At 40.1% G+C, this 72,089-nt stretch overlaps 1 protein-coding gene across 1 annotated transcript; it reads right to left on the bottom strand.

Annotated features, from left to right (window-relative positions):
- Positions 1-38,533: 38,533 nt before the first annotated feature.
- On the bottom strand, positions 38,534-70,693 carry LOC138898219 (uncharacterized). The gene is made up of 5 exons (XM_070184265.1): positions 70,504-70,693; positions 70,009-70,323; positions 69,339-69,486; positions 39,084-39,237; positions 38,534-38,929 (listed from the first exon to the last, which is right to left on the bottom strand). Exons 1-5 carry the CDS (start codon positions 70,691-70,693, stop codon positions 38,534-38,536), a joined length of 1,203 nt encoding a protein of 400 aa, XP_070040366.1.
- Positions 70,694-72,089: the final 1,396 nt, after the last annotated feature.

The raw sequence follows: 72,089 nt of genomic DNA, 5'->3' as shown, positions 1-72,089 counted from the left end.
CACTATTTGAGCCAACATCTGTATGGCTCCCCTAAGATCAACATCAAAAACACCAGTATCGGAAGCTGGAACTGGAGGTGAAACTGGTATATTAGTTGGAGGGACCGTTGCACCCTCAGTAGGTGTAGGGACATGTGCGGTCTGATCAGTTGTAGTAGAGTCAGGCAGTGTAGTAGCTGGAGGAATATTCTCACTCCTCGGGTGCTCACCCGCATCATCAATTATAGGATCAACTGTCACTCCTGGGGTGACATTGGCTCTTTGGTCAGTTCTTACCTTCTTCTTAGGTGCCATGTACTAAATATTAGAGCAACTCAGGAGTTAAAGAAGGAACAATCTTACAACAAGCTTTATCGCACGATCAAGAACATGAAAGAAGGGTATTATTCCTAAATGACCATGTAGCATCCTAATTATAGATGTGGTCGACAACACATCTATAATAAGGACTCTACTAGACACTGCTCCGAGACATCCTACGACACTTTAAAACCTTAGGCTCTGATACCAAGTTTGTCACGCCTAAAAAACCAAGGAGCGCGACCGGTGCTCAACCGAGTGAACCCTACCGAGCAAGCCTGTTAAATTTCATTCTACCCAAACTCAACCACAAATAGAGATAATACATATTATCATTAATTAGACTAAAATGTGTTCATGTCTATAATACCAGTTCATTTCCTACAGTTTCATCATTTTTTAAGTCTCAAATGGACAAGTAATACAACGACAACATAACATAGTTTGTCTTTCCCCAGCACCAATACACAACCCACATTATGTCTACGGAGCCTCTATAGATAAAGAAGAGTACAATGATAATGCCGGCAACAAGGCCCCGGCTATACCTCAAACCGAATACAAAAAAAGTACAAAAGATACATGACCCCGGAATAAATTGGGGCTCACCAAGTGAGCTGGGAAGAAAGTGTGTACTGCTATCACTGATCAATGTCACCTGTTGTGGAACCACCTGCATCCATTGAAAGATGCAGCGCACCCAACAAAATGGACATTAGTACTGTCGAATAGCACTAGTATGTATAACTAAATAGTCTTTCAATAGAATGACAAATAATACAACAAGATTATCATAATATCAATGAAAGCCTTAATTAACATCAAACCTCAATTTAGGATCAAGACAGTGTTCAAATAAATTCCCATATCTCACATTGGGAGATTTTTAGTATCGACATACCATTGTCCACCATACCATTATTCACAAAACCAGTACCACTGTACTCTTAGCACGGAGTCCGATCACGACCCGATCAGCTAAGCCATCTCATTAGAGACATCAACAACAATTTATCTCAATATCAATACCACTGTCTTTAACACGGAGTCCGATCATGACCCGATCGGCTAGGCCATCTATTAGGGACATCGACCACAGTCACAATTTCAATTATAATTTCCAGCATAATCACCACCATGTTTGCGGCATGGTGTCCGATCACGACCCGATCGGCTAGGCCATCTCATTAGAGACATCAACCTTTTTATATCAACCATTGCATTTCATATTACTTTCACATCTTTTCATTTCGTTGGCACTAGTGGCCAAAATTATACGATCGTTCTTGGCATGTTGGCCATATTCAGTATTTCATGCTCACATTATCAATTTCAAATATCATCCTCATCATCAACAATAAACACAATTCAAATCAAAGTGTGTAGTACACATGTGAGTAATTTAGAGTCTAAGGCACATAGAGATATTTCACAAAATTTGGCATAATAGCCTTCATTTGAACTTGACTTAAAGTCGAAACATTATTAATACACAACCCATATTTTAACACATCCTCAATTGGTAACATAACATGAATAAAGCATTTGGGATGCTTGTTGAACATATATCTTTCAACCCAATCTTACTTGGAATAGCCAGTTTCATAATGAATCACTCGGGACTTACATAATTTACATGAATATCATGGGATTCAATTCTAAGAGAAGCGTTTAGCCAACATACCTTATTTTAAGCTTTTCCTTAAATTATTACGACCTTCCAAAAATTCTAGCAACTTCAATATATTTAGAAACATAACAAAAGTAAACCATAATTAGGAAGATGAACATGGTTTTAGCTCATTTGAGCATATTGTCAAACACTAGGTGTGCATCAAGGTTTCAAGGTCCTTTTGGAGGATTCCATCATCCTCCAACCCAATCTTTACCATTCTTAGCTCATCAATCTTCCTACACCCTTTGATAACACATGCATGTAAAATAAACAACTCTCATGCCCAAAGTTTATCTTGCTAATTACCCAATTCTAGACAAAATTCGAAATTAAGGGTTAGGATGTAGAATCTTACCTCTTAGGAAGAAGACCTAGGTTCCCCTCTTGATAATCTTTAAGGTTTTAAGTGAGAGTTGAAGAGAAATTTTGATGAATATTCACTTCTCCCTCTAGGACTCTCTCTCTATCACTCTCAAAATATCAGAAAATGTGTTTCAAATGGTCCAAGGTAGGTGTTTTAACAGAATATGGTCGGGTTTAAAAGATATGAAAATGGATACTCCAAAATTCTGGACCGGGCTACAGACCTGGACTCGCCAGCTAAAGCCTGGTATTATCTCGGTTTAGCCTGGCCTCACTAGGCTAAAGCCTGGTTTTAACCTGGCCTCGCCAGGCTAAAGACTGGTCTTAGCTCGCTTTAGCCTGGCCTCCCCAGCTATATGCCAACCTTTGGGTATTTCATCATAACATCTTGTATGAATGTCCGAATGACAAACGGTTTGAAGCGTTAGAAACTAGACTCAAAGATCTTTAATTTGATAGGTAGATCACCTCATAAGTCGTTACAGTTTGGGAGCAGAATACGTTTGAAATAGTATCTTATGCGAATTGAGACATCCTTTCCACTTAATGTATTCTACTTGTTCCACACGAATTCTTTCTATTCACAAAACTCTTTAATATGTTTCAACACATCTTAAACATATACGTTTCATTTTGAAATAATGTGGTTCTATCCCATGGGTCTCCTTTAATACTCTAACACGTTATTCCCAAATACCGTTGGCGTACTTTAAAATATTAAATCATTAGAAAATTTTCCGGGGCCTTACACTGTTTTACTGAAATGCCCGAGGGCCTGATTTGTGAGGATGCGTGTGGATCGGGGCTACCGGCCTGCAACATACTTTATGACTGAGTGAGGCCGAGGGCCTGATTTGTGAGGATGAGTGTGGATCGGGGCTACCCGCCTGCAACATACTTTAATACTGAGTGAGGCCGAGGGCCTGATTTGTGAGGATGAGTGTGGATCGGGGCTACCCGCCTGCAGCATAGTTTATTATTATCGCACGTGAGTTGTCCGTGCAGATTATAGCGCTTGGGCTGAAGGAGCCCCTCCGGAGTCTGTACACACCTCTAGTGAGCGCAGGTACCTACTGAGTGCGAGTGCCGAGTGCCGAGTGACTGGGAGGCATGAGTGATTGTGAAGTATGCCCGAGTACAAAAGTGATTGTGAGGTATGCCCGAGTGTCACGAGTGACTGTGAGGTTTTCCCGAGGGGCTGTATATGAGTGATATTTTTCCCGAGGGGCTGTTTATGATTTCATCATTTTTGCTCACCTTTGCATTGAGCCTTTGTTGGAAAAACTATTGGAAAAATATCTTTAAATGATTTTTTTTTACTGTAACTGGGTTTAAACGATTTGTTTGATTCAAATCCTGATTTTAAAAGCATGTGGTATTTTACTAAGATTTCCTGATATGAACGTTATATGCTATATTGCTCGTCACTACTGCTCAGTCTTTATTTATTGTTGTTACTTACTGAGTTGGTGTACTCACATTACTCCCTGCATTTTGTGTGTAGATTCAGGTGTAGCTGGATACAGTAGCGGTTATTGAGTGTTCTGGTTGCAGATTTTTCTTGGAGATAGCAAGGTAGCTGTTTGGCGATCGCTGCCCCTGCCCTTCTCCGTCTTATCTTCCTCTAGTTCTATTTAGCTATTTTCCAGGCTGATTTAGCCTTGATATTGTTAGACAGATTGTAGAAGATGCTCATGACTAGTGACACCTCGATATCGGGATTTTCTTTTCTGCACTTCTGTTTTTCTTTGATTTGAACTCTTAAAAATGGAGGTTTTATGTTAAATAACCTTGAAATTATCTTTGAAATGAAAATATCGGTTGTTTTGGAAATATGTCGGCTTGCCTAGTTCCACGATAGGCTCCATCACGACAGAGGTTAGTTTGGGTTGAGACAGATTGATATAAGAGCCTAGGTTACATAGGTCTCACGAGTCATGAGTGGGTTTAGTAGAGTCTTGCGTATCGGTACGGAGACGTCTGTACTTATCTTCAGGAGGCTGCAGAACCTTTAGGGAAATCCGCATTCTTGAATTCTTGTCGTGCGAATCTGTTGATTCTAGTAACTTAACATCTATTGTTTCATTCTCTCACAGATGGTGAGGACTCGTGCTATCGGTCAGGAGGGCCAACTACCAGTACCACCAGCCAGGGCCGCGAGAGGTCGAGGCCGCGGTAGAGGCCATGGTAGGGGCAGAGGTGCAGCCCGTACAACAGTTGGGATAGTACCTACAGATCCACCGGTTGTCCCAGATCAGGACCAAGTTCCAGTTGTTGATGCACCAGTTCAAGCACCACCTGTGCCTATTGTGATTTCAGGCCTTCAGGAGGCCTTAGCTCAGATTCTGACAGCGTGTACTGGCCTTGCTCGTGCGGTCTCTATTTCGACGGCCGTAACCACTTCTCAGGCCAGGGGAGGCACCCAGACTCCCGTCGCTCGCACACCCGAGCAGGTTATTCAGGGACTTCAGACACCAAAGGCACCACCAGTCTATCTAGTTTCTGTTGCTCAGGATTATGTGGTTCCTGCTATGCCTGAGGATGATCATCGTAGGTTGGAGAGGTTTGGGAGACTTCAGCCACCACCTTTCAGTGGCACAAAGAGAGAGGATGCTCAGGACGTTTTGGACAAGTGTCAGAGGATACTCTGTACTGCTGGTATTTTGGAGACTTGTGGGGTCTCATTCACTACCTTTCAGTTTTCTGGGGTTGCACTCAGATGGTGGGAGACTTACGAGAGGCGTAGGCCTGTTGGCGCAGCACCCCTTACTTGGCAGCAATTCTCCGTGGTCTTTTTGGAGAAGTTCGTGTCTCGATTTCACAGAGAGGAGCTGCATAGATAGTTTGAGCGGCTCCGTCAGGGTGATATGTCTGTGACACAATATGAGATGCGGTTCTCTGAGTTGGCCCGTCATGCTATCTGGTTGGTTCCCACGGACAGAGAGAGAATCATGAGGTTTATTGATGGCCTCACTTATCAGCTACAATTGCTCATGACCAGGGAGCGCGTTTCAGGTGCTACCTTTGATGAGGTTGTCGACATTGCTCGGCAGATTGAGATGGTTCACGATCAGGAGAGGGTTGAGCAGGAGGCCAAGAGGCCTCGTGGTTAGGGTGGATTCAGCGGTGCTCTTTTTCGGGGTCACTTCCAGCACGGTAGAGGTCATCATTTCAGACAGGCTCAGTCAGCTCGGCCATTTCATCGGGGTGTATCATCTAGCCATGGTTCTCACAGTTCTCATCAGGGCCACTCGTCACTTAGTGCCCTTCCAGTTCAGAGTTCGTCCCGTGCTCCACCTGTTCAGGGCTCTTCTATGCCAGGTTCTTCTACCAGTCATCCCGGTGCTAGGGGTTCCCTTCAATTTCTGCCGCCAGTACCAGGGAGTTATTTTGAGTGTGGGGAGCTTGGGCATATGTGGAGGCAGTGTCCTCGTCGTCATGGAGGTCTATCTCAGTAGAGGAGTCAGCCTCCGACTACAGTACCAGCTACCTCACCATCCTCCCAGTTAGCTCGGGGTGGAGGTTAGTCAACTAGGGGTCGCCCTAGAGGGGGAGGCAGATCAGGGGCTGGTCAGGCCCATTTCTATGCTCTCCTTGCCAGACCAGATGCTATTGCTTCAGATGCTATGATTACAGGTATTTTCTCAGTTTGCCACAGAGATGGCTCAATATTATTTGACCCTGGTTCCACGTATTCATATGTTTCCTCGTATTTCGCCCATTTTCTAGATATGCCCCGTGAGTCCTTAGTTTTATCTGTACATGTAACTACTCTTGTGGGCGATCCTATTATTGTGGACTGTGTATATCGGTCATGTGTGGTAACTATCGGGGGTCTGGAGACCCAAGTAAATCTATTGTTGCTCAATATGGTTAACTTTGATGTGATATTGGGTATGGATTGGTTATCTCCATATCATGTTGTTCTAGATTGTCATGCTAAGACGGTGACGTTGGCTATGCCGGGAATTCCGAGGGTTGAGTGGAGCGATTCTGTAGATTATGTATCAAGTAGGGTGATTTCATATTTGAAGGCTCAGCGCCTGGTTGAGAAGGGTTGCCTATCTTATTTGGGTTTTGTGAGGGATGTTAGTACAGAGACTCCTGTCATTGATTCTGTTCCGGTGGTACGTGTTTTTCTGGATGTGTTTCCTGCAGACCTGTCGGGCATGCCGCCTGACAGGGATATTGACTTTGGTATTAATTTGGTGCCGGGCACTCAGCCCATTTCTATTCCACCGTATCGTATGGCACCGGTGGATTTGAAGGAATTGAAAGAACAGCTTCAGGAACTCCTTAATAAGGGGTTTATTCGACCTAGCGTGTCACCTTGGGGTGCACCGGTCCTATTTGTGAAAAAGAAGGATGGTTCCATGAGAATGTGTATTGATTACAGGCAGTTGAACAAGGTCACAGTCAAGAACAAGTATCCTTTGCCTCGTATTGATGATTTATTCGACCAGCTTCAGGGAGAGAGGGTGTTCTCCAAGATTGATTTAAGGTCCAGTTATCATCTCCGTGGCTGAAGACGGTCTGGGCCAACTCTGCACCGCCTCTATCTTCTTCGGATCCACCTGAATGCCCTCACTGGACACCACGTTCCCCAAGAATGCTACTGAACTGAGCCAAAACTCATATTTAGAGAACTTTGCATAAAGCTTCTCCTCCCTCAATCTCTACAATACAACCCTCAAATGCTGAGCGTGCTCTTCCTGGCTACGAGAGTACACCAGGATGTCGTCAATGAATACAATGATGAATGAGTCCAAATAGGGCTGGAATACACTATTCATCATATGCATGAATGTTGTTGGGGCATTGGTCAGCCCAAAAGACATCATCAAGAACTCATAATGGCCATATCGGGTTTTGAAAGCTGTCTTGAGAATATCTGAATCCCGAATCTTATTGGAGATCCGTCCCATATTTTGGATTTCAGCACGGTTCAGTTAGAGGGTGATATGACTTATGATGTGGAGCCGGTGGCTATTTTGGATTGGCAGGTTCGAAGGTTGAGGTCAAAGGATATAACTTCAGTGAAGGTGCAATGGGGAGGTCAGCCTGTGGAGGAGGCCACCTGGGAGACCGAGCGACAGATGCGGAGCAGATATCCACGCCTATTCGAGACTCCAGGTATGTTTCTAGACCCGTTTGAGGACGAACGGATGTTTAAGAGGGGGAGGATATAACGACCCGGCCGGCCGTTTCGAGAGTTATAACCCCGTTTTCCCCATTCCTATTTCTTTTTGTGTTATTCAGCTATATTATATTATATCGGGTTATTTGGTTCGAGTCTGAAAGGAACTCGGAGGAAGCATTTCTGTGGTGTCTTTGTTGTTTTTTCATCAAGGGATTTTGTAGTAGCAGTTGAGAAACGACTCAGTTTTGTCTAGCAAACTGTTCTCCGGAGAATGGCTCAACATACTATTATATCACAACATAAAAGGTACACAAAGAGAATATCTCATAGCTATAAAAGTGTTAACGTAACTTTGATTACCTTATTTAACTACATTCGTGTAGTTGTAACAAACTAGAAAGATTAGTACACTTATACAGTACTTTATTTCATATAATGTCGCTACAGATTGGGCATGTAGCAGATCTGGACACCCATCTACAAATGCAATGCGGGTGAAACTTGTGGCCGCATGCTATCTCAACTTCTCCTACAATCATCTCATTCAAGCATATCGTACAAATCATCCCAGGACACTCCTGCATTTCTATGTCCATTTCCAGTGGATCATCGCGGCTACATAGACACCACCTCCTAATGCAACAAATAAATACACATGTCAGTGCTATCAGAGCCCCAATAAAGTAAAACTTCCATGCAGGCTCTGACCAGCTACCACGGTGGTGCATGGTTGCACGACAACATGGCATATGGAGACTGTCATACATAGATTTGCCAATGTATAAGATTTTCGAAAAGTTTTTACTAATATACAGAAGATGCACGTGTGACGCACGAAAGGCACATGAGGCGCGCACGAAGCTATTTTATTTGATTGACTCGAGACCTCATAAGTTTTTAAGTATTGATTTCTCAAACCGACTCAAATAAAATTAGATCCCTTTTATAATTAAATATATCTATATTTAATTTCCACATTTAAAGTCTCATTTTAAGAAGATGTGGTCCTTTTCATTGGGAGGAGATTCCTTCCACCATGTGTCTACCAAACTATTTGAAAGTTGACATTCTTTTCATTTGTAAATAATCGAAAATTTCCACTCAATTTTAGACGAAATAATAATAACAAAATCCATTGCTAACGGTGACCGTTTATATTAATCTTTAATTGTACTATTCGTTTTACAAATACATTCATGCAGTTGTAACAAACTAAAAAAATTAGTAAAGTTATACAGTACTTTATTTCATATAATGCCGCAACGGATTGGGCATGTAGCAGATCTGGATCCATCTATGGTTGCAATTCGGGTGGAACTTGTGGGCCCATGGAAGCTCAACTTCTCCTCCAATCATCTCGTTCAAGCAGATCGTACAAATCTCCGCAGGACGGTCCTGCATCTCTATGTCCCTCTCTATTGGATCATCTCCGCCACATAGACACCACTTCCTAATGCAAATAATCAATGCACACGTGAGTGCTATCAGAGCCCCAAGAAAAAAGTAGAATTTCCATGCATGCTCTGACCAGCTACCACGGTGGTGCACGTGTTGCGCAACAACATGGCTTGCGGACAATTGAGTTAGCCAGAAAACCAATTTGGACATTTCAGCACCTCAGAGTAAATTTGAGGAAGAGACAGAGATTCTCTAGAAAGAGTGTGAGAAGGAGAAGAAGGGAAATATGCGTAACAAAAAGCCTAGGAATATGACGAGTGGTGGAAAGAAGAGCAACTTGATGAACTTATATATAAACAAGAATAGTAAGAAAGCCAAGAGGCTATATATATATATATATATATATATATCACGGAGGAGGGATTTGATATAGTTTTTACACTATCACTTGCTTCTGGTAAGATGGAGGAGAGATTTCTGTGGTGTCATTGTTGTGTTTTCATCAAGGGATTTTGTAATAGCAGATGAAGTTTTCTGTAGCACACTGTTCTCCGGAGAATGGCCCAACATACTATTATATCACAACATAAAAGATACACAAAGAGAATATCCCCTAGCTATAAAAGTGTTAACGTAACCTTGGTTAAGCTACCTTATTTAGCTACATTCGTGCAGTTGTAACAAATTAGAAAAATTAGTACATGTATACATTACTTCATTTCATATAATGCTGCGAAAAATTGGGCATGTAGCAGATCTAGACATCCATCTATAGATGCAATGCGGGTGAAACTTGTGGCTGCATGGAAGCTCAATTTCTCCTCCAATCATCTCGTTCAAGCAGATCGTGCAAATCTCCACAAAACGCTCTTATATCCCTATGTCCCTGTCCACTGGATCATCTCGGCTACATAGACACCACCTCCTAATGCAACAAATAAATGCACATGTGAGTGCTATCAGATCCCCAATAAAAAAGTAAAAATTCCACGTAGACTCTGACCAGCTACCACGGTGGTTCACGTGTTACACAACAACATGGCATCCGGATATTGTCATACATAGATTTGACAATGTAAAATTTTCGAAAAGTTTTTACTAATATACAGAAGATGCACGTGTGACGCACGAGACGCACGTGAGGCACGCACGAAGCTAGTTTTATTTGATTTACTTGAGACCTCATATGTTTTTAAGTATTGATTTCTCAAACCAACTCCAATAAAATCAGATCCCTTTTATTATGAAATAACTATATATTTAATTTCCACATTTAAATTATAATTTTAAGAAGTTGTGGTCCTTTCCATTGGGAGGAGATCCCTTCCACCATGTGTCTACCAAACTCTTTGAAAGTTGACATTCTTTTCATTTGTAAATAATTAAAAAATTCAATGCAATTTTAGACGAAACAATAATAAGAAAATCCAATGCTAACGGCGACCATTTATATTAAGCTTTTATTGTACTATTCATTTTACAAATACATTCGGGCAGTTGTAACAAACTAAAAACATTAGTAAACTTATACAATAATTTATTTCATATAATGCCGCGACGGATTGGGAATGTAGTAGATCTGGATCCATCTATGGATGCAATGCGGGTGAAACTTGTGGGCCCATGGAAGCTCAACTTCTCCTCCAATCATCTCGTTCATGAAGATCGTACAAATATCTGCACGACGTTCTTGCAACTCTCTGTCCCTGTCCACTGGATCATCTCGGCCACATAGACACCACTTTCTAATGCAAATAATCAATGCACACTTGAGTGCAATCACAGCCCCAAGAAAAAAAAAGTAGGATTTCCACGCAGGCTCTGACCAGCTACCGCGGTGGTGCATGAGTTGCACAACAACATGGCATCCAGACAGTTGAGTTAGCAAGAAAACCAATTTGGATATTTCATCACCTATGAGTAAATTTAAGGAAGAGATATATATTCTCAAGAAAGAGTATGAGAAGGATATGAAGGGAAAAATGCGTAATAAGAAGCCTAGGAAGATGAAAGAGCGGTGGAAATAAGAGCACCTTGATGAACTTATATATTAGCAATAAGAGTAAGAAAGTTAAGAGGCTATATATATTACGGAGGAGGGACTGATATAGGTTTTACACGGTCACTTGATTCTGGTAAGATGGAGGAAGGATTTCTGTGGTGTCTTTGTTGTTTTTTCTTCAAGGGATTTTGTAGTAGCAGTTGAGAAACGACTCGGTTTTCTCTAGCAAACTGTTCTCCGGAGAATGGCTCAACATACTATTATATCATAACATAAAAGGTACACAAAGAGAATATCTCATAGCTATAAAAGTGTTAACGTAACTTTGATTAATCTACTTTATTTAGCTACATTCGTGTAGTTGTAACAAACTAGAAAGATTAGTACACTTATACAGTACTTTATTTCATATAATGTCGCTACAGATTGGGCATGTAACAGATCTGGACACCCATCTACAGATGCAATGCGGGTGAAACTTGTGGCCGCATGCAATCTCAACTTCTCCTACAATCATCTCGTTCAAGAAGATCGTACAAATCTCCGCAGGTCACTCATGCATTTCTATGTCCCTGTCCAGTGGATCATCGCGACTACATAGACACCACCTCCTAATGCAACAAATAAATGCACATGTGAGTTCTATCAAAGCCCCAATAAAAAAGTAAAAATTCCATGCAGGCTCTGACTAACTACCACGGTGGTGCACGTGTTGTACGACAACATGGCATCTAGAGATTGTCATACATAGATTTGACAATGTATAAGATTTTTGAAAAGTTTTTACTAATATACAGAAGAAGCACGTGTGACGCACGAAAGGCACATGAGGCGCGCACGAAGCTATTTTATTTGATTGACTTGAGACCTCATAGGTTTTTAAGTATTGATTTCTCAAACCAACTCAAATAAAATTAGATCCCTTTTATAATTAAATAAATCTATATTTAATTTCCACATTTAAAGTCTCATTTTAAGAAGATGTGGTCCTTTCCATTGGGAAGAGATTCCTTCCACCATGTGTCTACCAAACTATTTGAAAGTTGACATTCTTTTCATTTGTAAATAATTAAAAATTTCAACTCAATTTTAGACGAAACAATAATAACAAAATCCATTGCTAACGACGACCGTTTATATTAAGCTTTAATTGTACTATTCATTTTACAAATACATTCATGCAGTTGTAACAAACTAAAAATATTAGTAAAGTTATACAATACTTTATTTCATATAATGCCGCGACGGATTGGGCATGTAAATAATTAAAAAATTCAATGCAATTTTAGACAAAACAATAATAAGAAAATCCAATGCTAACGGCGACCATTTATATTAAGCTTTTATTGTACTATTCATTTTACAAATACATTCGTGCAGTTGTAACAAACTAAAAATATTAGTAAGCTTATAAAATAATTTATTTCATATAATGCCGCGACGGATTGGGAATGTAGTAGATATGGATCCATCTATGGATGCAATGCGGGTGAAACTTGTGGGCCCATGGAAGCTCAACTTCTCCTCCAATCATCTCGTTCAAGAAGATCGTACAAATATCCGCACGACGTTCTTACAACTCTCTGTCCCTGTCCACTGGATCATCTTGGCCACATAGACACCACTTTCTAATGCAAATAATCAATGCACACTTGAGTGCTATCACAGCCCAAGAAAAATAAAGTAGGATTTCCACGCAGGCTCAGACCAGCTACCGCGGTGGTGCATGAGTTGCACAACAACATGGCTTCCGGACAGTTGATTAGCTAGAAATCCAATTTGGACATTTCATCACCTATAAGTAAATTTGAGGAAGAGATAGAGATTCTCAAGAAAGAGTGTGAGAAGGATATGAAGGGAAAAATGCGTAATAAGAAGCCTAGGAAGATGAAAGAGCGGTGGAAAGAAGAGCACCTTGATGAACTTATATATTAGCAAGAAGAGTAAGAAAGTTAAGAGGCTATATATATATTACCTAGGAGGGACTGATATAGGTTTTACACTGTCACTTGATTCTGGTAAGATGGAAGAAGCATTTCTGTGGTGTCTTTGTTGTTTTTTCATCAAGGGATTTTGTAGTAGCAGTTGAGAAACGACTCGGTTTTCTCTAGAGAACTGTTCTCCGGAGAATGGCTCAACATACTATTATATCACAACATAAAAGGTACACAAAGAGAATATCTCATAGCTATAAAAGTGTTAACGTAACTTTGATTAAGCTACTTTATTTAGCTACATTCGTGTAGTTGTAACAAACTAGAAAGATTAGTACACTTATACAGTACTTTATTTCATATAATGTCGCGACAGATTGGGCATGCAACAGATCTGGACACCCATCTACAGATGCAATGCGGGTGAAACTTGTGGCCGCATGGAATCTCAACTTCTCCTACAATAATCTCATTCAAGAAGATCGTACAAATCTCCGCAGGTCGCTCATGCATTTCTATGTCACTGTCCAGTGGATCATCGCGACTACATAGACACCACCTCCTAATGCAACAAATAAATGCACATGTGAGTGCTATCAAAGCCCCAATAAAAAGTAAAAATTCCACGCAGGCTCTGACCAGCTACCATGGTAGTGCACGTGTTGCATGATGACATGGAATCTGGAGATTGTCATACATAGATTTGACAATGTATAAGATTTTCGAAAAGTTTTTACAAACATACAAAGGATGCACGTGTGACGCACGAAAGGCACATGAGGCGCGCACGAAGCTATTTTATTTGATTGACTTGAGACCTCATAAGTTTTTAAGTATTGATTTCTCAAACCAACTCAAATAAAATTAGATCCCTTTCATAATTAAATAAATCTATATTTAATTTCCACATTTAAAGTCTCATTTTAAGAAGATGTGGTCCTTTCCATTGGGAAGAGATTCCTTCCACCATGTGTCTACCAAACTATTTGAAAGTTGACATTCTTTTCATTTTGTAAATAATTAAAAATTTCAACTCAAATTTAGATGAATCAATAATAACAAAATCCATTGCTAACGATGACCGTTTATATTAAGCTTTAATTGTACTATTCGTTTTACAAATACATTCATGCAGTTGTAACAAACTAAAAAAATTAATAAAGTTATACAGTACTTTATTTCATATAATGCCGCAACGGATTGGGCATGTAGCAGATCTGGATCCATCTATGGTTGAAATGCGGGTGAAACTTGTGGCCCCATGGAAGCTCAACTTCTTCTCCAATCATCTTGATCAAGGAGATCGTACAAATCTCCATAGGACGGTCCTGCATCTCTATGTCCCTTTCTATTGGATCGTTTCCGCCACATAGACACCACTTCCTAATGCAAATAATCAATGTAGTGTGAGAAGGAGATGAAGGGGAAAATGCATAACAAGAAGCCTAGGAATATGATGAGTGGTGGAAAGAAGAGCAACTTGATGAACTTATATATAAGCAAGAATAGTAAGAAAGCCAAGAGGCTATATATATATATATATATATATATATATATATATATATATATATATTATGAAGGAGGGATTTGATATAGTTTTTACACTGTCACTTGCTTCTGGTAAGATGGAGGAGAGATTTTTGTGGTTTCATTATTGTGTTTTCATCAAGGGATTTTGTAGTTGTAGTTGAGAGTGAAATTTTCTAATTGGCCGATTGTCAGCTAAGAAATGAATCGGTTTTCTCTAGCAAATTATTCTTTGGGAATGTAGCATATCTGGACACCCATCTTCAGATGCAATGCAGGTGAAACTTGTGGCTGCATGCAAGCTCAATTTCTCCTACAGTCATCTCGTTCAAGCAGATCGTACAAATCTCTGTAGGACGCTCCTGCATCTCTATATCCCTGTCCACCGGATCATTTCAGCTACATAGACACCACCTCCTAATGCAACAAATAAATGCACATGTGAATGCTATGAGAGCCCCAATAAAAAAGTAGAAATTCCACGCAAGCTCTGACCAGCTACCACGGCGGTGCACGTGTTGCACAACAACATGGTATCCGGAGATTGTCATACATATATTTGACAATGTATAATATTTTCGAAAAGTTTTCACTAATATACAGAAGATGCACGTGTGACGCACGAAAGGCACTTGAGGCGCGCCCGAAGCTAGTTTTATTTGATTGAATTGAGACCTCATAAGTTTTTAAGTATTGATTTCTCAAACCAACTCAAATAAAATCATATACTTTTTATAATTAATTAACTCTATATTTAATTTCCACATTTATAGTCTCATTTTAAGAAGTTGTGGTCCTTTCCATTGGGAGGAGATCCCTTCCACCATGTGTTTACCAAACTATTTGAAAGTTAACATTCTTTTCATTTGTAAATAATTAAAAATTTCAACGCAATTTTAGATGAAACAATGATAAGAAAATTCAATGCTAACGGCGACCGTTTATAGTAAGCTTTTATTGTACTATTCGTCTTACAAATACATTCGTGCTGTTGTAATAAACTAAAAATATTAGTAAACTTATATAATACTTTATTTCATATAATGCCGCGACGGATTGGGCATGTAGCAGATCTAGATCCATCTATAGATGCAATGCGGGTGGAACTTGTGGGCCCATGTAAGATCAACTTCTCCTCCAATTATCTCGTTCAAGCAGATCGTACAAATCTCCGTAGGATGCTCCTGCATCTCTATGTCCTTATCCTCTAGATCGTCTCGGCCACATTGACACCAGTTCCTAATGCAAAGAATCAATGCACACGTGAGTGCTATCACAACACCAAGAAAAAAGTAAGATTTCCACGCAGGCTCTGACCAGCTACCACGGTGGTGCATGTGTTGCGCAGCAACATGGCATCCAGACAGTTGAGTTAGCAAGAAAACCAATTTGGATATTTCATCACCTATGAGTAAATTTGAGGAAGAGATATATATTCTCAAGAAAGAGTGTGAGAAGGATATGAAGGGAAAAATGCGTAATAAGAAGCCTAGGAAGATGAAAGAGCGGTGGAAAGAAAAGCACCTTGATGAACTTATATATTAGCAAGAAGAGTAAGAAAGTTAAGAGGCTATATATATTACGGAGGAGGGACTGATATAGGTTTTACACTGTCACTTGATTCTGCTAAGATGGAAGAAGCATTTTTGTGGTGTCTTTGTTGTTTTTTCATCAAGGGATTTTGTAGTAGCAGTTGAGAAACGACTCGGTTTTCTCTAGCAAACTGTTCTCCGGAGAATGGCTCAACATACAATTATATCACAACATAAAAGGTACACAAAGAGAATATCTCATAGCTATAAAAGTGTTAACGTAACTTTGATTAAGCTACTTTATTTAGCTACATTCGTGTAGTTGTAACAAACTAGAAAGATTAGTACACTTATACAGTACTTTATTTCATATAATGTCGCGACAGATTTTGCATGTAACAGATCTGGACAACCATCTACAGATGCAATGCGGGTGAAACTTGTGGCCGCATGCAATCTCAACTTCTCCTACAATAATCTCGTTCAAGAAGATCGTACAAATCTCCGCAGGTCGCTCATGCATTTCTATGTCCCTGTCAAGTGGATCATCGCGACTACATAGACACCACCTCCTAATGCAACAAATAAATGCACATGTGAGTGCTATCAAAGCCCCAATAAAAAAGTAAAAATTCCACGCAGGCTCTGACCAGCTACCATAGTAGTGCACGTGTTGCATGATGACATGGCATCTGGAGATTGTCATACATAGATTTGACAATGTATAAGATTTTCGAAAAGTTTTTACTAATATACAAAAGATGCACGTGTGACGCACGAAAGGCACATGAGGCGCGCACGAAGCTATTTTATTTGATTGACTTGAGACCTCATAAGTTTTTAAGTATTGATTTCTCAAACCAACTCAATTAAAATTAGATCCCTTTTATAATTAAATAAATCTATATTTAATTTCCACATTTAAAGTCTCATTTTAAGAAGATGTGGTCCTTTCCATTGGGAAGAGATTCCTTCCACCATGTGTCTACCAAACTATTTGAAAGTTGACATTCTTTTCATTTTTAAATAATTAAAAATTTCAACTCAAATTTAGTGAATCAATAATAACAAAATCCATTGCTAACGACGACCGTTTATATTAAGCTTTAATTGTACTATTCGTTTTACAAATACATTCATGCAGTTGTAACAAACTAAAAAAATTAATAAAGTTATACAGTACTTTATTTCATATAATGCCGCAACGGATTGGGCATGTAGCAGATCTGGATCCATCTATGATTGCAATGCGGGTGAGACTTGTGGCCCCATGGAAGCTCAACTTCTTCTCCAATCATCTTGATCAAGGAGATCGTACAAATCTCCATTGGACGGTCCTGCATCTCTATGTCCCTTTCTATTGGATCGTCTCCGCCACATAGACACCACTTCCTAATGCAAATAATCAATGTAGTGTGAGAAAGAGATGAAGGAGAAAATGCATAACAAGAAGCCTAGGAATATGATGAGTGGTGGAAAGAAGAGCAACTTGATGAACTTATATATAAGCAAGAATAATAAGAAAGCCAAGAGGCTATATATATATATATATATATATATATATATATATATGTTATGAAGGAGGGATTTGATATAGTTTTTACACTGTCACTTGCTTCTGGTAAGATGGAGGAGAGATTTTTGTGGTTTCATTGTTGTGTTTTCATCAAGGGATTTTGTAGTTGTAGTTGAGAATGAAATTTTCTAATTGGCAGATTGTCAGTTAAGAAATGAATCGGTTTTCTCTAGCAAATTATTCTTTGGAGAATGACTTAACATACTGTTATATCACAACATAAAAGGTACACAAAGAGAATATCGCATAGCTATAAAAGTGTTAACGTAACATTGATTAAGCTACCTTATTTAGCTACATTCGTGCAGTTGTAACAAACTAGAATGATTAGTACACTTATACAGTACATTATTTCATATAATGCCACGACATATTGGGAATGTAGCATATATGGACACCCATCTACAGATGCAATGCAGGTGAAACTTGTGGCTGCATGCAAGCTCAATTTCTCCTACAGTCATCTCGTTCAAGAAGATCGTACAAATCTCTGCAGGACGCTCCTGCATCTCTATATCCCTGTCCACCGGATCATTTCAGCTACATAGACACCACCTCCTAATGCAACAAATAAATGCACATGTGAATGCTATCAGAGCCCCAATAAAAAAGTAGAAATTCCACGCAAGCTCTGACCAGCTACCACGGCGGTGCACGTGTTGCACAACAACATGGTATCCAGAGATTGTCATACATATATTTGACAATGTATAATATTTTCGAAAAGTTTTCACTAATATACAGAAGATGCACGTGTGACGCACGAAAGGCACTTGAGGCGCGCACGAAGTTAGTTTTATTTGATTGACTTGAGACCTCATAAGTATTTAAGTATTGATTTCTCAAACCAACTCAAATAAAATCATATCCCTTTTATAATTAATTAACTCTATATTTAATTTCCACATTTATAGTCTCATTTTACGAAGTTGTGGTCCTTTCCATTGGGAGGAGATCCCTTCCACCATGTGTTCATCAAACTATTTGAAAGTTAACATTCTTTTCATTTGTAAATAATTAAAAATTTCAACGCAATTTTAGATGAAACAATAATAAGAAAATTCAATGCTAACAGCGACCGTTTATAGTAAGCTTTCATTGTACTATTTGTCTTACAAATACATTCTCATTTCCCAAACCTAAATCAAAAATTAGATTTAGGGTTCCTCTGTGCGACTGCTACCTTCTTCCTCAGCTCGACTGTGACGCGTTCTTCCTCAGCTCGTCGCTCATCCTTCTTCCTCAAATTATTGCGACTTCTTCTGAGTTTTGAGTTCCTTTTCTATGTTCCTCAGCTCATTCGATTTTGGTGGAAATTTCTTGTGTTGATTATTCCGCTAAGTGAAAGTCATCATGTAACTTTCTTCTATTGATCCCTTTTTATGCTACGTTATTTTGTTAAATAGGAACATGGACTTGACTTTCTGTAATTTTCTGCTAAGTTATTTTGATGTTTCATTGATCTCTGAGCAATATTTGGTAGCTATTGTGTTCTGTTTGGACGTGAAATCCTGCTAGTGAATTATTTATTATTTTGTTAATTGTTATGTTGTTCATATTTATACTAGAAACAGTAGTAGTGGGCTGCTCTAAACGGAATTGAATCCAATAATTAACAATAGAACTTTGTTCTAGTACAACTAGATTTGTATTTGTTTATTCCAAGATTCTCTAGATTAGAGTAGCTGAAAGCACTCAATCCGCATTAATGCTTGATTTAGAACAACGTTTCTTGCATTTTATGACCACTGGAAGTTTATGACCACCGGAAGTAAATCCAAGATATAAAAATCTTGAACCGTTAATAACCAGATTTTAGGCCGTGACAACTTCAATTTCACAAACAATATCACCTCCAAAAACGTTCTATTCTTCTTTAAGTACTACTTTAATTTACACCCACTAGCAAAAACAAGATATTTATTCATCTATATTTTCCTTCTCTTTTTCCAGATTTTTCTTTTTTTTCAACTATTGTTTTTTTTCCTATTTTCAATTTTCGCTAGTGGTGTCGATTTGAGAGGCAAAGGCGTCGTGGAGTAGGATTTTTGCTTGGTTGGAGGTAAGTAACGTTTTCAAACTTGGTTATGAGGGTTCGAAACCCCAAGTTATTTTTTATGTGATTGGTATTGAGGTGACGCGCATGTCAAGTGACGGGCGTGCGGGCGTGCACCATGAGAATTGGGACCTGGGTGATTCCATGGCACCGTTTAGTGACTCTATCCTGTTGATATCCACGTTTCCATCATGTGTTAAAGTAGTTGAATTGTAAATCATGCTAGATATCATGTTTAGGCTTTGTACCGGTATTGTTTTGACCCTTAGCGGTCGTTTCTTACTGTCATCTCGCTAGTTTTCATTTACTATTTCATACTCAGTCATGATCATGCATTTTTATATCATATCTCGGTCTCAGTTATTATTGATTCATCATATCATTGTTCCGGGTTATTTTCATGACACTGTGAGCCCGTGGTGAGACTGGAGAGGTTGATGACTGAGTGAGGCCGAGTGCCTGGTTATGAGTGACAGTTATGGGATCGATCGGCATGCCGCAGCGGTTATATTGATGATTATGATAGCGCTTGGGCTGTAGGAGCCCCTCCGGAGTCTGTAACACACCCCTAATGAGCGCAGATGATATTATTGAGGGATGGATTTCCCTGGACATGGATTTGTCCGAAGTACTTGATACCTGGAGATGAATTTCTCCAAAGGGTTGGATTGCCCTTTTTCCTCAGTACTGGTGACTTATAGTCAGTGTTGCATATGTTCCGGGATAGATTTCCCTGGGTCGGATGGCCATATACAGTACCGAGTGGTTGAATACTTGAGAGTGGAGCACATGGAGCATTTCATATAGTATGTGCATTGGCATGTAGAGATAACCGAGTTATATACCTTACACTGTTCAGATATGTAATTCCTTTACTGTTGAGTTGTATATTTGACTTAAAAGCATGCCTACGTTTCTGCACACTTATTTCTGTTATATCTGTTGAGGTTGAGTTTGTCACTACTTTTCAGTCCAAAGTTTGGACTTGTTACTTACTGAGTTGGTATACTCATGTTACTCCCTGCACCTCGTGTGCAGATATAGGCGATACCGATAGTAGCGGCGGTTGCTGATTGAGGATCCTAGACTTTTGGAGGCCATCAAGGTAGTTGCACTGGGTTCGCGGACCTTGACTCTCCTTATTTATCTTTATCGTATTTTCAGTTTATATCTCTAGATACTGTAGTAGACTGTATTTCTGATCTAGACGCTCATGTACTCAGTGACACCCTGGTTTTGGGCTAGATTGTATCACTTTGGGATTTTCATATGTTTTAAACAGTTTTTTTCTTTAATGTTAAATGCTTCCGTTAACGTTTTTAAACTTATTGTTGTTAGTGTTGGCTTGTTGAGTTGAGGATGGCCTGGTTCCACGATAGGCACCATCACAATGGTTAATTTTGGGTCGTGACAAGTTGGTATCAGAGCCTAGGTTACAAAGGTCTCAGGAGTCATGAGCGGGTTTAGTAGAGTCTTGCGGATCGGTACGGAGACGTCTGTACTTAACTTCGAGAGGCTGCAGAACGTTTAGGAAAATTCTACATTCTTGAATTCTTGTCATGCTAATCTGTCAATTCTGGTAACTAAACACATGCTATTTTATTCTCTCACAGATGGTGAGGACTCGCGCTATCGGTTAGGAGGACCATTAGGAGCTTTCTTGGTTTGGTGGGTTACTACCGTTGCTTTGTGGAGGGATTTTCATCTATTGCATCGCCCTTGACCAAATTGATCCAAAAGGGTGCTCCATTTAGGTGGTCGGATGAGTGTGAGGAGAGCTTTCAGAAGCTCAAGACTGCTTAGACTACAACTCCAGTGTTAGTTCTACCATCAGCTTCAGGTTCTTACACTGTGTACTGTGATGCCTCGAGGATAGGCATTGGTTGTTTTTTGATGCAGGAGGGTAGGGTAATTGCCTATGCCTCGCGCCAGTTGAAGACCCATGAGAAGAATTATCCTATCCATGATCTTGAGTTAGCAGCTATTGTTCACGCCTTGAAGATTTGGCGTCATTATTTGTATGGGGTTCATTGTGAGATCTATATTGATCACCGAAGTCTGCAGTATCTGTTAAAGCAGAAGGATCTTAATTTGCATCAGCGGAGATGGTTAGAGCTTATTAAGGACTATGATATCACTATTTTGTACCATCCGGGGAAGGCCAATGTGGTGGCCGATGCTTTGAGTCGCCGGGCAGAGAGTTTTGGGAGCTTAGCATATCTTCCAGCAGTAGAGAGACCTTTGGCATTAGATGTTCAGACCTTAGTAGGCCAGCTTGTCAGATTGGATATTTCGGAGCCTAATCGAGTTTTGGCTTGTGTGGTCTCCAGGTCTTCTCTTTATGACCGTATCAGGGAGCGTCAGTATGATGACCCTCACTTGCTCGTTCTTCAGGATAGAGTTTGGAGAGGTGATGCTAGGGATGTGACTATTGGTGATGACGGGGTGCTGAGAATACAGGACCGGATATGTGTGCCTAATGTAGATGGGCTTCGAGAGCTGATTCTTGAGGAGGCCCATAGCTCGTGGTATTCCATCCATCCGGGTGTCGCGAAGATGTACCAGGATTTGAGGCAGCACTATTGGTGGAGGTGGATGAAGAAAGATATAGTTGGGTTTGTGGCTCGGTGTCTAAACTGTCAGCAGGTTAAGTATGAGCATCAGAGACCGGGTGGCTTGCTTCAGAGGTTAGAGATCCCAGAGTTAAAGTGGGAGCGGATCACTATGGACTTTGTAGTTGGGCTCCCACGGACTTCGAGGAAGTTCGATGCTATTTGGGTTATTGTGGATCGGCTGACCAAGTTCGCACAGTTCATTCCAATTGGTACTACTTACTCTTCAGAGAGGTTGGCTGAAATTTACATCCGAGAGATTGTTCGCCTGCATGGTGTCCCAGTTTCCATCATTTCAGATAGGGGTACTCAGTTCACATCGCAGTTTTGGAGGGCCGTGCAGCGAGAGTTGGGCACTGAGGTTGAGTTAAGCATAACTTTTCACCCTCAGACGGACGGGCAGTCCGAGCGCACTATTCAAATATTGGAGGACATGTTACGTGCTTGTGTCATTGACTTTGGGGGTTCATGGGACCAGTTTCTGCCACTCGTGGAGTTAGCATATAACAACAGTTATCAATCGAGTATTCAAGTTGTAATAAACTAAAAATATTAGTAAACTTATATAATACTTTATTTCATATAATGCCGCGACGGATTGGGCATGTAGCAGATCTAGATCCATCTATAGATGCAATGCGGGTGGAACTTGTTGGCCCATGTAAGATCAACTTCTCCTCCAATCATCTCGTTCAAGCAGATCGTACAAATCTCCGTAGGATGCTCCTGCATCTCTATGTCCTTATCCTCTAGATCGTCTCGGCCACATTGACACTAGTTCCTAATGCAAATAATCAATGCACACGTGAGTGCTATCACAACACCAAGAAAAAAGTAAGATTTCCACGCAGGCTCTGACCAGCTACCACGGTGGTGCATGTGTTGCTTAGCAACATGGCATCCAGACAGTTGAGTTAGCAAGAAAACCAATTTGGATATTTCATCACCTATGAGTAAATTTGAGGTAGAGATATATATTCTCAAGAAGAGTGTGAGAAGGATATGAAGGGGAAAATGCGTAACAAGAAGCCTAGGAAGATGAAAGAGTGGTGGAAAGAAGAGCACCTTGATGAACTTATATATAAGCAAGAAGAGTAAGAAAGCAAATAGGTATTGATATAGGTTGTACACTGTCACTTGATTCTGGTAAGATGGAGTATAGATTTCTGTGGTGTCATTGTTGTTTTTTTATCAAGGGATTTTGTAGTAGCAGATGAAGTTTTCTCTAGCACACTGTTCTCCGGAGAATGGCTCAACATACTATTATATCACAACATAAAAGATACACAAAGAGAATATCTCCTAGCTATAAAAATGTTAACGTAACCTTGATTAAGCTACCTCATTTAGCTACATTCGTGCAGTTGTAACAAACTAGAAAAATTAGTACATGTATATAGTACTTCATTTCATATAACGCTGTGAAAAATTGGGCATGTAGCAGTTCTGGACATCCATCGATAGAAGCAATGCGGGTGAAACTTGTGGCCGCATGGAAGCTCAACTTCTTCTCCATTCATCTCGTTCAAGTAGATCGTACAAATCTACGCATGACGCTCCTACATCTAAACTGTCTTTTTAAGAAGTTGAGTTCCTTTCCATTGGGAGGAGATCCCTTCTACCATGTGTTTATCAAACAATTTGAAAGTTGACATTCTTATCATTTGTAGATAATTATAATTTTCAATGCAATTTTAGACGAAACAATAATAATAAAATCCAATGCTAACGGCTACCGTTTATATTAGACTTTGTTTTGTTCAATTCGTTTTAAATATACATTCGTGCAGTTGTAAAAAACTAAAAGAATTAGTAAACTTATACAGTACTTTATTTCATATATTATCGTGACGGATTGGGCATATACTATATCTCGATCCATCGACGGATGCAATGCGGGTGAAACTTTTGGCCCCATGGACACTCAACTTCTCTTCCAATCATCTCGTTCAATCAGATCGTACAAATCTTCGTAGGAATCTCCTGCATCTCTATGTCCCTCTCCACCGGATCGTCTCCGCCACATAGACACCACTTCCTAATGTAAATAATCAATGCACACATGAGTGCTATCAGAGCCCCAAGAAAAAAGTAGGATTTCCACGCAGGCTCTGACCAGCTACCACGGTGGTGCACCTGCTGTTCAACAACATGGCTTCCGGACAGTAGAGTTAGCCAGAAAACCAATTTGGACATTTCAGCACCTATGAGTAAATTTGAGGAAGAGACAAAGATTCTCAAAAAAGAGTGAGAAGGAGAAAAAGGGAAAAATGCGTAACAAGAAGTCTAGGAAGATGAAAGAGTAAATAAAGAGCATATCTCCTAGCGATATAAGTGTTAGCGTAACCAAGATTAAGCTACCTTATTTAGCTACATTCGTGCAGTTGTAAAAAACTAGAAATATTAGTACACTTATACAGTACTTCATTTCATATAATGCTGCGACAGATTGGGCATGTAGCAGATCTAGACATCCACCTATAGATGCAATTTGGGTGAAACCTGTGGCTGCATAGAAGCTCAACTTCTCCTCCAGTCATCTCGTTCAAGCAGATCGCACAAATCTCTGCTGGACGCTCCTACATCTCTATGTCCCTCTATTGGATCATCTCGGCTACATAGACACCACCTCCTAATGCAACAAATAAATGAACACGTGAGTGCTATCAGAGCCCTAATAAAAAAGTAAAATTTCCACGCAGGCTCTGACCAGCTACCACGGTGGTGCACGTGTTGCACAACAACATGGCATCCAGAGATTGTCATACATTGATTTGACAATGTATAAGATTTTCGAAACGTTTTTACTAATATAAAGAAGATGCACGTGTGACGCTTGAGATGCACGTGAGGTGCACACGAAGCTAGTTTTATTTGATTTACTTAAGACCTCATAGGTTTTTAAGTATTTGTTTCTCAAGACAACTCCAATAAAATCATATCGTTTTTATAATTAAGTAACTCTGTATTTAATTTCCACATTTAAACTGTCTTTTTAAGAAGTTGGATTCCTTTCCATTGGGAGGAGATCCCTTCCACCTTGTGTCTATCAAACTATTTGAAAGTTGACATTCTTTTCATTTGTAAATAATTAAAATTTTCAATGCAATTTTAGACAAAACAATAATAAGAAAATCAAATGCTAACAACTGCCCTTTATATTAACCTTTTATTTTACTATTCATTTTACAAATACATTCGTGCAGTTGTATCAAACTAAAAAAATTAGTAAACTTATACAGTACTTTGTTTCATATAATGCCACGACGTATTAGGCATGTAGAAGATATGGATCCATCTATGGATGAAATGCGGGAGAAACTTGTAGCCCTAAGGAAGCTCAACTTCTCCTCTAATCATCTCGTTCGAGACGATCGTACCAATCTCGGCAGGATGCTCCTGCATCTCTATTTCCCTCTCTACTAGATTGTCTCCACCACATAGACACCACTTCCTAATTCAAATAATCAATGCATACTTGAGTACTACCAGAGCCCTAAGAAAAAAGTAGGATTTCTACGCATGCTCTGACCAGCTACCATGGTGGTGCACGTGTTGCGCAGCAACATGGCTTCCGGATAATAGAGTTAGCCAGAAAACCAATTTGGACATTTCAGCACCTATGAGTAAATTTGAGAAGAGACAAAGATTCTCAAGAAAGAGCGTGAGAAGGAGATGAAGGAAAAATGCATAACAAGAAGTCTAGGAAGATGAAAGAGTGGTGGAAAGAAGAGCATCTTGATGAACTTATATATAAGCAAGAAGAGTAAGAAAGTGAAGAGGCTATATATATTACTGATGAGGGAATTATTATAGTTTTTACACTGTTACTTGCTTATGGTAAGATGGAGGAGGGATTTCTGTGGTGTCATTGTTGTTTTTTTCATCAAGGGATTTTATAGTAGAAGTTGAGAATGAAATTTTCTAATTGGCAGATAGTCAGTTGAGCAATGGCTCGGCTTTCTCTAGCAAACTATTCTTCGGAGAATGGCTCAACATACTATTATATCAAAACATAAAATGTACACAAAGAGAATATCTCATAGCTATAAAAGTGTTAACGTAACCTAGATTAAGCTACCTTATTTAGCTGCATCCGTGCAGTTGTAAAAAACTAGAAATATTTGTACACTTAGACAGTACTTCATTTCATATAATGCTGCGATAGATTGGGCATGTAGCAGATCTAGACATCCATCTATAGATGCAATGTGGGTGAAACTTGTGGCCGCATGGAAGCTCAACTTCTCCTCCATTCATTTCGTTCAAGCAGATCATATAAATTTGTGCATGACGCTCCTACATTTCTATGTCCCTGTCCACTGGATCATCTCGACTACATAGACACCACCTCCTAATGCAACAAATAAATGAACACCTGAGTGCTATGAGAGCCTTAATAAAAAGGTAAAATTTCCATGCAGGCTCTGACCAGCTACTATAGTGGTGCACGTGTTGCACATCAACATGGTATCCGGAGATTATCATATATAGATTTGACATTGTATAAGATTTTCAAAAAGTTTTTACTAATATACAGAAGATGCACGTGTGACGCACGAGATGCATGTTAGGCACACACGAAGCTTGTTTTATTTGATTTACTTGAGAGCTTATAAGTTTTTAAGTATTGATTTCTCGAACCAACTAAAATAAAATCAGATCCCTTTTATAATTAAATAACTCTATATTTAATTTTCACATTTAAAGTGTATTTTTAAGAAGTTGTGGTCCTTTCCAATTGGAGGAGATCCCTTCCACCATGTGTCTACCAAACTATTTGAAAGTTGACATTCTTTTAATTTGTAAATAATTAAAAATGTCAATGCAATTTTAGACGAAACAATAATAAGAAAATTCAATGCTAGCGGCTACCGTTTATATTAAGCTTTTATTGTACTATTTGTTTTACACATACATTCGTGCAGTTGTAACAAACTAAAAAAATTAGTAAACTTATACAATACTTTATTTCATATAATGCTGCGACGTATTGAGTATGTAGCAGTAGAGAATAAAATGTTCTAATTGGCAGATAGTTAGTTAAGAAACGACTCGTTTTTCTCTAGCAAACTATTCTCCGGAGAATGGATCAAAAAACTATTATATCACAACATAAAAGGTACACAAATAGAACATCTCATAGCTATAAAAGTGTTAACGTAACCTTGATTAAGCTACATTATTTAGCTACATTCGAGCAGTTGTAACAAACTAGAAAAAATAGTGCAGTTATACAGTACTTTATTTCATATAATGCCGTGACAGATTGGGCATGTAGCAGATATGGACACCCATCTACAGATGCAATGCGGGTGAAACTTGCGGCCCCATGAAAGCTCAACTTCTCCTCCAATCATCTCGTTAAGCAGATCATACAAATCTCCGCAGGACGGTCCTGCATCTCTATGTCCCTCTCTACTGGATCGTCTCCGCCACACAGACTCTACTTTCCTAATGCAAATAATCAATGCACATATGAGTGGTATTAGAGCCCCAAGAAAAAAGTAGGATTCCACGCATGCTCTGACTAGCTACCACAGTGGTGCACGTGTTGCACATCAACATGGCTTACGGACAGTAGAGTTAGCTAGAAACCCTATTAGGACATTTCAGCACCTATGAGTAAATTTGAGGAATAGACATAGATTCTCAAGAAAGAGTGTGAGAAGGAGATGAATGGGAAAATGCGTAACAAGAAGCCTAGAAATATGAAAGAGTGGTGGAAAGAAGAGCACCTTGATGAACTTATCTATAAGCAAGAAGAGTAAGAAAGCCAAGAGGCTATATATATTACGGGGGATGGGTTGATATAGTTTTTACACTGTCACTTGCTTCTAGTAAAATGGAGGAAGGATTTCTGTGGTGTCATTGTTGTATTTTCATTAAGGGATTTTGTAATAGTAGTTGTGAATGAAATTTTCTAATTGGCAGATAGTCATTTAAGAAACGGTTCGATTTTCTCTAGCAAACTGTTCTCCGGAGAATGGCTCAATATACTATTATATCACAACATTAAAGGTACACAAAGAGAATATCTCCTAGCTATAAAAGTGGTAACGTAACCTTGATTAAGCTACATTATTTAGCTACATTCGTGCAGTTGTAATAAACTAGAAAAATTAGTACAGTTATATAGTACTTTATTTCATATAAAGCAAGGACAGATTGGGCATGTAGCAGATCTAGACATCCATCTATATATGCAATCCGGGTGAAACCTGTGGCCGCATGGAAGCTCAACTTCTCCTCCAATCATCTCATTCAAGTAGATTGTACAAATATCCACATGATGCTCCTGTATCTCTATTTCCCTGTCCACTGGATCATATTGGCTAAATAGACAACACATCCTAATGCAACAAATAAATGCGCACGTGAGTGCTATTAGAGCCCCAATAAAAAAGTAAAATTTTTACGTAGGTTCTGACCAGCTACTACGGTGGTGCACGTTTTGCACATCAACATGGCATCCAGAGATTGTCATACATAGATTTGACATTGTATAAGATTTTCGAAAAGTTTTTACTGATATATAGAAGATGCATGTGTGACGCATGAGATGCATGTGAGGCGCACACGAAGCTTGTTTTATTTGATTTACATGAGAGCTTATAAGTGTTTAAGTATTGATTTCTCATAAAATCAGATCCCTTTTATAATTAAATAATTCTATATTTAATTTCCACATTTAAAGTGTGTTTTTAAGAAGTTGTGGTCCTTTCCATTGGAAGATCCCTTCAACCATGTGTTTACCAAACTATTTGAAAGTTGACATTCTTTTAATTTGAAAAAATTAAAAATGTCAATGCAATTTTAGACGAAACAATAATAAGAAAATTCAATGCTAGCGGCTACCGTTTATATTAAGCTTTTATTGTACTATTTGTTTTACACATACATTCGTGCAGTTGTAACAAACTAAAAAAATTAGTAAACTTATACAATACTTTATTTCATATAATGCTGCGACGTATTGAGTATGTAGCAGTAGAGAATGAAATGTTCTAATTGGCAGATAGTCAGTAGAGAAACGACTCGTTTTTCTCTAGAAAACTATTCTCCGGAGAATGGATCAACAAACTATTATATCACAACATAAAAGGTACACAAATAGAACATCTCATAGCTATAAAAGTGTTAACGTAACCTTGATTAAGCTACATTATTTAGCTACATTCGTGCAGTTGTAACAAACTAGAAAAAATAGTGTAGTTACACAGTACTTTATTTCATATAATGCCGTGACAGAATGGGCATGTAGCAGATATGGACACCCATCTACTGATACAATGCGGGTGAAACTTGTGGCCCTATGAAAGCTCAACTTTTCCTCCAATCATCTCGTTTAAGCAGATCATACAAATCTCTGCAGGATGGTCCTACATCTCTATGTCCCTCTCTACTGGATCGTCTCCGCCACACAGACACCACTTCCTAATGCAAATAATTAATGCATATATGAGTGCTATCAGAGCCCCAAGAAAAAAGTAGGATTTCACGCATGCTCTGACTAGCTACCATAGTGGTGCACGTGTTGCGTAACAACATGGATTACGGACAGTAGAGTTAGCCAGAAAACTAATTATGATATTTCAACACCTATGAGTAAATTTGAGAAAGAGACATAGATTCTCAAGAAAGAGTATGAGAAGGACATAAAGGGGGAAATGCGAAACAAGAAGCCTAGTAATATGAAAGAGTAGTGGAAAGAAGAGCACCTTGATGAATTTATATATAAGCAAGAAGAGTTAGAAAGCCAAGAGGCTATATATATTACAGAGGAGGGGTTGATATAGTTTTTACACTGTCACTTGCTTCTAGTAACATGGAGGATGGATTTCCGTGGTGTCATTGTTGTTTTTTGATCAAGGGATTTTGTAATAGTAGTTGTGAATGAAAATTTCAAATTGGCAGATAGTCATTTAAGAAACGGTTCGGTTTTCTCTAGCAAACTGTTCTCCGGAGAATGGCTCAATATACTATTATATCACAACATTAAAGGTACACAAAGAGAATATCTCCTAGCTATAAAAGTGGTAACGTAACCTTGATTAAGCTACATTATTTAGCTGCATTCGTGCAGTTGTAATAAATTAGAAAAATTAGTACAGTTATACAGTACATTATTTCATATAAAGCCAGGACAGATTGGGCATGTAGCAGATCTAGACATCCATCTATATATGCAATCCGGGTGAAACCTGTGGCCGCATGGAAGCTCAACTTCTCCTCCAATCATCTCATTCAAGTAGATCGTACAAATATCCACATGATGCTCCTGTATCTCTATTTCCCTGTCCACTGGATCATCTTGGCTAAATAGACAACACATCCTAATGCAACAAATAAATGCGCACGTGAGTGCTATTAGAGCCCCAATAAAAAAGTAAAATTTTCACGCAGACTCTAACCAGCTACTACGGTGGTGAACGTTTTGCACATTAACATAGCATACGGAGATTGTCATACATAGATTTGACATTGTATAAGATTTTCGAAAAGTGTTTACTGATATACAAAAGATGCATGTGTGATGCATGATATGCATGTGAGGCGCACACGATGCTTGTTTTATTTGATTTACTTGAGAGCTTATAAGTGTTTAAGTATTGATTTCTCGAACCAACAACAACAATAACAACCCAATATAATCCCACTAGTGGGGTTTGGGGAGGGTAATATGTACGCAGACCTTACCCCTACCCTGGGGTATAGAGGTGCATACACTGTCACTTGCTTCTAGTAAGATGGAAGAGCGATTTCTGTGGTGTCATTGTTGTTTCTTAATCAAGGGATTTTGTAGTAGCAATTGAGAATAAAATTTTCTAATTGGCATATAGTTTGTTGAGAAATGGCTCGGTTTTCTCTAGCAAACTGTTCTACGGATAATGGCTCAATATACTATTATATCACAACATAAAATGTATACAAAGAGAATATCTCATAGCTATAAAAGTGTTAACGTAACTTTGATTAAGCTACCTTATTTAGCTACATTCGTGCAGTTGTAACAAACTAGAAAAATTAGTACACTTATACAGTGCTTTATTTCATATAATGCCGCGACAGATTGGGCATGTAGCAGATCTGGACATCCATCTGTAGAATGCGGGTGAAACTTGAAGCCGTATGGAAGCTCAACCTTTCCTCCAATCATCTCGTTCAAGCATATCATACAAATCTTCGCAGAATGCTCCTGTATCTCTATGTCCCTGTCCAGAGGATCATCTCGGTTACATTGACATCACCGCCTAATGCAACAAATAAATGCACACGTGAGTGCTATTAGAGCCCCAATAAAAAAAGTAGAATTTCCACGCAGGACCTGACTAGCTACCACGGTGGTGCACGTGTTGCACAACAACATGGCATCCGGAGAACATAGATTTGACAATGTATAAGATTGCCTAAAAGTTTTTACTAATATATAGAAGATTCACGTGTGACACACGAAATGCACGTGAGGCGCACACATAGCAAGTTTTATTTGATTTACTTGAGACCTCATACGTTTTTAAGTATTGATTTTTCAAGCCAACTCCATGTGTCTACCAAACTATTTGAAAGTTGACATTCTTTTCATTTGTAAATAATTATAATTTTACATGCAATTTTAGACGAAATACTAATAAGAAAATCCAATGCTAACGGCTATTGTTTATATTAAGCTTTTATTGTACTATTTGTTTTACAAATACATTCGTGCAGTTGTAACAAATTAAAAAAATTAGTAAACTTATACAATACTTTATTTCATATAATGCTGCGACGGATTGGGCATGTAGCAGATCTGGATCCATCTATGGATGCAATGCGGGTTAAACTTGTGGCCTTATGGAAGCTCAACTTCTCCTCCAATCATCTCGTTCAAGAAGATGGTACAAATCTCATCAGGACACTCTTGCATATCTATTTCCCTCTCTACTGGATCGTCTCCACCACATAGACACCACTTTCTAATGCAAATAATCAATGCATACGTGAGTACTATAAGAGCCCCAAGAAAAAAGTTGGATTTCCATGCAAGCTCTGACCAGCTACCACGGTGGTGCATGTGTTGCGCAGCAACATGGCTTCCGGACAGTAGAGTTAGCCAGAAAACCAATTTGGACATTTCAGCAAATATGAGTAAATTTGAGGAAGAGACAGAGATTCTCAAGAAAGAGTGTGAGAAGGAGATGAAGGGGAAAATACGTAACAAGAAGTCTAGGAAGATGAAAGAGTGGTGGAAAGAAGAGCACCTTGATGAACTTATACATAAGGAAGAAGAGTAAGAAATCCATGAGGCTAAATATATTACTAATGAGGGAATTGATATAGTTTTTACACTGTCAATTTCTTCTGGTAAGATGAAGGACAGATTTCTGTGGTGTCATTATTTTTTTCATCAAGGAATTTTATAGTAGCAGTTGAGAATGATATTTTATAATTGGCAGATAGTCAGTTGAGACACGACTCAATTTTCTCTAGCAAACTGTTTTCTGGAGAATGGCTCAACATACTATTATATCACAACATAAAAGGTACAAAAAGCGAATATCTCCTAGCTATAAAGGTGTTAACGTAACCCTTATTGAGCTACCTTATTTTGCTATATTCGTGCAGTTGTAACAAACTAGAAAGATTAGTATAGTTATCCAGTACTTTATTTCATATAATGCCGCGACAGATTGGGCATGTAGCAGATATGGATATCCATCTATAGATGCAATGCGGGTAAAACTTGTGGCCGTATGGAAGCTCAACTTCTCCTCCAATCATCTCGTTCAAGAAGATCGTCCAAATATCCGCAGAACGCTCCTATATCTCTATGTCCCTGTCCACAGGATCATCTCAGCTACATAGATACCACCTCCGATTGCAACAAATTAATGCACACGTGAGTGGTATCAGAGCCCCAATAAAAAAGTAGAATTTCCAAGCAGGATCTGACCAGCTACTACGGTGGTGCACGTGTTGCACATCAACATGGTATCCGGAGATTGTCATACATAGATTTGACATTGTATAAGAGTTTTGAAAAGTTTTACTAATATAAAGAAGATGCACGTGTGACGCATGAGATCTATGTGAGGCACACACGAAGCTAGTTTTATTTGATTTACTTGAGACTTCATAAATTTTTAAGTGGCAAGAGTGATTATGGCCCCATGGAAGCTCAACTTCTCCTCCAATCATCTCGTTCAAGTAGATCATACAAATCTCCGCAGGACGCTCCTGCATCTTTATGTCCCTCTATAATTTATCGTCCCTGCCACATAGATACCACTTCCTAATGAAAATAATCAATGCACACATGAGTGTTATCAGAGCCCCAAGAAAAAAAGTAGGATTTCCATGCAAGCTCTTACCAGCTACCACGGTGGTGCACGTGTTGCGCAGAAACATGGTTTCTAGACAATAGAGTTATCCAGAAAACCAATTTGGACATTTCATCACATATGAGTAAATTTTATGAAGAGACAGAGATTCTCAAGAAAGAGTGTGAGAAGGAGATGAAGGGGAAAATGCGTAACAAGAAGTCTAGAAAGATGAAAGAGTGGTGGAAAGAAGAGCACTTTGATGAACTATATATAAGCAAGAAGAGTAAGAAATCCAAGAGGCTATATATATTACTGATGAGGGAATTTATATAGTTTTTACACCGTCACTTGCTTCTGGTAATGTCACGACCCAAAATCCCACCACAAGCGTCGTGATGACACTTAGTCTTTAAGACTAAGTAAGCCGATCATAATAGCAATTCAAGCCCATTTGTTTTTTAAATATATAATTTAATACAAGTGTCAAAACCCAATAGCGGAAATATTCAAACAACCTCCAAAGACTAGTAATACTGAGTCACGAACTCTATCTGAATACATGCAACAATCTCAAGGATCGAATATACAATAATGTTCGAATAAGAGTTGATAGTATGTTAAAATGGAAAGACTCCAAGGGACTGCGACGGCGAAACAGTTCTATCTTGAATCCTTGCAATCAACACACTAACTCTGCCCGAGTCCCATATCTTCAATACCTAGTGTCACGACCCAAACTAACCTCTGTCGTGATGGTGCCTATCGTGGAACTAGGCAAGCCGACTCATTTCCAAAAAAAACCGATATTTTCATTTCAAAGAAAATTTCAAGGTTATTTAACATAAAACCTCAATTTAAAAAGTTCAAATCAAAGAAAAACAGAAGTGCGGAAAAGAAAATCCTGACATCGGGGTGTCACTAGTCATGAGCATCTACTACAATCTGTCTAACAATTTCAAGGCTAACTCAGTCGGGAAAATAGCTAAATACAACTAGAGGAAGATAAGAGGGAGAAGAGCAGGGGCTGTGATCGCCAAAAAACTACCTTGCTATCTTAAAGAAAAATCTGCAACTAGAACACTCAATAACAACTACCGTATCCAGCTACACCTGAATTTGCACACAAGGTGCAAGGAGTAACATGAATACGCCAACTCAGTAAGTAACAACAATAAATAAAGACTGAGCAGTAGTGAGGAGCAATAAAGCATATAACGTTCATATCAAGAAATCTCAGTAAAGTACAACATGCTTTAAAAATCAATGTTTGAATCAAATCATCTTGTTTATATCCGGTTCCAGTAAAAGTCATTTAAAGATATTTTTCCAACAGTTTTTCAAATAAAGGCTCAATGCAAAGGTGAGCAAAAATGATGAAATCATAAATAGCCATCGGGCAAAACATCACTCCCTCGGGCAAACCTCACAGTCACTCCTGCCACTCGGGAATACCTCACAATCACTCTTGCCACTCGGGCATACCTCACAATCACTCATGCCTCCCATTCACTCAGCACTCGGCACTCGCACTTAGTAGCTACCTGCACTCATTGGGGGTGTGTACAGACTCTGGAGGGGCTCCTTCAGCCCAAGCACTATAATCTACACGGACAACTCACGTGTTGCACGGACAACTCATGTGCAAAAATAATAAAGTATGTTGTAGGCGGTCAACCCCGATCTACACTCATCCTAACAAATCAGGCCCTCGGCCTCACTCAGTCATAAACCTCTCAAGCCACTCGGGCATCTCAGTAAAACAAGGCATTTGGCCCAAAACATTTATATTCATCAAAATAGAGTCATAATACTGAGTTATGCGGTAAACAAGTATAAACATGACTGAGTATAGATTTTCAATCGAAAACAATGAGAGGATGGTAAGAAACAGCCCCTAAGGGACCAAACAACATTGGCGCAAGGCTTAAACATGACATTCGGCCCAATTTACAGAAATTCTATCTAAAACATATAAGAATCGAATGGTTTCAACAAAGTATGCAACTTTACACTTGCTACGGGACGGACCAAGTCACAAATCCCTAACAGTGCATGCCCACACGCCCGTCATCTAGCATGTGCATCGCTTCAAAATAGTAGAATGATACGAAATCCGGGGTTTCATACCCTCAGGACTAGATTTACAATCGTTACTTACCTCAAACCACGAAATTCTTATTCTGCAATGTCCTTTCTTCGTGAATTGGTCTCCAAATCCCTCGAATCTGGTCATAAATAATTCGTTTCAGTCAATAAAATTCATTGGAATTAATTCTACAAGATAATAATGATTTTCCATAAAACTCTGAAAATTAGCTCAAAAATCGCACGTCTCGGAACTTGACAAAAGTTATAAAATCCGGAAACCCATTCAACCACGAGTCTAACCATACCAATTTTATAAAAATCCGACCCCAACTCGACCCTCAAATCTTCAATTTAAACCAAGAGGGTTTTCACATTTCCCCAACTCAATTCACCAATTAAATGATAAAAACAACCATGGATTCGGATAATTTAACCAATATTGAGTAAAGAACACTTACCCCGTTGTTTCCTGTCAAAATCACCCAAAATCACCTCAATTCCGAGCTCCAAATCACCATAAACTGAAAATGGGATGAAGTCTCATTTTCAGAACTTAAACTCACTGGCCAAACCTTTCTTCTTCGCGAACGCGGTCAGTGCCTCGCGTTCGCGAAGCACAAAATAACTCCCGTCCAAATACCTCCTTCGCGAACGTGCCATCACCCTCGCATTCGCGAAGCACAAAATGCCTCTGCCTCAATGCCTTCTACGCGAACGCGTTCAACCCATCGCGAATGCGATGCTTCGTTTCCCCCTCACTATGCGAACGCGACACCCCCTACGCGAACGCGTAGACCAATTGGTTGGGGTCTTCGGCTGCTTCCTCTCTTCTTCGCGAACACGTAACACTTCTCACGTTCGCGATGCACACCCAGTCCACCCTTCGTGAACACGAAGAGCAAATATTGCCAGCCTCCCAGTTCCTCTTCGCGAACGCGAGGCTCCAATCGCAAACGCGATCAAGGAAACCAGATGGTGCATCAAAAAAATTCCATCAGAGTTCCAAGTCCAAAATCCAACCCGTTAACCATTCGAAACTCATCCGAGCCCCTCGGGACCTCAACCAAATATACCAACAAGTCCTAAAACATCATACGGACTTAGTCGAACCCTCAGATCAGCTCAAACAACGCTAAAACCATGAATTACACCCCAATTCAAGCCTAATGAACTTTGAATTTTCTAATTTCTACAAACGACTCCGGAACCTATCAAATCACTTCTGATTGACCTCAAATTTATCACACAAGTCATAAATGACATAACAGAGGTATTCCAATTTTCAGAATCAGATTCTGACCCCGATATCAAAAAGTCAACCCCCCGGTCAAACTTTTCAAAAATTAAACTTTCGGCATTTCAAGCCTAATTCCTCTACGGACTTCCAAACAATATTTCGGACACGTTCCTAAACCCAAAATCACCATATAGAGCTATTGGAATCATCAAATTTCAAATCCGAGATCGTTTACACAAAGGTCAATATTCGGTTGACTTTTCTAACTTAAGTTCTACTTAAGAGACTAAGTGTCTCAATTCACTCTGAAACCACTCTGGTCCCGAACCAACTAACCCGATATAACATAATACAGCTGAATAATACAAAAGAAGTAGAAATGGGGAAAATAGGGCTATAACTCCCAAAACGACCGGCCGGCTCGTTACATCCTCCCTCTCTTAAATATCCGTTCGTCCTCGAACGGGTCTAGAAACATACTTGGACTCTCAAATAGGCATGGATATCTGCTCCGCATCTCCCGCTCGGTCTCTTAGGTGGCCTCCTCCTTAGGCTGACCTCTCCATTGCACCTTCACTGAAGCTATATCCTTTGACTTAAACCTTCGAACCTGCCGATCCAAAATAGCCACCGGCTCCACATCATAAGTCATATCACCCTCCAACTGAACCATGCTGAAATGCAAAACATGGGACGGATCTCCAATATACTTCCGGAGCATGTAAACATGAAACACTAGATGCACACTCGACAAGATGGGTGGCAAGGCAAGCTTATAAGCTACCTCCCCTATTCTCTGAAGCACCTCAAAAGGCCCAATGAACCGGGGGCTCAACTTGCCCCTCTTCCCAAACCTCATAACACCCTTCATGGGTGATACCTTCAGCAAAACCTTCTCCCCAACCATAAAAGACACATCACAGACCTTCCTATCCGCGTAGCTCTTCTGCCTAGACTGCGCCGTGCGAAGCCGCTCCTGAATTAATTCACCTTATCTAATGCATCCTGGACCAAGTCTGTACCTAAGAGCCTAGCCTCAACCGACTTAAACCATCCAACCGGAGATCTACACCTCCTCCCATGTAAAGCCTCGTACGGATCCATCTGAATACTCGACTGATAACTGTTGTTATATGCAAACTCCGCGAGTGGTAGAAACTGGTCCCATGAACCCCCAAAGTCAATGACACAAGCACGCAACATGTCCTCCAATATCTGAATAGTGCACTCGGACTGCCTGTCGGTCTGAGGGTAAAAACTGTGCTCAACTCAACCTGAGTACCCAACTCTCGCTGCACGACCCTCCAAAACTGCGATGTGAACTGAGTACCCCTATCTGAAATGATGGAAACTGGGACACCATGCAGACGAACGATCTCTCAGATGTAAATCTCAGCCAACCGCTCTGAAGAGTAAGTAGTACCAACTGGAATGAAATGCGCGGACTTGGTCAGTCGATCCACAATAACCCAAATAGCGTCGAACTTTCTCAAAGTCCGTGGGAGCCCAACTACAAAGTCCATGGTGATCCGCTCCCACTTCCACTCTGGGATCTCTAACGTCTGAAGCAAGCCACCCGGTCTCTAATGCTCATACTTAACCTGCTGACAATTGAGACACCAAGCCACAAACTCAACTATATCCTTCTTCATCTGCCTCCACCAATAGTGCTGCCTCAAATCCTGGTACATCTTCGCGGCACCCGGATGGATAGAATACCGCGAGCTGTGGGCCTCCTCAAGAATCAACTCTCAAAGCCCATCTACATTAGGAACACATATCCGGCCCTACATTCTCAGCACGCCGTCATCACCAATAGTCAGATCCCTAGCATCACCTCTCCGAACCCTGTCCTGAAGAAGGAGCAAGTGGGGGTAATCATACTGACGCTCCCTGATACGGTCATAAAGAAAAGACTTGGAGACCACACAAGCCAATACCCTACTAGGCTTCAAAATATCCAATCTGACAAGCTGGCCTGCTAAGGTCTGAACATCTAATGCCAAAGGTCTTTCTACTGTTGGAAGATATGCTAAACTCCCAAAACTCTCTACCCAGCGACTCAAAGCATCGACCCCCACATTGGACTTCCCCGGATGGTACAAAATAGTGATATCATTGTCCTTAAGAAGCTCTAGCCATCTCCGTTGACGCAAATTAAGATCATTCTGCTTTAACAGATACTGTAGACTCCGGTGATCAGTATAGATCTCATAATGAACCCCATACAAATAATGACGCCAAATCTTAAGGCGTGAACAATGGCTGCTAACTCAAGATCATGGATAGGATAGTTCTTCTATGGGTCTTCAACTGGCGCTTGGCATAGGCAATCACCCTACCCTCCTGCATCAAAAAACAACCAATGCCTATTCTCGAGGCATCACAATGCACGGTGTAAGAACCTGAAGCTGATGGTAGAACTAACACTTGAGCTGTGTACAAAGCAGTCTTGAGCTTCTGAAAGCTCTCCTCACACTCATCCGACCACCTGAATGGAGCACCCTTTTGGATCAATTTGGTCAAGGGAAATGCAATAGATGAAAATCCCTCCACAAAGCGACGGTAGTAACCTGCCAAACCAAGAAAGCTCCTAATCTCTGTGGCTAAGGACGGTCTGGGCAAACTCTGCCCCGCCTCTATCTTCTTCGGATCCACCTGAATGCCCTCACTGGACACCACGTGCCCCACGAATGCTACTGAACTGAGCCAAAACTCACATTTGGAGAACTTTGCATAAAGCTTCTCCTCCCTCAATCTCTGCAATACAACCCTCAAATGCTGAGCGTGCTACTCCTGGCTACGAGAGTACACCAGGATGTCGTCATTGAATACAACGACGAATGAGTTCAAATAGGGCTGGAATACACTGTTCATCAAATGCATGAACGCTACTGGGGCATTGGTCAGCCCAAAAGACATCACCAAGAACTCATAATGGCCATATCGGGTCCTGAAAGCTATTTTAAGAATATCTGAATCACGAATCTTCAGCTGGTGATAACCGGACCTCAAATCAATCTTGGAGAACACCCTCGCTCCCTGAAGCTGGTCGAATAAATCATCAATGCGAGGCAAAGGATACTTATTATTGACTGTGACCTTGTTCAACTGCCTGTAATCAACACACATTCTCATGGAACCATCCTTCTTTTTCACAAATAGAACCGGTGCACCCCAAGGTGACACACTAGACCGAATAAACCCCTTATCAAGGAGTTCCTGAAGCTGTTCTTTCAATTCCTTCAACTTCGCCGGTGCAATACGATACGGTGGAATAGAAATGGGCTGAGCGCCCAACACCAAATCAATACCAAAGTCAATATCCCTATCAGGCGGCATGCCCGACAGGTCTGCAGGAAACACATCCGAAAAATCACGTACCACCGGAATAGAATCAATGACAGGAGTCTCTGTACTAACATCCCTCACAAAAGCCAAATAAGATAGGCAACCCTTCTCAACCATGCGCTGAGCCTTCAAATATGAAATTACCCTACTTGGTACATAATCAACCGAACCGCTCCACTCAACACTCAGAATTCCCGGCATAGCCAACGTCACCATCTTAGCGTGACAATCTAGAACAACATGACATGGAGATAACCAATCCATACCCAATATCACATCAAAGTCAACCATACTGAACAATAATAGATCCACTAGGGTCTCCAGACCCCCAATAGTCACCACACATGACTGATATACGCGGTCTACAATAATAGTATCACCCACAGGAGTAGATACATGTACATATAAAACTAAGGACTCATGGGGCATATCCAAAAAATGGGTGAAATACGAGGAAACATATGAATACGTGGAACCAGGGTAAAATAATACCGAGGCATCTCTGTGACAAAATGAGACAATACCTGTAATCACAGCATTTGAAGCAATAGCATCTGGTCTGGCAGGGAGAGCATAGAAATGGGCCTGACCAGCCCCTGAGCTACCTCCCCCTCTAGGGCGACCCCTAGCTGACTGACCTCCACCCCGAGTTGACTGGGCGGGTGGTGAGGTAGCTGGTGCTGTAGTTGGAGGCTGACTCCTCTGCTGAGATAGACCCCCATGACGATGAGGGCACTATCTCCATATATGCCTAAGCTCCCCACACTCAAAATAACTCCCTGGTGCTGGCGGCGGAAATTGAAGGGAACCTCTAACACCGGGATGACTGGTAGAAGAACCTGGCATGGAAGAGCCCTGAACAGGTGGAGAACGGGACGAACTCTGAATTGGAAGGGCACTAAGTGATGAGTGGCTCTGATGAGAAGTCTGAGAACCATGGCCAGATGATGCACCCCGATGAAATGGCCGAGTTGACTGAGCCTGTCTGAAATGACGACCTCTACTGTGCTTGAACTAACCCCCAAAAGGAGCACCACTGAATCCACCCTGACCACGAGGCCTCTTGGCCTCCCGTTCAACCCTCTCCTGACCGCGAACAATCTCAATCTGCTGAGCAATGTCGACAACCTCATCAAAGGTAACACCCGAAACCCGCTCCCTGGTCATGAGCAATTGTAGCTGATAAGTGAGGCCATCAATAAACTTCATGATCCTCTCTGTCCTTGGGAATTAACTAGATAGCATGACGGGCCAACTCAAAGAATCGCATCTCATACTGTGTCACAGACATATCGCCCTGGCGAAGCCGCTCAAACTATCTGCGCAGCTCCTCTATGCGGGATCGAGGCACGAACTTCTCCAAAAGGACCACGGAGAACTGCTGCCAAGTAAGGGGTGCTGCGCCAATAGGCCTACGCCTCTCTTAAGTCTCCCATCATCTGAGTGCAGCCCCAGAAAACTAAAAGGTAGTGAATGAGACCCCACAAGTCTCCAAAATACCAGCAGTACGGAGTATCCTCTGACACCTATCCAAAAGGTCCTGAGCATCCTCTCTCTCTGTGCCACTGAAAGGTGGTGGCTGAAGTCTCCCAAACCTTTCCAACCTACGCTGATCATCCTCAGGCATAGCAGGAACCACATAATCTTGAGACACAACAACCGGCTAGGCTGGTGGTACCTCTAGTGTCTGAAGTCCCTGAATAACCTGCTCGGGTGTGCGAGCAACGGGAGTCTAAGTCCCTCCCCTGGCCTGAGAAGTGGTTGCGGTCGTCGAAATAGAGACCGCTTGAGCAAGGCCAGTACACGCTGTCAGAATCTGAGCTAGGGCCTCCTGAAGTCTTGGAATCACAATAGGCACAGGTGGTTCCTGAGCTAGTGCATCAACAACTAGAACTTGGTCCTGATCTGGGACAACCGGTGGATCTGCAGGTATTGCCCCAGCTGCTGTACGGGCTGCACCTCTGCCCCTACCACGGCCCCTACCGCGGCCTCGGCCTCGGCCTCTCGCGGCCCTGGCTGGTGGTACTGGTACCTGGCACTCCTGACCGGTAGCACGAGTCCTCACCTTCTGTGAGAGAATAAAACAATAGATGTTTAGTTACTAGAATCAACAAATTCGCATGACAAGAATTCAAGAATATGGAGTTTCCTAAAGGTTATGTAGCCTCTCGAAGATAAGTACAGACATCTCCGTACCGATCCGCAAAACTCTACTAAACCCGCTCATGACTCGTGAGACCTATGTAACCTAGGCTCTGATACCAATCTATCACGACCCAAACTAACTTTTGTCGTCATGGCGCCTATCGTGAAAAAAGGCAAGCCGACTCATTTCCAAAACAAATCGATATTTTCACTTCAACGAAAATTTCAAGGTTATTTAACATAAAACCTCCATTTAAAGAGTTCAAATCAAAGAAAAATAGATTTGTGGAAAAGAAAAGCCCGACATTGGGGTGTCACTAGTCATGAGCATCTACTACAATCTGTTTAACAATATCAAGGCTAACTCAGCCTGGAATATAGCTAAATACAACTAGAGGAAGATATGAGGGAGAAGAACAGGGGCTTTGATCGCCAAATAGCTACCTTGCTATCTCCAAGAAAATTCTGCAATCATAACACTCAATAACTGCTACCGTGTCCAGCTACACCTGAATCTACACACAAGGTACAGGGAGTAATGTGAGTACGCCAACTCAGTAAGTAAAAACAATAAATAAAGACTGAGCAGTAGTGAGGAGTAATAAAGCATATAACGTTCATATCATGAAATCTTAGTAAAGTACAACATGCTTTAAAAATCAGTGTTTGAATCGAATCATCTCGTTTATATGCAGTTCCAGTAAAAATAATTTAAACATATTTTTCCAACAGTTTTTTAAATAAAGGCTCAATGCAAAGGTGAGCAAAAATGATAAAATCATAAACAGCCCCTCGGGCAAAACGTCACTCATAAACAGCCCCTCAGGCAAACCTCACAGTCACTCGTGCCACTCGGGCATACCTCACAATCACTCTTGCCACTCGGGCATACCTCACAATCACTCATACCTCCCAGTCACTAGGCACCCGGCACTCGCACTCAGTAGGTACCTGTGCTCACTGGGGTGTGTACAGACTCCGGAGGGGCTCCTTCAGCCCAAGTGCTATAATATGCACGGACAACTCACGTGCCAAAACAATAAAGTATGCTGCAGGTGGGCAGTCCCGATCCACACTCATCCTCACAAATCAGGCCCTTGGCTTCAGTCGGTCATAAACCTCTCAAGCCACTCGGGCATCTCAATAAAACAGGGTATTCGGCCCAAAACATTTATATTCATCAAAATAGAGTCATAAAACTGAGTTATGCGGTAAACAAGTATAAACATGACAGTGTATAGATTTTCAATCAAAAACAATGAGAGGATGGTAAGAAACAACCCCTAAGGGTCCAAACAGCATTGGCGCAAGGACCAAACATGGCATTCAGCCCAATTTACAGAAATTCTTTATAAAACATATAAGTATCGAATGGTTTCAACAATGTATGCAACTTTACAATTGCTACGGGATGGACCAAGTCACAAATCCCCAACAGTGCACGCCCACACGCCCATCACCTAGCATGTGTGTCGCTTCAAAATAGTAGAATGATACGAAATCTGGGGTTTCATACCCTCAGAACTAGATTTACAATCGTTACTTACCTCAAACCACGAAATTCTTATTCTGCAATGTCCTTTCATCGTGAATTGGTCTCCAAATGCCTCGAATCTAGTCATAAATAATTCGTTTCAGTCAATAAAATTTATTGGAATTAATTCTACAAGATAATAATGATTTTCCATAAAAATCCGAAAATTAGCTCAAAAAGCGTCTGTAGGGCCACGTCTCGGAACTCGACAAAAGTTACAAAATCCGAAACCCATTCTACCACGAGTCTAATCATACCAATTTTACAAAAATCCGACCCCAACTCGACCCTCAAATCTTCAATTGAAACCAAGAGGGTTTTCAAATTTTCTCAACTCAATTCACCAATTAAATGATAAAAACAACCATGGATTCGGGTAATTTAACAAATATTGAGTTAAGAACCCTTACCTCGTTGTTTCATTTGAAAATCACACAAAATCACCTCAATTCCGAGCTCCAAATCGCCAAAAACCAAAACTTAAACTCAGTGCCCAGTCTTTTCTTCTTCGCGAACGCGGTCAGTGCCTCGCGTTCGCGAAGCCCAAAATAACTCCCGTCCAAATTCCTCCTTCGCGAACGCGACATCACCCTCGCGTTCGCGAAGCACAAAATGCATCTGCCTCAATGCCTTCTACGCGAACGCGTTCAACCCATCGCGAATGCGATGCTTCGTTTCCCCCTCACTATGCGAACGCGACACCCCGCTACGCGAACACATAGACCAATTGCCCTTCGCGATGCACACCCAGTCCACCCTTCGCGAATGCGTGCTTCTCTTCGCGAACGCGAAGAGCCAATATTGCCAGCCTCCCAGTTCCTCTTCGCGAACGCGAGTCTCCACTCGCGAACGCGAGGCTCCACTCGCGAACGCGATGAAGGAAACCAGATGGTGCATCAAAAAAATTGCAGTAGAGTTCCATGTCCAAAATCCAACCCGTTAACCATTCGAAACTCACCCGAGCCCCTCGGGACCTCAACTAAATATACCAAAAAATCTTAAAACATCATACGGACTTAGTCGAGCCCTCAAATCACCTCAAACAACGCTAAAACATGAATTACACCCCAATTCAAGCCTAATGAACTTTGAAATTTCTAATTTCTACAAACGATTCCAGAACCTATCAAATCACGTCCGATTGACCTCACATTTTGCACAAAAGTCATAAATGACATAACAAAGGTATTCCAATTTTCAGAATCGGATTTTGACCCCGGTATCAAAACTTCAACCCCCCGGTCAAACTTCTCAAAAATTAAACTTTCGGTATTTCAAGCCTAATTCCTCTATAGACTTCCAAATAATATTTCGGACACGCTCCTAAACCCAAAATCACCATACGGAGCTATTGGAATCGTCAAATTTCAAATCCGAGATTGTTTACACATATGTCAACATCCGGTTGACTTTTCCAACTTAAGTTCTACTTAAGAGACTAAGTATCTCAATTCACTCTGAAACCACTCCGGTCCCGAACCAACTAACCCGATATAACATAATACAGCTGAATAACACAAAAGAAGTAGAAATGGGGAAAACATGGCTATAACTCCCGAAATAACAGGTCGGGTCGTTACACCTAGCTCTGCACAAAAATATGCAGAAGTGTTGTATAAGTACACCACAGTCGGTACCCAGTAAGTATCAAGACTAACCTCGGTGGAGTAGTGATGAGGTACAGTCAAGACATTGACTAGTCAAATAACCTGTGCAACATAGCATACAAAAATAATAGAAAACAGATAGAACTGATATAAACAATAATCAACTAGTGATATATACAACAACACAACAAGAACACCATAAATATTGGTCACATGAATATTAAAAACAAGTACAACCAATTAATCAAGTCCTTCAAAATATATATCTTTTATCTATAAGTTTTTCAAATAAAAATCATTAGAATGTAATCCTTTCAATTAAATATATCCCGAATATACTTCCTCCAAATAAATATCTTACGAATGTAAATCTTTCAAATAAATATCTCCCAATATAATTCTTTCAAATAGATATCTTTCGAATATAATTCTTTTAAATAAAAACTTTCGAATATAATTCTTTCAAATAAAAACCTTTCGAATATAATTCTTTTAAATAAAACCTTTCGAATATAATTCTTTCAAATAAAAACCTTTCGAATATAGTTCTTTTAAATAAAACATTTCGTATATAATTCTTTCAAATAAAAGCCTTTCTAATAAGATCTTTCGAATATAGTTTCTTTCAAGTAAAATCCTTCGGATATAATTCCTTTCAAGTAAAATCTTTCAAATATAATTTCTTTCAAGTAAAATCACCGGTTGACACCTCACCTCATAATCCTAAAAATCTCAGGTCTCAGCCTACTTTCATATCTCACGGCACCTCATGCCCATATTTTTATCACAACCGTACGGGCAATTCACAAAGCATAAGACATAATAATTTAATGAAATGAGTGAGAAGTGAACGGCGAGCATTTACTGAAAAGTAACAGGAGCGCTCCCTAAGTATCGCCTAGTAGACCCAAATGTAAATACTCAACAGGGGGATCTTCCGAGGAACCGCCTCGTAGTCCCAAAGTAAATATGCAAGCAGGGGGATATCCCGAGGTACCGCCTAGTCACAAAGTGTCATGACCCAAAATCCATAAATGGTCGTGATGGCGCCTAACACCGCTGCTAGGCAAGCCAACAATAGTTGATTAACTCGATTATTCATTTTTGTATTTTGAAATCAAAATTTTCCTTCAATTAAATGATCAGAAATAAAATTTACAGAGTAAATGATAATATTTTCCCAATTACAATACTGAACAACTCATAAGTACCCCCAAAACCCGGTGTCACAAGTGCATGAGCATCAACTAGGAAGTAAAATAAAATACAACATTTGTCCGGAATAAAAATTAGACAGGAAAAATACAAATAATCCTGGAGGAGACTCTGCTAGCTGCGGATCGTAACCTGAAATACAACTTGCAGCAAGTCCTCGCATCATCCGTGCCTCCATGCCCAAAGGACCACCGGACATAAAAGTACCTGCACAAAAATGTGCAGCAAGTGTAGCATGAATACGTAAATCTACGTGTACCCAATAAGTATCTTGCCTAACCCCGGAGGAGTAGTGACGAGGGGTCGACATCGACACTCACTAGTGGTCCAATAATATCAGGTACATTAAGGAGGTGAACAAATATGAGGCAAAGTAAATAAATGAAATGAACAACTGCAAATCTGTGGTATAATTATCCACCTTACAATAACTCAAGCTCTTAATTAGCAATTCCTCATCAACCGAAGCATATATATATATATATATATATATATATATATTCGTTTATATTAGCAATGAACGAGCATTTATATTAAGATTTAATTGTACTATTCATTTTACAAATACATTCATACAGTTGTAACAAACTAAAAAAATTAATAAAGTTATACAGTACTTTATTTCATATAATGCCGCAACGGATTGGGCATGTAGCAGATCTGGATCCATCTATGGTTGCAATGCGGGTGAAACTTGTGGCCCCATGGAAGCTCAACTTCTTCTCCAATCATCTTGATCAAGGAGATCGTACAAATCTCCATAGGACGGTCCTGCATCTCTATGTCCCTTTCTATTGGATCGTCTCCGCCACATAGACACCACTTCCTAATGCAAATAATCAATGTAGTGTGAGAAGGAGATGAAGGGGAAAATGCATAACAAGAAGCCTAGGAATATGATGAGTGGTGGAAAGAAGAGCAACTTGATGAACTTATATATAAGCAAGAATAGTAAGAAAGCCAAGAGGCTATATATATATATATATATATATATATATATATATATATATTACGAAGGAGGGATTTGATATAGTTTTTACACTGTCACTTGCTTCTGGTAAGATGGAGGAGAGATTTTTGTGGTGTCATTGTTGTGTTTTCATCAAGGGATTTTGTAGTTGTAGTTGAGAATGAAATTTTCTAAATGGCAGATTGTCAGTTAAGAAATGAATCGGTTTTCTCTAGCAAATTATTCTTTGGAGAATGACTTAACATACTGTTATATCACAACATAAAAGGTACACAAAGAGAATATCGCATAGCTATTAAAGTGTTAGCGTAACATTGATTAAGCTACCTTATTTAGCTACATTCGTGCAGTTGTAACAAACTAGAAAGATTAGTACACTTATACAGTACATTATTTCATATAATTCCATGACATATTGGGAATGTAGCATATCTGGACACCCATCTACAGATGCAATGCAGGTGAAACTTGTGGCTGCATGCAAGCTCAATTTCTCCTACAGTCATCTCGTTCTAGCAGATCGTACAAATCTCTGTAGGACGCTCCTGCATCTCTATATCCCTGTCCACCGGATCATTTCAGCTACATAGACACCACCTCCTAATCCAACAAATAAATGCACATGTGAATGCTATCAGAGCCCCAATAAAAAAGTAGAAATTCCACGCAAGCTCTGACCAGCTACCACGGCGGTGCACGTGTTGCACAACAACATGGTATCCGGAGATTGTCATACATATATTTGACAATGTATAATAGTTTCGAAAAGTTTTCACTAATATACAGAAGATGCACGTGTGACGCACGAAAGGCACTTGAGGCGCGCACGAAGCTAGTTTTATTTGATTGACTTGAGACCTCATAAGATTTTAAGAATTGATTTCTCAAACCAACTCAAATAAAATCATATACCTTTTATAATTAATTAACTCTATATTTAATTTCCACATTTATAGTCTCATTTTAAGAAGTTGTGGTCCTTTCCATTGGGAGGAGATCCCTTCCACCATGTGTTTACCAAACTATTTGAAAGTTAACATTCTTTTCATTTGTAAATAATTAAAAATTTTAACGCAATTTTAGATGAAACAATAATAAGAAAATTCAATGCTAACGGCGACCGTTTATAGTAAGCTTTTATTGTACTATTCGTCTTACAAATACATTCGTACTGTTGTAATAAACTAAAAATATTAGTAAACTTATATAATAATTTATTTCATATAATGCCGCGACGGATTGGGCATGTAGCAGATCTAGATCCATCTATAGATGCAATACGGGTGGAACTTGTTGGCCCATGTAAGATCAACTTCTCCTCCAATCATCTCGTTCAAGCAGATCATACAAATCTCCGTAGGATGCTCCTGCATCTCTATGTCCTTATCCTCTAGATCGTCTCGGCCACATTGACACCAGTTCCTAATGCAAAGAATCAATGCACACGTGAGTGCTATCACAACACCAAGAAAAAAGTAAGATTTCCACGCAGGCTCTGACCAGCTACCACGGTGGTTCATGTGTTGCGCAGCAACATGGCATCCAGACAGTTGAGCTAGCAAGAAAACCAATTTGGATATTTCATCACCTATGAGTAAATTTGAGGAAGAGATATATATTCTCAAGAAAGAGTGTGAGAAGGATATGAAGGGAAAAATGCGTAATAAGAAGCCTAGGAAGATGAAAGAGCGGTGGAAAGAAGAGCACCTTGATGAACTTATATATTAGCAAGAAGAGTAAGAAAGTTAAGAGGCTATATATATTACGGAGGAGGGACTGATATAGGTTTTACACTGTCACTTGATTCTGCTAAGATGGAAGAAGCATTTCTGTGGTGTCTTTGTTGTTTTTTCATCAAGGGATTTTGTAGTAGCAGTTGAGAAACGACTCGGTTTTCTCTAGCAAACTGTTCTCTGGAGAATGGCTCAATATACTATTATATCACAACATAAAAGGTACACAAAGAGAATATCTCATAGCTATAAAAGTGTTAACGTAACTTTGATTAAGCTACTTTATTTAGCTACATTCGTGTAGTTGTAACAAACTAGAAAGATTAGTACACTTATACAGTACTTTATTTCATATAATGTCGCGACAGATTTTGCATGTAACAGATCTGGACACCCATCTACAGATGCAATGCGGGTGAAACTTGTGGCCGCATGCAATCTCAACTTCTCCTACAATAATCTCGTTCAAGAAGATCGTACAAATCTCTGCAGGTCGCTCATGCATTTCTATGTCCCTGTCCAGTGGATCATCGCGACTACATAGACACCACCTCCTAATGCAACAAATAAATGCACATGTGAGTGCTATCAAAGCCCCAATAAAAAAGTAAAAATTCCACGCAGGCTCTGACCAGCTACTATGGTAGTGCACGTGTTGCATGATGACATGGCATCTGGAGATTGTCATACATAGATTTGACAATGTATAAGATTTTCGAAAAGTTTTTACTAATATACAAAAGATGCACGTGTGACGCACGAAAGGCACATGAGGCGCGCACGAAGCTATTTTATTTGATTGACTTGAGATCTCATAAGTTTTTAAGTATTGATTTCTCAAACCAACTCAAATAAAATTAGATCCCTTTTATAATTAAATAAATCTATATTTAATTTCCACATTTAACGTCTCATTTTAAGAAGATGTGGTCCTTTCCATTGGGAAGAGATTCCTTCCACCATGTGTCTACCAAACTATTTGAAAGTTGACATTCTTTTCATTTGTAAATAATTAAAAATTTCAACTCAAATTTAGATGAATCAATAATAACAAAATCCATTGCTAACGACGACCGTTTATATTAAGCTTTAATTGTACTATTCGTTTTACAAATACATTCATGCAGTTGTAACAAACTAAAAAAATTAATAAAGTTATACAGTACTTTATTTCATAAAATGCCGCAACGGATTGGGCATGTAGCAGATCTGGATCCATCTATGGTTGCAATGCGGGTGAAACTTGTGGCCCCATGTAAGCTCAACTTCTTCTTAAATCATCTTGATCAAGCAGATCGTACAAATCTCCATAGGACGGTCATGCATCTCTATGTCCCTTTCTATTGGATTGTCTCCGCCACATAGACACCACTTCCTAATGCAAATAATCAATGTAGTGTGAGAAGGAGATGAAGGGGAAAATGCATAACAAGAAGCCTAGGAATATGATGAGTGGTGGAAAGAAGAGCAACTTGATGAACTTATATATAAGCAAGAATAGTAAGAAAGCCAAGAGGCTATATATATATATATATATATATATATATATATATATATATATTACAAAGGAGGGATTTGATATAGTTTTTACACTGTCACTTGCTTCTGGTAAGATGGAGGAGAGATTTTTGTGGTGTCATTGTTGTGTTTTCATCAAGGGATTTTGTAGTTGTAGTTGAGAATGAAATTTTCTAACTGGCAGATTGTCAATTAAGAAATGAATCGGTTTTCTCTAGCAAAGTATTCTTTGGAGAATGACTTAACATACTGTTATATCACAACATAAAAGGTACACAAAGAGAATATCGCATAGCTATAAAAGTGTTAACGTAACATTGATTAAGCTACCTTATTTAGCTACATTCGTGCAGTTGTAACAAACTAGAATGATTAGTACACTTATACAGTACATTATTTCATATAATGCCACGACATATTGGGAATGTAGCATATCTGGACACCCATCTACAGATGCAATGCAGGTGAAACTTGTGGCTGCATGCAAGCTCAATTTCTCCTACAGTCATCTCGTTCAAGAAGATCGTACAAATCTCTGCAGGACGCTCCTGCATCTCTATATCCCTGTCCACCGGATCATTTCAGCTACATAGACACCACCTCCTAATGCAACAAATAAATGCACATGTGAATGCTATCAGAGCCCCAATAAAAAAGTAGAAATTCCACGCAAGCTCTGACCAGCTACCACGGCGGTGCACGTGTTGCACAACAACATGGTATCCGGAGATAGTCATACATATATTTGACAATGTATAATATTTTCGAAAAGTTTTCACTAATATACAGAAGATGCACGTGTGACGCACGAAAGGCACTTGAGGCGCGCACGAAGCTAGTTTTATTTGATTGACTTGAGACTTCATAAGTATTTAAGTATTGATTTCTCAAACCAACTCAAATAAAATCATATCCCTTTTATAATTAATTAACTCTATATTTAATTTCCACATTTATAGTCTCATTTTAAGAAGTTGTGGTCCCCATTGGGAGGAGATCCCTTCCACCATGTGTTTACCAAACTATTTGAAAGTTAACATTCTTTTCATTTGTAAATAATTAAAAATTTCAACGCAATTTTAGATGAAACAATAATAAGAAAATTCAATGCTAACGGCGACCGTTTATAGTAAGCTTTCATTGTACGATTCGTCTTACAAATACATTCGTGCAGTTGTAATAAACTAAAAATATTAGTAAACTTATATAATACTTTATTTCATATAATGCAGCGACGGATTGGGAATGTAGCAGATCTAGATCCATCTATAGATGCAATGCGGGTGGAACTTGTGGGCCCATGTAAGATCAACTTCTCCTCCAATCATCTCGTTCAAGCAGATCGTACAAATTTCCGTAGGATGCTCCTGCATCTCTATGTCCTTATCCTCTAGATCGTCTCGGCCACATTGACACCAGTTCCTAATGCAAATAATCAATGCACACGTGAGTGCTATCACAACACCAAGAAAAAAGTAAGATTTCCACGCAGGCTCTGACTAGCTACCACGGTGGTGCATGTGTTGCGCAGCAACATGGCATCCAGACAATTGAGTTAGCAAGAAAATCAATTTGGATATTTCATCACCTATGAGTAAATTTGAGGTAGAGATATATATTCTCAAGAAGAGTGTGAGAAGGATATGAAGGGAAAAATGCGTAACAAGAAGCCTAGAAAGATGAAAGAGTGGTGGAAAGAAGAGCACCTTGATGAACTTATATATAAGCAAGAAGAGTAAGAAAGTAAAGAGGGATTGATATAGGTTTTACACTGTCACTTGATTCTGGTAAGATGGAGTATAGATTTCTGTGGTGTCATTGTTGTTTTTTTATCAAGGGATTTTGTAGTAGCAGATGAAGTTTTCTCTAGCACACTGTTCTCCGGAGAATGGCTTAACATACTATTATATCACAACATAAAAGATACAAAAAGAGAATATCTCCTAGCTATAAAAATGTTAACGTAACCTTGATTAAGCTACCTCATTTAGCTACATTCGTGCAGTTGTAACAAACTAGAAAAATTAGTACATGTATATAGTACTTCATTTCATATAACGCTGTGAAAAATTGGGCATGTAGCAGTTCTGGACATCCATCTATAGATGCAATGCGGGTGAAACTTGTGGCCGCATGGAAGCTCAACTTCTCCTCCATTCATCTCGTTCAAGTAGATCGTACAAATCTACGCATGACGCTCCTACATCTAAACTGTCTTTTTAAGAAGTTGAGTTCCTTTCCATTGGGAGGAGATCCCTTCTACCATGTGTTTATCAAACAATTTGAAAGTTGACATTCTTATCATTTGTAGATAATTATAATTTTCAATGCAATTTTAGACGAAACAATAATAATAAAATCCAATGCTAACGGCTACCGTTTATATTAGACTTTGTTTTGTTCAATTCGTTTTAAATATACATTCGTGCAGTTGTAAAAAACTAAAAGAATTAGGAAACTTATACAGTACTTTATTTCATATATTATCGTGACGGATTGGGCATATACTATATCTCGATCCATCGACGGATGCAATGCGGGTGAAACTTTTGGCCCCATGGAAACTCAACTTCTCTTCCAATTATCTCGTTCAATCAGATCGTACAAATCTTCGTAGGAATCTCCTGCATCTCTATGTCCCTCTCCACCGGATCGTCTCCGCCACATAGACACCACTTCCTAATGTAAATAATCAATGCACACATGAGTGCTATCAGAGCCCCAAGAAAAAAGTAGGATTTCCACGCAGGCTCTGACCAGCTACCACGGTGGTGCACCTGCTGTTCAACAACATGGCTTCCGGATAATAGAGTTAGCCAGAAAACCAATTTGGACATTTCAGCACCTATGAGTAAATTTGAGGAAGAGACAAAGATTCTCAAAAAAGAGTGAGAAGGAGATAAAGGGAAAAATGTGTAACAAGAAGTCTAGGAAGATGAAAGAGTAAATAAAGAGCATATCTCCTAGCGATATAAGTGTTAGCGTAACCAAGATTAAGCTACCTTATTTAGCTACATTCGTGCAGTTGTAAAAAACTAGAAAATTAGTACACTTATACAGTACTTCATTTCATATAATGCTGCGATAGATTGGGCATGTAGCAGATCTAGACATCCACCTATAGATGCAATTTGGGTGAAACTTGTGGCCGCATAGAAGCTCAACTTCTCCTCCAGTCATCTCGTTCAAGCAGATCGCACAAATCTCTGCTGGACGCTCCTACATCTCTATGTCCCTCTATTGGATCATCTCGGCTACATAGACACCACCTCCTAATGCAACAAATAAATGAACACATGAGTGCTATCAGAGCCCCAATAAAAAAGTAAAATTTCCACGCAGGCTCTGACCAGCTACCACGGTGGTGCACGTGTTGCACAACAACATGGCATCCAGAGATTGTCATACATTGATTTGACAATGTATAAGATTTTTGAAACGTTTTTATTAATATAAAGAAGATGCACGTGTGACGCTTGAGATGCACGTGAGGTGCACACGAAGCTAGTTTTATTTGATTTACTTAAGACCTCATAGGTTTTTAAGTATTTGTTTCTCAAGACAACTCTAATAAAATCATATCGTTTTTATAATTAAGTAACTCTGTATTTAATTTCCACCTTTAAACTGTCTTTTTAAGAAGTTGGATTCCTTTCCATTGGGAGGAGATCCCTTCCACCTTTTGTCTATCAAACTATTTGAAAGTTGACATTCTTTTTATTTGTAAATAATTAAAATTTTCAATGCAATTTTAGACAAAACAATAATAAGAAAATCAAATGCTAACAACTGCCCTTTATATTAACCTTTTATTTTACTATTCATTTTACTAATACATTCGTGCAGTTGTATCAAACTAAAAAAATTAGTAAACTTATACAGTACTTTGTTTCATATAATGCCACGACGTATTAGGCATGTAGCAGATCTGGATCCATCTATGGATGAAATGCGGGAGAAACTTGTAGCTCCAAGGAAGCTCAACTTCTCCTCTAATCATCTCGTTCGAGAATATCGTACCAATCTCGGCAGGATGCTCCTGCATCTCTATTTCCCTCTCTACTAGATTGTCTCCACCACATAGACACCACTTCCTAATTCAAATAATCAATGCATACTTGAGTACTACCAGAGCCCTAAGAAAAAAGTAGGATTTCTACGCATGCTCTGACCAGCTACCATGGTGGTGCACGTGTTGCGCAGCAACATGGCTTCCGGACAATAGAGTTAGCCAGAAAACCAATTTGGACATTTCAGCACCTATGAGTAAATTTGAGAAGAGACAGAGATTCTCAAGAAAGAGTGTGAGAAGGAGATGAAGGAAAAATGCGTAACAAGAAGTCTAGGAAGATGAAAGAGTGGTGGAAAGAAGAGCATCTTGATGAACTTATATATAAGCAAGAAGAGTAAGAAAGTGAAGAGGCTATATATATTACTGATGAGGGAATTAATATAGTTTTTACACTGTTACTTGCTTATGGTAAGATGGAGGAGGGATTTCTGTGGTGTCATTGTTGTTTTTTTCATCAAGGGATTTTATAGTAGAAGTTGAGAATGAAATTTTCTAATTGGCAGATAGTCAGTTGAGCAATGGCTCCGCTTTCTCTAGCAAACTATTCTTCGTAGAATGGCTCAACATACTATTATATCAAAACATAAAATGTACACAAAGAGAATATCTCATAGCTATAAAAGTGTTAACGTAACCTAGATTAAGCTACCTTATTTAGCTACATCCGTGCAGTTGTAACAAACTAGAAATATTTGTACACTTAGACAGTACTTCATTTCATATAATGCTGCGATAGATTGGGCATGTAGCAGATCTAGACATCCATCTATAGATGCAATGTGGGTGAAACTTGTGGCCGCATGGAAGCTCTACTTCTCCTCCATTCATTTCGTTCAAGCAGATCATATAAATTTGTGCATGACGCTCCTACATCTCTATGTCCCTGTCCACTGGATCATCTCGACTACATAGACACCACCTCCTAATGCAACAAATAAATGAACACCTGAGTGCTATGAGAGCCTTAATAAAAAGGTAAAATTTCCATGCAGGCTCTGACCAACTACTATAGTGGTGCACGCGTTGCACATCAACATGGTATCCGGAGATTATCATATATAGATTTGACATTGTATAAGATTTTCGAAAAGTTTTTACTAATATACAGAAGATGCACGTGTGACGCACGAGATGCATGTTAGGCACACACGAAGCTTGTTTTATTTGATTTACTTGAGAGCTTATAAGATTTTAAGTATTGATTTCTCGAACCAACTACAATAAAATCAGATCCCTTTTATAATTAAATAACTCTATATTTAATTTTCACATTTAAAGTCTGTTTTTAAGAAGTTGTGGTCCTTTCCAATTGGAGGAGATCCCTTCCACCATGTGTCTACCAAACTATTTGAAAGTTGACATTCTTTTAATTTGTAAATAATTAAAAATTTCAATGCAATTTTAGACGAAACAATAATAAGAAAATTCAATGCTAGCGGCTACCGTTTATATTAAGCTTTTATTGTACTATTTGTTTTACACATACATTCGTGCAGTTGTAACAAACTAAAAAAATTAGTAAACTTATACAATACTTTATTTCATATAATGCTGCGACGTATTGAGTATGTAGCAGTAGAGAATGAAATGTTCTAATTGGCAGATAGTCAGTTGAGAAACGGCTCGTTTTTCTCTAGCAAACTATTCTCCGGAGAATGGATCAACAAACTATTATATCACAACATAAAAGGTACACAAATAGAACATCTCATAGCTATAAAAGTGTTAACGTAACCTTGATTAAGCTACATTATTTAGCTACATTCGTGCAGTTGTAACAAACTAGAAAAAATAGTGCAGTTATACAGTACCTTATTTCATATAATGCCGTGACAGATTGGGCATGTAGCAGATATGGACACCCATCTACAGATGCAATGCGGGTGAAACTTGCGTCCCCATGAAAGCTCAACTTCTCCTCCAATCATCTCGTTAAGCAGATCATACAAATCTCCGCAGGACGGTCCTGCATCTCTATGTCTCTCTCTACTGGATCGTCTCCGCCACACAGACTCTACTTTCCTAATGCAAATAATCAATGCACATATGAGTGGTATCAGAGCCCCAAGAAAAAAGTAGGATTCCACGCATGCTCTGACTAGCTACCACAGTGGTGCACGTGTTGCACATCAACATGGCTTACGGACAGTAGAGTTAGCCAGAAAACCTATTAGGACATTTCAGCACCTATGAGTAAATTTGAGGAATAGACATAGATTCTCAAGAAAGAGTGTGAGAAGGAGATGAATGGGAAAATGCGTAACAAGAAGCCTAGAAATATGAAAGAGTGGTGGAAAGAAGAGAACCTTGATGAACTTATCTATAAGCAAGAAGAGTAAGAAAGCCAAGAGGCTATATATATTACGGGGGATGGGTTGATATAGTTTTTACACTGTCACTTGCTTCTAGTAAAATGGAGGAAGGATTTCTGTGGTGTCATTGTTGTATTTTCATTAAGGGATTTTGTAATAGTAGTTGTGAATGAAATTTTCTAATTGGCAGATAGTCATTTAAGAAACGGTTCGATTTTCTCTAGCAAACTGTTCTCCGGAGAATGGCTCAATATACTATTATATCACAACATTAAAGGTACACAAAGAGAATATCTCCTAGCTATAAAAGTGGTAACGTAACCTTGATTAAGATACATTATTTAGCTACATTCGTGCAGTTGTAATAAACTAGAAAAATTAGTACAGTTATACAGTACTTTATTTCATATAAAGCAAGGACAGATTGGGCATGTAGCAGATCTAGACATCCATCTATATATGCAATCCGGGTGAAACCTGTGGCCGCATGGAAGCTCAACTTCTCCTCCAATCATCTCATTCAAGTAGATCGTACAAATATCCACATGATGCTCCTGTATCTCTATTTCCCTGTCCACTGGATCATCTTGGCTAAATAGACAACACATCCTAATGCAACAAATAAATGCGCACGTGAGTGCTATTAGAGCCCCAATAAAAAAGTAAAATTTTCACGTAGGTTCTGACCAGCTACTACGGTGGTGCACGTTTTGCACATCAACATGGCATCCGGAGATTGTCATACATAGATTTGACATTGTATAAGATTTTCGAAAAGTGTTTACTGATATACAGAAGATGCATGTGTGATGCATGATATGCATGTGAGGCGCACACGAAGCTTGTTTTATTTGATTTACATGAGAGCTTATAAGTGTTTAAGTATTGATTTCTCATAAAATCAGATCCCTTTTATAATTAAATAATTCTATATTTAATTTCCACATTTAAAGTGTGTTTTTAAGAAGTTGTGGTCCTTTCCATTGGAAGATCCCTTCAACCATGTGTTTACCAAACTATTTGAAAGTTGACATTCTTTTAATTTGAAAAAATTAAAAATGTCAATGCAATTTTAGACGAAACAATAATAAGAAAATTCAATGCTAGCGGCTACCGTTTATATTAAGCTTTTATTGTACTATTTGTTTTACACATACATTCGTGCAGTTGTAACAAACTAAAAAAATTAGTAAACTTATACAATACTTTATTTCATATAATGCTGCGACGTATTGAGTATGTAGCAGTAGAGAATGAAATGTTCTAATTGGCAGATAGTCAGTTGAGAAACGGCTCGTTTTTCTCTAGCAAACTATTCTCCTGAGAATGGATCAACAAACTATTATATCACAACATAAAAGGTACACAAATAGAACATCTCATAGCTATAAAAGTGTTAACGTAACCTTGATTAAGCTACATTATTTAGCTACATTCGTGCAGTTGTAACAAACTAAAAAAAATAGTGTAGTTATACAGTACTTTATTTCATATAATGCCGTGACAGAATGGGCATGTAGCAGATATGGACACCCATCTACAGATGCAATGCGGGTGAAACTTGTGGCCCTATGAAATCTCAACTTCTCCTCCAATCATCTCGTTTAAGCAGATCATACAAATCTCTGCAGGATGGTCCTACATCTCTATGTCCCTCTCTACTGGATCGTCTCCGCCACACAGACACCACTTCCTAATGCAAATAATCAATGCATATATGAGTGCTATCAGAGCCCCAAGAAAAAAGTAGGATTTCACGCATGCTCTGACTAGCTACCATAGTGGTGCACGTGTTGCGTAGCAACATGGATTACGGACAGTAGAGTTAGCCAGAAAACTAATTATGATATTTCAACACCTATGAGTAAATTTGAGAAAGAGACATAGATTCTCAAGAAAGAGTATGAGAAGGACATAAAGGAGGAAATGCGAAACAAGAAGCCTAGTAATATGAAAGAGTAGTGGAAAGAAGAGCACCTTGATGAATTTATATATAAGCAAGAAGAGTTAGAAAGCCAAGAGGCTATATATATTACGGAGGAGGGGTTGATATAGTTTTTACACTGTCACTTGCTTCTAGTAACATGGAGGATGGATTTTCGTGGTGTCATTGTTGTTTTTTCATCAAGGGATTTTGTAATAGTAGTTGTGAATGAAAATTTCTAATTGGCAGATAGTCATTTAAGAAACGGTTCGGTTTTCTCTAGCAAACTGTTCTCCGGAGAATGGCTCAATATACTATTATATCACAACATTAAAGGTACACAAAGAGAATATCTCCTAGCTATAAAAGTGGTAACGTAACCTTGATTAAGCTACATTATTTAGCTGCATTCGTGCAGTTGTAATAAATTAGAAAAATTAGTACAGTTATACAGTACTTTATTTCATATAAAGCCAGGACAGATTGGGCATGTAGCAGATCTAGACATCCATCTATATATGCAATCCGGGTGAAACCTGTGGCCGCATGGAAGCTCAACTTCTCCTCCAATCATCTTATTCAAGTAGATCGTACAAATATCCACATGATGCTCCTGTATCTCTATTTCCCTGTCCACTGGATCATCTTGGCTAAATAGACAACACATCCTAATGCAACAAATAAATGCGCACGTGAGTGCTATTAGAGCCCCAATAAAAAAGTAAAATTTTCACGCAGGCTCTAACCAGCTACTACGGTGGTGAACGTTTTGCACATTAACATAGCATACGGAGATTGTCATACATAGATTTGACATTGTATAAGATTTTCGAAAAGTGTTTACTGATATACAGAAGATGCATGTGTGATGCATGATATGCATGTGAGGAGCACACGATGCTTGTTTTATTTGATTTACTTGAGAGCTTATAAGTGTTTAAGTATTGATTTCTCGAACCAACAACAATAATAACAACCCAATATAATCCCACTAGTGGGGTTTGGGGAGGGTAATATGTACGCAGACCTTACCCCTACCATGGGGTATAGAGGTGCTTACACTGTCACTTGCTTCTAGTAAGATGGAAGAGCGATTTCTGTGGTGTCATTGTTGTTTTTGAATCAAGGGATTTTGTAGTAGCAATTGAGAATAAAATTTTCTAATTGGCACATAGTTTGTTGAGAAACGACTCGGTTTTCTCTAGCAAACTGTTCTACGGATAATGGCTCAATATACTATTATATCACAACATAAAATGTATACAAAGAGAATATCTCATAGCTATAAAAGTATTAACGTAACTTTGATTAAGCTACCTTATTTAGCTACATTCGTGCAGTTGTAACAAACTAGAAAAATTAGTACACTTATACAGTGCTTTATTTCATATAATGCCGCGACAGATTGGGCATGTAGCAGATCTGGACATCCATCTGTAGATGCAATGCGGGTGAAACTTGAAGCCGTATGGAAGCTCAACCTTTCCTCCAATCATCTCGTTCAAGCATATCATACAAATCTTCGCAGGATGCTCCTGTATCTCTATGTCCCTGTCCAGAGGATCATCTCAGTTACATTGACACCACCGCCTAATGCAACAAATAAATGCACACGTGAGTGCTATTAGAGCCCCAATAAAAAAAGTAGAATTTTCACGCAGGACCTGACTAGCTACCACGGTGGTGCACGTGTTGCACAACAACATGCCATACGGAGAACATAGATTTGACAATGTATAAGATTGCCTAAAAGTTTTTACTAATATATAGAAGATTCACGTGTGACACACGAAATGCACGTGAGGCGCACACATAGCAAGTTTTATTTGATTTACTTGAGACCTTATACGTTTTTAAGTATTGATTTTTCAAGCCAACTCCATGTGTCTACCAAACTATTTGAAAGTTGACATTCTTTTCATTTGTAAATAATTATAATTTTACATGCAATTTTAGACGAAATACTAATAAGAAAATCCAATGCTAACGGCTATTGTTTATATTAAGCTTTTATTGTACTATTTGTTTTACAAATACATTCGTGCAGTTGTAACAAACTAAAAAAATTAGTAAACTTATACAATACTTTATTTCATATAATGCTGTGACGGATTGGGCATGTAGCAGATCTGGATCCATCTATGGATGCAATGCGGGTTAAACTTGTGGCCTTATGGAAGCTCAACTTCTCCTCCAATCATCTCGTTCAAAAAGATCGTACAAATCTCAACAGGACACTCTTGCATATCTATTTCCCTCTCTACTGGATCGTCTCCACCACATAGACACCACTTTCTAATGTAAATAATCAATGCATACGTGAGTACTATCAGAGCCCCAAGAAAAAAGTTGGATTTCCATGCAAGCTCTGACCAGCTACCACGGTGGTGCATGTGTTGCGCAGCAACATGGCTTCCGGACAGTAGAGTTAGGCAGAAAACCAATTTGGACATTTCAGCAAATATGAGTAAATTTGAGGAAGAGACAGAGATTCTCAAGAAAGAGTGTGAGAAGGAGATGAAGGGGAAAATACGTAACAAGAAGTCTAGGAAGATGAAAGAGTGGTGGAAAGAAGAGCACCTTGATGAACTTATACATAAGGAAGAAGAGTAAGAAATCCATGAGGCTAAATATATTACTAATGAGGGAATTGATATAGTTTTTACACTGTCACTTTCTTCTGGTAAGATGAAGGGCGGATTTCTGTGGTGTCATTATTTTTTTCATCAAGAAATTTTATAGTAGCAGTTGAGAATGATATTTTATAATTGGCAGATAGTCAGTTGAGAAACGACTCAATTTTCTCTAGCAAACTGTTTTCTGGAGAATGGCTCAACATACTATTATATCACAACATAAAAGGTACAAAAAGCGAATATCTCCTATCTATAAAGGTGTTAACGTAACCTTTATTGAGCTACCTTATTTTGCTACATTCGTGCAGTTGTAACAAACTAGAAAGATTAGTATAGTTATCCAGTACTTTATTTCATATAATGCCGCGACAGATTGGGCATGTAGCAGATATGGATATCCATCTATAGATGCAATGCGGGTGAAACTTGTGGCCGTATGGAAGCTCAACTTCTCCTCCAATCATCTCGTTCAAGCAGATCATACAAATATCCGCCGAACGCTCCTACATCTCTATGTCCCTGTCCACAGGATCATCTCAGCTACATAGATACCACCTCCGATTGCAACAAATTAATGCACACGTGAGTGGTATCAGAGCCCCAATAAAAAAGTAGAATTTCCAAGCAGGATCTGACCAGCTACTACGGTGGTGCACGTGTTGCACATCAACATGGTATCCGGAGATTGTCATACATAGATTTGACATTGTATAAGAGTTTTGAAAAGTTTTACTAATATACAGAAGATGCACGTGTGACGCATGAGATCTATGTGAGGCACACACGAAGCTAGTTTTATTTGATTTACTTGAGACTTCATAAATTTTTAAGTGGCAAGAGTGATTATGGCCCCATGGAAGCTCAACTTCTCCTCCAATCATCTCGTTCAAGTAGATCATACAAATCTCCGCAGGACGCTCCTGCATCTTTATGTCCCTCTATAATTTATCGTCCCTGCCACATAGATACCACTTCCTAATGAAAATAATCAATGCACACATGAGTGTTATCAGAGCCCCAAGAAAAAAAGTAGGATTTCCATGCAAGCTCTTACCAGCTACCACGGTGGTGCACGTGTTGCGCAGCAACATGGTTTCTAGACAATAGAGTTATCCAGAAAACCAATTTGGACATTTCATCACATATGAGTAAATTTGATGAAGAGACAGAGATTCTCAAGAAAGAGTGTGAGAAGGAGATGAAGGGGAAAATGCGTAACAAGAAGTCTAGGAAGATGAAAGAGAGGTGGAAAGAAGAGCACTTTGATGAACTATATATAAGCAAGAAGAGTAAGAAATCCAAGAGGCTATATATATTACTGATGAGGGAATTTATATAGTTTTTACACCGTCACTTGCTTCTGGTAATGTCACGACCCAAAATCCCACCACAAGCGTCGTGATGACACTTAGTCTTTAATACTAAGTAAGCCGATCATAATAGCAATTCAAGCCCATTTTTTTTTAAAAATATATAATTTAATACAAGTGTCAAAACCCAATAGCGGAAATATTCAAACAACCTCCAAAGACTAGTAATACTGAGTCACGAACTCTATCTGAATACATGCAATAATCTCAAGGATCGAATATACAATAATGTTCGAATAAGAGTTGATAGTATGTTAAAATGGAAAGACTCCAAGGGACTGCGACGGCGAAACAGTTCTATCTTGAATCCTTGCAATCAACACACTAACTCTGCCCGAGTCCGATATCTTCAATACCTAGTGTCACGACCCAAACTAACCTCTGTCGTGATGGCGCCTATCGTGGAACTAGGCAAGCCGACTCATTTCCAAAACAAACCGATATTTTCATTTCAAAGAAAATTTCAAGGTTATTTAACATAAAACCTCAATTTAAAAAGTTCAAATCAAAGAAAAACAGAAGTGCGGAAAAGAAAAGCCTGACATCGGGGTGTCACTAGTCATGAGCATCTACTACAATCTGTCTAACAATTTCAAGGCTAACTCAGTCGGAAAAATAGCTAAATACAACTAGAGGAAGATAAGAGGGAGAAGAGCAGGGGCTGTGATCGCCAAACAACTACCTTGCTATCTTAAAGAAAAATCTGCAACTAGAACACTCAATAACAGCTACCGTATCCAGCTACACCTGAATTTGCACACAAGGTGCAGGGAGTAATATGAGTACGCTAACTCAGTAAGTAACAACAATAAATAAAGACTGAGCAGTAGTGAGGAGCAATAAAGCATATAACGTTCATATCAAGAAATCTCAGTAAAGTACAACATGCTTTAAAAATCAGTGTTTGAATCGAATCATCTCGTTTATATCCGGTTCCAGTAAAAGTCATTTAAAGATATTCTTCCAACAGTTTTTCAAATAAAGGCTCAATGCAAAGGTGAGCAAAAATTATGAAATCATAAATAGCCATCGGGCAAAACATCACTCATAAACAGCCCCTCGGGCAAACCTCACAGTCACTCCTGCCACTCGGGAATACCTCACAATCACTCTTGCCACTCGGGCATACCTCACAATCACTCATGCCTCCCATTCACTCAGCACTCGGCACTCGCACTTAGTAGCTACCTGCACTCATTGGGGGTGTGTACAGACTCTGGAGGGGCTCCTTCAGCCCAAGCACTATAATCTACACGGACAACTCACGTGTTGCACGGACAACTCACGTGCAAAAATAATAAAGTATACTGTAGGCGGTCAGCCCCGATCTACACTCATCCTAACAAATCAGGCCCTCGGCCTCACTCAGTCATAAACCTCTCAAGCCACTCGGGCATCTCAGTAAAACAAGGCATTTGGCCCAAAACATTTATATTCATCAAAATAGAGTCATAATACTGAGTTATGCGGTAAACAAGTATAAACATGACTGAGTATAGATTTTCAATCGAAAACAATGAGAGGATGGTAAGAAACAGCCCCTAAGGGACCAAACAACATTGGCGCAAGGCTCAAACATGGCATTCGGCCCAATTTACAGAAATTCTATCTAAAACATATAAGAATCGAATGGTTTCAACAAAGTATGCAACTTTACACTTGCTACGGGACGGACCAAGTCACAAATCCCCAACAGTGCATGCCCACACGCCCGTCATCTAGCATGTGCATCGCTTCAAAATAGTAGAATGATACGAAATCCGGGGTTTCATACCCTCAGGACTAGATTTACAATCGTTACTTACCTCAAACCACGAAATTCTTATTCTGCAATGTCCTTTCTTCGTGAATTGGTCTCCAAATCCCTCGAATCTGGTCATAAATAATTCGTTTCAGTCAATAAAATTCATTGGAATTAATTCTACAAGATAATAATGATTTACCATAAAAATCTGAAAATTAGCTCAAAAATCGCATGTGGGGCCCACGTCTCGGAACTTGACAAAAGTTATAAAATCCGGAAACCCATTCAACCACGAGTCTAACCATACCAATTTTATAAAAATCCGACCCCAACTCGACCCTCAAATCTTCAATTTAAACCAAGAGGGTTTTCACATTTCCCCAACTCAATTCACCAATTAAATGATAAAAACAACCATGGATTCGGGTAATTTAACCAATATTTAGTAAAGAACACTTACCCCGTTGTTTCCTGTCAAAATCACCCAAAATCACCTCAATTCCGAGCTCCAAATCACCATAAACTGAAAATGGCACGAAGTCTCATTTTCAGAACTTAAACTCACTGGCCAAACTTTTCTTCTTCGCGAATGCGGTCAGTGCCTCGCGTTCGCGAAGCACAAAATAACTCCCGTCCAAATACCTCCTTCGCGAACGTGCCATCACCCTCGCATTCGCGAAGCACAAAATGCCTCTGCCTCAATGCCTTCTACGCGAACGCGTTCAACCCATCACGAATGCGATGCTTCGTTTCCCCCTCACTATGCGAACGCGACACCCCTTACGCGAACGCGTAGACCAATTGGTTGGGGTCTTCGGCTGCTTCCTCTCTTCTTCGCGAACACGTAACACCTCTCGCGTTCGCGATGCATACCCAGTCCACCCTTCGTGAACACGAAGAGCAAATATTGCCAGCCTCCCAGTTCCTCTTCGCGAACGCGAGGCTCCAATCACAAACGCGATGAAGGAAACCAGATGGTGCATCAAAAAAATTCCATCAGAGTTCCAAGTCCAAAATCCAACCCGTTAACCATTCGAAACTCATCCGATCCCCTCGGTACCTCAACCAAATATACCAACAAGTCCTAAAACATCATACGGACTTAGTCGAACCCTCAGATCAGCTCAAACAACGCTAAAACCATGAATTACACCCCAATTCAAGCCTAATGAACTTTGAATTTTCTAATTTCTACAAACGACTCCGGAACCTATCAAATCACGTCTGATTGACCTCAAATTTATCACACAAGTCATAAATGACATAACAGAGGTATTCCAATTTTCAGAATCAGATTCTGACCCCGATATCAAAAAGTCAACCCCCCGGTCAAACTTTTCAAAAATTAAACTTTCGGCATTTCAAGCCTAATTCCTCTACGGACTTCCAAACAATATTTCGGACACGTTCCTAAACCCAAAATCACCATATAGAGCTATTGGAATCATCAAATTTCAAATCCGAGATCGTTTACACAAAGGTCAACATTCGGTTGACTTTTCTAACTTAAGTTCTACTTAAGAGACTAAGTGTCTCAATTCACTCTGAAACCACTCCGGTCCCGAACCAACTAACCCGATATAACATAATACAGCTGAATAATACAAAAGAAGTAGAAATGGGGAAAACAGGGCTATAACTCCCAAAACGACCGGCCGGCTCGTTACATCCTCCCTCTCTTAAATATCCGTTCGTCCTCGAACGGGTCTAGAAACATACTTGGACTCTCAAATAGGCATGGATATCTGCTCCGCATCTCCCGCTCGGTCTCCTAGGTGGCCTCCTCCTTAGGCTGACCTCTCCATTGCACCTTCACTGAAGCTATATCCTTTGACCTAAACCTTCGAACCTGCCGATCCAAAATTGCCACCGGCTCCACATCATAAGTCATATCACCCTCCAACTGAACCATGCTGAAATCCAAAACATGGGACGGATCTCCAATATACTTCCGGAGCATGTAAACATGAAACACTAGATGCACACTCGACAAGATGGGTGGCAAGGCAAGCTTATAAGCTACCTCCCCTATTCTCTGAAGCACCTCAAAAGGCCCAATGAACCGGGGGCTCAACTTGCCCCTCTTCCCAAACCTCATAACACCCTTCATGGGTGATACCTTCAGCAAAACCTTCTCCCCAACCATAAAAGACACATCACAGACCTTCCTATCCGCGTAGCTCTTCTGCCTAGACTGCGCCGTGCGAAGCCGCTCCTGAATCAATTCACCTTATCTAATGCATCCTGGACCAAGTCTGTACCTAAGAGCCTAGCCTCAACCGACTTAAACCATCCAACCGGAGATCTACACCTCCTCCCATGTAAAGCCTCGTACGGATCCATCTGAATACTCGACTGATAACTGTTGTTATATGCAAACTCCGCGAGTGGTAGAAACTGGTCCCATGAACCCCCAAAGTCAATGACACAAGCACGCAACATGTCCTCCAATATCTGAATAGTGCACTCGGACTGCCTGTCCGTCTGAGGGTAAAAACTGTGCTCAACTCAACCTGAGTACCCAACTCTCGCTGCACGACCCTCCAAAACTGCGATGTGAACTGAGTACCCCTATCTGAAATGATGGAAACTGGGACACCATGCAGACGAACGATCTCTCAGATGTAAATCTCAGCCAACCGCTCTGAAGAGTAAGTAGTACCAACTAGAATGAAATGCGCGGACTTGGTCAGTCGATCCACAATAACCCAAATAGCGTCGAACTTTCTCAAAGTCCGTGGGAGCCTAACTACAAAGTCCATGGTGAGCCGCTCCCACTTCCACTCTGGGATCTCTAACGTCTGAAGCAAGCCACCCGGTCTCTAATGCTCATACTTAACCTGCTGACAATTGAGACACCAAGCCACAAACCCAACTATATCCTTCTTCATCTGCCTCCACCAATAGTGCTGCCTCAAATCCTGGTACATCTTCGCGGCACCCGGATGGATAGAATACCGCGAGCTGTGGGCCTCCTCAAGAATCAACTCTCAAAGCCCATCTACATTAGGAACACATATCCGGCCCTACATTCTCAGCACGCCGTCATCACCAATAGTCAGATCCCTAGCATCACCTCTCTGAACCCTGTCCTGAAGAAGGAGCAAGTGGGGGTAATCATACTGACGCTCCCTGATACGGTCATAAAGAAAAGACTTGGAGACCACACAAGCCAATACCCTACTAGGCTCCGAAATATCCAATCTGACAAGCTGGCCTGCTAAGGTCTGAACATCTAATGCCAAAGGTCTTTCTACTGTTGGAAGATATGCTAAACTCCCAAAACTCTCTACCCAGCGACTCAAAGCATCGACCACCACATTGGACTTCCCCGGATGGTACAAAATAGTGATATCATTGTCCTTAAGAAGCTCTAGCCATCTCCGTTGACGCAAATTAAGATCATTCTGCTTTAACAGATACTGTAGACTCCGGTGATCAGTATAGATCTCATAATGAACCCCATACAAATAATGACGCCAAATCTTAAGGCGTGAACAATGGCTGCTAACTCAAGATCATGGACATGATAGTTCTTCTATGGGTCTTCAACTGGCGCTTGGCATAGGCAATCACCCTACCCTCCTGCATCAAAAAACAACCAATGCCTATTCTCGAGGCATCACAATGCACGGTGTAAGAACCTGAAGCTGATGGTAGAACTAACACTTGAGTTGTGTACAAAGCAGTCTTGAGCTTCTGAAAGCTCTCCTCACACTCATCCGACCACCTGAATGGAGCACCCTTTTGGATCAATTTGGTCAAGGGTAATGCAATAGATGAAAATCCCTCCACAAAGCGACGGTAGTAACCTGCCACACCAAGAAAGCTCCTAATCTCTGTGGCTAAGGACGGTCTGGGCAAACTCTGCACCGCCTCTATCTTCTTCGGATCCACCTGAATGCCCTCACTGGACACCACGTGCCCTACGAATGCTACTGAACTGAGCCAAAACTCACATTTGGAGAACTTTGCATAAAGCTTCTCCTCCCTCAATCTCTGCAATACAACCCTCAAATGCTGAGCGTGCTACTCCTGGCTACGAGAGTACACCAGGATGTCGTCATTGAATACAATGACGAATGAGTTCAAATAGGGCTGGAATACACTGTTCATCAAATGCATGAACGCTACTGGGGCATTGGTCAGCCCAAAAGACATCACCAAGAACTCATAATGGCCATATCGGGTCCTGAAAGCTTTTTTAAGAATATCTGAATCCCGAATCTTCAGCTGGTGATAACCGGACCTCAAATCAATCTTGGAGAACACCCTCGCTCCCTGAAGCTGGTCGAATAAATCATCAATGCGAGGCAAAGGATACTTATTATTGACTGCCTGTAATCTTGGAGAACACCCTTGTTCAACTGCCTGTAATCAACACACATTCTCATGGAACCATCCTTCTTTTTCACAAATAGAACCGGTGCACCCCAAGGTGACACACTAGGCCGAATAAACCCCTTATCAAGGAGTTCCTGAAGCTGTTCTTTCAATTCCTTCAACTTCGCCGGTGCAATACGATACGGTGGAATAGAATTGGGCTGAGCGCCCGACACCAAATCAATACCAAAGTCAATATCCCTATCAGGCGGCATGCCCGACAGGTCTGCAGGAAACACATCCGAAAAATCACGTACCATCGGAATAGAATCAATGACAGGAGTCTCTGCACTAACATCCCTCACAAAAGCCAAATAAGATAGGCAACCCTTCTCAACCATGCGCTGAGCCTTCAAATATGAAATTACCCTACTTGGTACATAATCAACCGAACCGCTCCACTCAACACTCAGAATTCCCGGCATAGCCAACGTCACCATCTTAGTGTGACAATCTAGAACAACATGACATGGAGATAACCAATCCATACCCAATATCACATCAAAGTCAACCATACTGAACAATAATAGATCCACTAGGGTCTCCAAACCCCCAATAGTCACCACACATGACTGATATACGCGGTCCACAATAATAGTATCGCCCACAGGAGTAGATACATGTACATATAAAACTAAGGACTCATGGGGCATATCCAAAAAATGGGTGAAATACGAGGAAACATATGAATACGTGGAACCAGGGTAAAATAATACCGAGGCATCTCTGTGACAAAATGAGACAATACCTGTAATCACAGCATTTGAAGCAATAGCATCTGGTCTGGCAGGGAGAGCATAGAAATGGGCCTGACCAGCCCCTGAGCTACCTCCCCCTCTAGGGCGACTCCTAGCTGACTGACCTCTACCCCGAGCTGACTGGGCGGGTGGTGAGGTAGCTGGTGCTGTAGTCGGAGGCTGACTCCTCTGCTGAGATAGACCCCCATGACGACGAGGGCACTGCCTCCATATATGCCTAAGCTCCCCACACTCAAAATAACTCCCTGGTGCTGGCGGCGGAAATTGAAGGGAACCTCTAGCACCGGGATGACTGGTAGAAGAACCTGGCTAGGAAGAGCCCTGAACAGGTGGAGAACGGGACGAACTCTGAATTGGAAGGGCACTAAGTGATGAGTGGCTCTGATGAGAACTCTGAGAACCATGGCCAAATGATGCACCCCGATGAAATGGCCGAGTTGACTGAGCCTGTCTGAAATGACGACCTCTATTGTGCTTGAACTGACCCCCAAAAGGAGCACCGCTGAATCCACCCTGACCACGAGGCCTCTTGGCCTCCCATTCAACCCTCTCCTGACCGCGAACAATCTCAATCTGCTGAGCAATGTCGACAACCTCATCAAAGGTAACACCCGAAACCCACTCCCTGGTCATGAGCAATTGTAGCTGATAAGTGAGGCCATCAATAAACTTCATGATACTCTCTGTCCTTGGGAATTAACTAGATAGCATGACGGGCCAACTCAAAGAATCGCATCTCATACTGTGTCACAAACATATCGCCCTGGCGAAGCCGCTCAAACTATCTGCGCAGCTCCTCTATGCGGGATCGAGGCACGAACTTCTCCAAAAGGACCACGGAGAACTGCTGCCAAGTAAGGGGTGCTGCGCCAATAGGCCTATGCCTCTCTTAAGTCTCCCATCATCTGAGTGCAGCCCCAGAAAACTGAAAGGTAGTGAATGAGACCCCACAAGTCTCCAAAATACCAGTAGTACGGAGTATCCTCTGACACCTATCCAAAAGGTCCTGAGCATCCTCTCTCTCTGTGCCACTGAAAGGTGGTGGCTGAAGTCTCCCAAACCTTTCCAACCTACGCTGATCATCCTCAGGCATAGCAGGAACCACATAATCTTGAGAAACAACAACCGGCTAGGCTGGTGGTACCTCTAGTGTCTGAAGTCCCTGAATAACCTGCTCGGGTGTGCGAGCAACGGGAGTCTGAGTCCCTCCCCTGGCCTGAGAAGTGGTTGCGGTGGTCGAAATAGAGACCGCTTGAGCAAGGCCAGTACACGCTGTCAGAATCTGAGCTAGGGCCTCCTGAAGTCCTGGAATCACAATAGGCACAGGTGGTTCCTGAGCTAGTGCATCAACAACTGGAACTTGGTCCTGATCTGGGACAACCGGTGGATCTGCAGGTACTGCCCCAGCTGCTGTACGGGCTGCACCTCTGCCCCTACCACGGACCCTACCGCGGCCTCGGCCTCTCGCGGCCTTGGCTGGTTGTACTGGTACCTGGCCCTCCTGACCGGTAGCACGAGTCCTCACCTTCTGTGAGAGAATAAAACAATAGATGTTTAGTTACTAGAATCAACAAATTCGCACGATAAGAATTCAAGAATATGGAGTTTCCTAAAGGTTATGTAGCCTCTCGAAGATAAGTACAGACATCTCCGTACCGATCCGCAAAACTCTACTAAACCCGCTCATGACTCGTGAGACCTATGTAACCTAGGCTCTGATACCAATCTATCACGACCCAAACTAACCTTTGTCGTGATGGCGCCTATCGTGAAAAAAGGCAAGCCGACTCATTTCCAAAACAAATCGATATTTTCATTTCAATGAAAATTTCAAGGTTATTTAACATAAAACCTCCATTTAAAGAGTTCAAATCAAAGAAAAATAGATTTGTGGAAAAGAAAAGCCCGACATTGGGGTGTCACTAGTCATGAGCATCTACTACAATCTGTTTAACAATATCAAGGCTAACTCAGCCTGGAATATAGCTAAATACAACTAGAGGAAGATATGAGGGAGAAGAACAGGGGCTTTGATCGCCAAACAGCTACCTTGCTATCTCCAAGAAAATTC

Source organism: Nicotiana tomentosiformis, chromosome 8 (genome assembly GCF_000390325.3).
Source record: "Nicotiana tomentosiformis chromosome 8, ASM39032v3, whole genome shotgun sequence".
NCBI classification, from domain to species: Eukaryota; Viridiplantae; Streptophyta; class Magnoliopsida; order Solanales; family Solanaceae; genus Nicotiana; species Nicotiana tomentosiformis.
Note: the sequence above shows the minus strand (reverse complement) of the source record. Positions and strands in the feature narration are given on the sequence as shown.

Bases quoted from the DNA above. Each gene is read 5' to 3' on its own strand.
- LOC138898219 (XM_070184265.1), bottom strand. From the start codon at position 70,693: ATGAAGTTTATTGATGGCCTCACTTATCAGCTACAATTGCTCATGACC. The intron at 69,487-70,008 runs GTATTGTCTCAT...TGTTTCCTGCAG, and splicing joins TTCAAATGCTGTGATTACAG to ACCTGTCGGGCATGCCGCCT. The intron at 39,238-69,338 runs GTTTATTCGGCC...TGCTCCATTCAG, and splicing joins CAGGAACTCCTTGATAAGGG to GTGGTCGGATGAGTGTGAGG.